The following is a 72,089-nucleotide window of genomic DNA, read 5'->3' on the forward strand; positions in this document are numbered from 1 at the left end:
AGGTATGCATGTGGTGTGCAGACATGTTTGTAGACAAAACGCCTACAAATAAATAAATAAATAAATAAATAAATAAATAAATAAATAAATAATAAAAAACGTTCAACCAGTGGGAAACATTTCAAATCAGCGGGGGACAGAGATATTTAGCATATGCTTTAAATTAATAATTTGATTTTATTCACCCCACCCACATCTGCTGTGCCTTTCAGTAGCAGTTGATTCCCTTCATTCTAACTTAGGCCTTTGTTTTTGTGATCATTAATCATAAGCATTCTAGTTTTTTTGAGTTTGTATAATTCCTTTTTTAAAAATACTTATTTATTTCATGTATAGGAGTACGCTGTCCCTGTCTTCAGACACACCAGAAGAGGGCATCGGATCCCATTACAGACGGTGGTGAGCCTCCATGTGGTTGCTGGGAATTGAACTCAGGACCTCTGGAAGAGCTCTCAGTGCTCTTAACCACTGAGCCATCTCTCCAGCCCTGTATAATTCCTTTTAAAGAAAGATGAGTAAAATGTTTTTACTTTGAATGATTTCTTTTCTCTTTTTCTACTAGAAAGCTTTATTTTAAAACAGAGTGTTTGCCAGGAGTACCACCACATGCCTTTAATTCCAGCACCTGGGAAGCAGAGGTAAGCAGATCTCTGTGACTTCGAGGGCAGCCTGGTCTACAGAATGAATTCTAGAACAGCCAGAGCTACAGAGTGAGACCCTGTCTAGGGAAACAAAACAAACACAACAACAAAATTAACCTTTAATGTTTGCCTCCTTAATAATACTATCTTATTTGGATAGCGACCATTTCATTCCAAAAATACAAGAAATTGTGTTTCAAATCTAATTATTCCTGTAGTGGATGATAGTGATTTATCTGAAACCATTTCCCCAGACAAGAGAAGCAAACACAATGGTGAACCCCACCTCCTATGCAGGTGTTAGAGCTGGTACTCTGAACAGGTTCTCAGCCACGTTTTCTATTTTACTTTGCTCTTACCACTGGACCGAGGTATACAGTTCCTCCTAAGCCTTCTGGTTGTCTGGATGCCGGTACAGAGCTGTTTTCCTGGCCATCTGGGAAAAGCTTACCTTGAGTCTGGGTCTAGTTTTCAGTATGGACTTACCTTGTGGTACTAGGACTGGTGGAGCGGGGATCCTCTCTCCGGGAGTTGGTGCCCTCCCACCTCAGCTGCTGGGAGCCGAACACTCTTTTCAGGACGCTTCCTTTGAGAAACTTGGAGATGATCTTCTCTCTCTGAACATTGCTGAACACTCTGCCTTCTGGGAGCCAGATGGCCTTGTCAAACGCACAGCTGTGGCTGGCGGGCAGCGGAAGGTGCTCTGGAGACACGGGAGCTCTCTTTGAAACGAGGACAAAAGAGGAGGAAAGATGGAAGTGGGGGGAGGGGGAGGAGGAAGAAAGAAAGGAGAGAGAGAGAGACAGAGACAGAGAGGCAGAGAGACAGAGAGACAGAGAGGCAGAGAGACAGAGACAGAGACAGAGAGAAGGAGGAGAATTACCTGTTACCTAAGAGCCGTAAGTGAGGATAAACAACCGAGGTGTTGCCCTGTGCTGCTGTGGGATCAATTTAGTTAATGAGGCTTCAGGCAAGGCCTAGGCAGCCATTGGCCCACATGGCAACTCACCCTATCCTGCAGGCTAACAGCAGTATGTGGCCAGTCTTCCTGCCTTACTGAGCTCTAGTGCCCAAGTGCTTTTCGCCACATGTGCTTAGGAAAAAAACAAAACAAAAAACAAAAAAACAAAACAGAAAGCAAAGGACACTGACTCCCGTAAGTCTTACATATAGAAACAGAACAGAACAAAACAAAACTAAACTATACCAAAAAGAAAAAATCCATCTGATGGTTTATTTCACGATAAAAGTAGGTGGAACAGTATTCTCACGTGTGTATAGTCAGTTCTTTTTCTTTTTGGCACAGGGTCTGTCTGTGTAGACCAGACTGGCCTTGAATTTACAGAGAGCTGCCTGACTCTGCCTCTGTTTCCTGAGTGCTGGGATTAAAGAGGTACACCACCAGCCTGTGGCATTTCTTTATCAATTTATCTGTTGTTGGACAGCTAGCTAGGTTTATTCCTCATGTGCTGGCTATTGGTAACAGGGCTTCAAATCTTATTATGTTTGGATTACCCAGGAGTGGAACGGTTGGCTCTATACTAGTTCTGTTGTTCAAGTTTTTAGATAAGCCTTTCCTCAATGACTATTGTGCTAATTTCCATTTTCACTATCGATAAAAGGGGGTCTTAACGTTGCCTTCTCTCTGCCCCCCCTTGTCAGCATTTTATATTGTCTTCTGTTTTAAGAGGTTTATTCTATTGTAAAAGTTTTGTTGTTTTATATGTATGAATGTTTTTCCTGAATGTTTGTACTCCGCTCAGCATATGTGTGCCTGGAGCCTATGGAAGCTAGGAGAAGTTGTTGGAGCTCCTGGAACCGGAATTACACATGGTTGTGAGCCGCCATGAGTTTGCTGAAAACTGAACCTGAGCCCTCTACAAGAGCAGCAAATAAGGAAATAAGGCGCTCTTAGCTATGGAGTCATCCTTTCAGCCCTTGTTTTCGCTTCTTGTTAAGAACCACTTTTTTTTTTTTTTTTTTTTTTTGTCAAGGAAAACTTTCAATAATCGTGATCTTCTTCTGATTTCAGTCAATGTCCACAGCTTCAGTTAACTATGAACGTTCCATCCAGTGATATTAGAGTAACAATTCCGAGCGTACTGTCGGACAGGCATAGTTGTGTACACCTTGAATCCTGGCGCTCACGAGGAAGGGGCAAGGAGATCTCTGCAGGTTTGAGGTCATCCTTCCTGGTTTACATATGGCTTTCCAGGCCAGTCGGAGTTACATAATAATCCCCACACCCACACCCCCACCACCACATGCACATACATGCACACATATTGTTAGAAGGTAAAGGCAGGCAACCTTTAGGATCAATTTCTATATGAATATAACATCGACATACTCATTACTTTCTGCCCAAGCTTTAGGAAACAAGGCGCAGCCCAGACACATGTCTGTTCACTGTCTTAACCTGGCAAGCATGCGCTCCCCCTACCTTGAACTGAGCAAATGGGCACGCCACCTTCTCCTCCTAGATTATAACCTTGAACAGAGCACGCTCAGGAACGTGCCCCTTCTTAAAGTGCTTCCCTATGTGGACATGCATCGGCTTTCCTAATGAAATTCCTGTGGGTTTTGTTGCCTCGGTTTTTTGTTTATTTGCTTGTCTGCTTTCTCTAGAGGGAGACTGTTTTGGAAACAGCCCTTGTCCTGTCCTTCCCTACTGTGTGTGAGTAGTAAGCCTTTCCTTACTCTGTTGTGTAAGTAGCCTTGCTCCTATGGGCCTGGTGCTTCCCAAGATACAGACCCATTGTATTTTGTTATTGTTAGGTCAATTGATGCAGCATAGAAAGACCATATTTAAAACATGGCTTCTTCCTTTTCTATTTATTAAAAAGGAAGGCTTAGAGTAATGCATTCAGCTTTGCTTAGAAGAAAGAAGCCAGAGTATGTGCGCTCCAGTTGCCAACATATTCTGTCCTTCCTCTAGCCAAAAATACTTATGTGATTTTGAGAAGCACATTGTACTTGAGTGGTTCTCATTAGCTCTATAAACTATTTTAAATGAGGGGTTTTTTTTGTTTGTTTGGTTGGTTTTTTTTTGGCGGTGCATGGTTTTTTAAAAGCCTTCAAGTTTTTGGTTTGCAAGTTGAGGATAAAAAAAGTGAGAGTTGCTCATTTCCTTCTCTGGACACAAAGATTCCCTAGGGTACAGCCATGTTATTTTAAAATGTTGGCAAGGGCTTTGCAGCATGGTTAAAATTCTGGCTAAGATAAGCAGAAAGTACCAAGAGAACATGCGTGTGATTCTCCTAATCTCTCACCATTTTGCAGTATGACTGGCAAGCCAGTCCAACAAAAATTCCATAATTGTAGGGAACCCTGGCGCCCTAGCTAGTTGGTGGGGCTAAAACCAACCTAACCACTCTGATAGAAGTCACCTATGGCAAGCAAGTTTCCTGGAGACGGCCCGTCTTTGCAAGGGGTGCAATGGGTACATGCTGAGAAGCACAGTCCCAGAGTCTTCGTCCCACAGTCGTTTTTTGCTGCTGATAGGCCTGCCACTATTACATAGTCTAATGATTTCTGGGCATCAGCCCACCCTACTGGGCAAATGTCCTACAGATCAACATAAGGATGTTCTTTCACGAATTCATGCTATCTAGATGAATTAATGACTTTATAGAATTCCTGGTCTGATTCAAACAATTTTAGGAGGAAAAATTTAACGAGATGGTTTTAGTTCTTTTGCCAGAAAGAGGTAATAAAGTTAGAATCAAGGATAGAATGTATCCCCCTCCTTACAGAGTAGTAGGTAAGGGCTGCATAATAAGAAAGACAATGAGCTTTCATAAATTGCAGTGAGAAGAAAAAATAGGCTTAGGACAGATTTGTGATCAAGGAAAAGCCTTCATTTAGGTCAAGGCCAAGGGTGAAGCCACAGGTGTGCACTATGGTAAAGCAAGGCCACGTGAGACTGTTGCTTTGAACTTATAATGAAACACTGTTTTGAACTTACTATCTACATCCCTCTGTAACTCCCCTTTTTTTGTAATGTTTTATCTATGCTGTACTTTTATAAAGAACATTTGTCTAAGAATGTATAAATTGCCAAAGAGAAATAAATAAAGTGTGGCCGTTGGAGCTCTGCTCCATCCACTAAATGTATCCATGTATGTGTATGTGTATATGTATATATATATTCATGTGCAAAATGTCTATATGTCGCCGTCTATACATATGTGTATACATACGTATGTAGGTATATGTATATATATGTATGCATGTGCATTTCATCATTGTGAAATTAATGAAATGGGTGGTGTGTATCTCTCTCTCTCTCTCTCTCTCTCTCTTTGTGTGTGTGTGCGCGCGCGCGCGCGCGCGCGCGCGGCTGACTTTCTTTCTCCTCTTCTTTTCTCTCTGGCTCATGAAGAGTTAAGGAACTCTAAACCTCTCACCTGGCATGCAAGGGGCCCTTGAGTCAGACTGAGAAAGAGTCCAAGTAACTAACCCTTAATTCTTAATCCCCTTCTTTTATCAGTTAAATTGCCAGAAGCCAGCTGCTTTTGGCCACAGCATAACGAAGAGTTAAAGAAAGAGTTAAATTGCTGAAAGTAAGCAGCTTTTGGTCACTCAATCGCTCACTCTATATCCCCTTTGAGCGCTGCCTTCTTGGGGAACTAGATGCCAGGATGCCAGGATGCCAGGATACCCCTGCCCTGCCGGCCTCCCGCCCGAAACACACTATTATTTGCATTTTCACCTCTAACTGGGGAGTGGTTCTCAGTCATTTCTCAATTGTTCCAGTTTCGCTATGAAGTCTGAGGCTGTTATTTAGGATTGGAGTTATCCTCTGCTCCTTGGTCTACACTGAAGAAAAACTAGCACTAGGGAGATTTTATTTGTTTGTTTGCTTTGCTTCTTTTGTAAATCTGGAAAAAAAAGAATACGTAGCAGATGGCCCTCTTACCTGTGTTACTCTGGACATTTCCTTAGTTTTGGACCATAAAGCTCTTCCTTGGATCTACAGGGGACAGCACTGATGTAACCACTCTCTTGGGGGGCCTCCTAGGTCTGTGAAGTCTTAATTATGTACACAGCGGATACGAGGAGACCTCTGGGAAGGGAACACAGCACGGGGCTATGTGCACACCACTCTCCCTCCTTTCAGGAAAACTCGCCCTTTCTCCTCAGAGCTCATCCACATCCAGACAAGAAACTGGAGTTTCTGTGGAAAATCTCTCAATTATTTGGCAGGATACCTTCCATGGGCAGCTTTTCTGTGCTTTGAAGGTGCAGAAGAAGTTCTTGGGGTTCCAGGCCAATACCTGGGCCATTGTGATGCTCAGAATGCCAAGGAGTCAGAGACCAGAAAGCAGGTTCCACCGTCTCCTCTTGGGGATGGCATCAAGCTGAGACGAAGAAGACTTGCTGTGCCAGTCACCATGTTTCACGTGATCGGCTGCCTTTCTCTGTAACTTAACAGGCTGTCATGAACGTAAACATAGACTCCGAGCAACTCTTTACTGAAGAAAAGCCAAAAGATTATGCCCAGCCTGACGTCTTGTGTCACACCTTTGAACTTCTCTCTAACCTTCACAAGTTGCTCCCAAATTGTACGGTGGAAGTACTTCATTCCTACAGAAGTGAAGAGGACAAGAGAAAATGTATGTGGGTAGAGAACAGATGGGGTTGCTTATAGTTGCACGCTGGTGTGAACCCTCTCCTAGTTGTGGGTACTAACTTCCTGACGTCACAGGTGCCTCAGTCCATGAGACCCTTGACACATCATGGCTCGATAAGCCTTTGTTCTCTAGGTGACCTGTGGACTTTGCCCATAGGGAGAGGTCATTTTCTCTTCTTCATATCATCTTTCACAAGCCAAGATAAGTTGCTATTCATCTCTCGGCAAAGCACACCTATGGAAAGATGAAAATCCGTACAGCCACGTACAGATGTACTCAAGTTACAAGTTAAGATGGGGGTTTGATTTTGAGATTGGCAAGAAGGGTTTCGAGGTGAGGATCAGATGATACAAGGACTTTAAACTGTTGGGGCAAAACTGGTCACTTGGATGCAAATGATTCTCTACTTTTTAATCCAGAGTGGCGTGAATGAATTCATATATCCAGTTTACATCACATATTGCATAAGGAACACACACACACACACACACACATTTGAAGTAGTTTAAATAAAATAGCTGTGTGGACAGGCAATTCGCAGGATGAGCTGCAGGTATCCAGAAAATGGATAAATAAATCAAGGAGTATTAGGCCACCACATAGGCTCCATGAAAAACTACCAGAAATTAAAGGAAGTGAGTGAACTCGTACCTGCTCTCTGTGAGGAGCATGCTGGGCTCAGGCCGTGAGAGGAGGACTTGAGGGCTTTATTACATTTTAAGTGTATGTTATTAGTAAACTGAACTTGGCAGAGGGAAGCAGAAAATAATTTTCTTCTCTCTAGAAGCTCTCCCTTTCTCCCCATTTTTATCAATTCATTGAGAATTCCACATAATATATTTTGATCATATTAACACCACCCCCAGCTCCTTCCAGACCCATTCTGCCCCTGCCTTTTGATCCATTCAATTTTTTGCCTACCTTAGGTGAAATTATAGGCAAATTGCTTAGCTTTGCCGGTGGGGAGGGTCAGTACCATTGAGAAGAGTATGGGAGTGAGAAAAGGAAGTGGGGGACTGAAAAGCCTCTTTCTTGTCCTAAAATACCAGGTACCAGGTCATGACCCAACACCCCTGTTCTCTGGCAGAGGAACTTAGCAAGCCTTTCTCTCCAGCACCACATGGGATCATTGCTGAAGGCCTCTCCTCTTCCCTTTCCCTACCCATCTAGGCCAGGTTGCGTACCAACATACCACTCTCTGGGGTAGTTCATAGACAACAGAAACTTGTTTCTTACGACCTGGAGTTCTGGGAGGTTTTAAGATCAAAGCGGATCCACTGTCTTTTGAGGGCTTTCTGATTCGTGAACAATCCCTTTCATTTCTTCCTTGCCCCATGAGGAGAGAGGCTGTTTATGAAGACACTGATCCTATGAGTATTCTTTCCTCATGACCACCTCACCTTCTAAACACTCCGCCTCCAACTCCCACCTCCTTGGGTTGAGGTAGTAAATATTTTAAAATGAGTTTACTATTTATTTTTAAAGATTTATTTATGTGTATGAGTGTTTGCCTTTGGGTATGTAAGTGCTCTGTGTGTGTGTGTGTGTGTGTGTGTGTGTGTGTGTGTGTGTGTGTGCGCGTGCTGCCTGCAGAGACTGGAAGAGGGCACTCGATCCCCAGGAACTGGAGTCAAACTGTCTTTGGGGGGTGAGAATTTAACCAGGAGCCTCTGCAAGAGCAGCAGGTTCTCTTAGCCACTGAGCCATTATTCTGGTAGCTAGGCAGGAATTTTGAAAAAAAATAAGGGAAATAGAAAAATAATAGTACCACCCTTCTCCAGTTTTTGTATAGTACTCTTCCATCTATTTCAAGTAAGATTTCCTTAACCTGTACCAAATACCTCTTGAGATTCTACTCAACATGACTCAAGCCCATTGCTTTCCAGAGGGGTAAATTAAGGTTGTGGAAACTCTTACTCCCTATTCCTCCACAGGTATGTGTGCATATATATGTTAATACATATATACAGTATATAAATCTATGTATTATATACAATATAAAAGTATGTATACATATATATGCATACTTAATACAACTGGCTTCGAACATTGCCCTGTTTGCTCTATGGCTAGAGGGCAACTGTGGTGCCAGCCAGTCACCATTTCATGCATCCCAGTGTTAAAAGTTGAATCGTGTCCCTCTCAAAAGAGATATTGCAGTCTTAACTCTAGCACCCCCTATGGTGGCCACATTTGGGAATATGATCTCCAAGGGGATGAATATAACTTAAGTCCAGGTGAGCATCTCGTGAGAAGACCCGTACAGGAGAAAGGTGACCATGGGACAAAAGAGGCAGGATGGAAAGTGATGTCAAGGAGTGCCAAGGGTTTCTGTGGCCATCTGGAAAATGTCAGGAGGTAGGAAAGGGCAGAGAAAGCTTCCCCCATAGGGACCTAGAGGGAGCATGGCCTACTGATCCCCTTCAGCCATGAGATAAATTTGTTATTTTAATCCATATATTTGCATCTACCTAAGGTACTATTACAACAGTGCTAGGAAATTAGTGAGGCGAGTGTTAAAAAGACATACAGCCCCACTCAGCTGGTTAGTGGTTTTGTTTTTAACTGTTTGTTTATTTTACAAGATCTCTTAAGGTCAGGTTTCTGGGAAGAAAAATGCCATAATGTGTGGAACCACAATGACTCTGTACCTAAGGAAACCCTCAGTACCTTAAAGAATGTTTAAATTAAACATACAAACTACATACACACTCAGGCATTTTATATACAGAAGGGATCCTGGTGTCTACTAGACATTCCTCAGATGTTCAGGCTATAGTCTAAAATTCACAAATCAGCCCTCTGTCACTGTGACAATATATCTGGCAGACACAACTAAAAGAAAGAGGTGCATGGTTTAGAGGGTCATGTGAGTATCATGACTGTGGGGACAAGCTTATATGAGAGTTGTCCCCATCATAACTCACCAGGAAGCAGAAAGCACAACAGAAAGTTGATAGCAATAATGTGTCCCCCCAAGGACCTGCCCACGATGACCTACTTTCTCCAGTCTGAGTCCACTCCCCAAGTCTCTGGAGTCACTCAAAATGGTACCACCATCTGAGGTCGAGCATTCAAACCAACCATTTATGGATCATTTTATATCTTCAGACTATAACACTGATGCCACAGACAATCCAGAACCTCTCACATATGCCTGTTCTTCATGCTAGCAACTCCTCTTCCACTATCTTCCTACACACACACACACACACACACACACACACACACACACACACACACACACACACACACACCTCTTGTACAGAGTGTGGCAAAGGATTGTTCATAGTGATGAGGAACTCAACAGCCCAATGTCATTCAGTCGCATAGAGAGTAAATGATTAGATCAATGTAGTGGACTCCTGTTATTAAGACGGTTGCCAGCTGGCTTTCCATCAAAGATACCTAACAAATACCTGAGATAAAGCTACTTCGACGTTCGTAGCTTCAAGAGATTTCAGTTCACGGTTAGCTCCATTGTGTTTGGACATGTAATGAGAAAGAACATCATGGAAAGAATCTTTTTTAAAAATGTAATTATTTATTTATTTTAACATATGCATGCCAGTCTGTATGTACACATGCATGCCAGAGGAAGGCATGAGATCCCTTTGTAGGTGGTCATGAGCCACCGTGTGGTTGCTGGGAATTGAACTCAGGACCTGCAGGTAGTGTTCTCAACTGCTTGAGCCATCTCACCGGCCCTGAGAATCTTAAATAGAGCAAACTGGGTGAGTGGGAAACAAAGGTAGAAATAAGAAGGGGCCAGAATCCTAATATCCACCTCAAGAGCACAACCTCAGTGATCTAACTCAATTCCCTGTGCCCATCCCATGAGTTTCACTTCCAAACAGTGCTGGGAAACCAAACCTTTAGTATATGGACTTTTGGAGAACATTTAAGATTTAACCTATAAAAAAGTTTTGACGTCCAAATACCAAAAAACACAATGTATCGATGGATGAGTTACAAAAGGAGACATACAGTATAATTCATATTATGTTGTTTATATCCAAAGACAACTGTGCATTTGAATATACAAATATGTGTGTGACTGCACACAAAATACAGAGGAAAGGCATCAGATAGAAGACAGGATGAGGGGGTGTAGGCTTTTCAGAATGGTTTAACTTTATTCCAATGGAAATCTTTTCATGTATTATTTTTGCTATGTAAACACAACATTAAAACTGAAGATGTGGTATGCGATTGAGGTCAGAGAAGCATGCTTTACTTTTGGAGAGATTCTGCTTACCTGGTGCCTTATCTTCTCACTGTAGATGTGTATTGACAGTGACACCAGTATTTCTTGCCCATAGCTATCATGGGTTTCAGAACTGTCGGCTGTAGTAACTCTCCTATGGTGGGAATTCCATTTAAAGAGACACAGGAAGGCCTGGGAGGTGGCACAGTCGGTCAAGGGCTTGCTGCCCAAGCAGGAGGCCCTGAGTTTGGATCCTCATCACTCAGATAAAAACCTGAGCTTGGTGGTGAGTGCTAGTAACCCAGAGGCAACTCATCCTAGCTGAATCAATGTAGTGACTCCTGCATTGGCTCGGGTGTGATAAGGGTGGTTTGGTGTACCACAGAAACTGTGTGCATAGGAACAAGTGAGTGAGTACCTCTCAAACCACAGCAGAGAATGAGAGGAAAAAACCAGGGTTCTACTGTCCCCTTCAAGGGCACACTTCAATAACTCACATATCTCCCTTAGAACTATTTGTTAAAGACACAGCACCAGCCAATATCATCCCCATAGGGACCAAGTCTTTATTTACTGACATTTAGGGGATACCATTGTAGTATATAAGAAAAGAATTTTTATAAACAATTCCCTTGAGGCAAAAGACCATCACCATCACTAACAGCAAAACAGGTGCAAGTCAGTTCCCGAGCTCAATGAATTCAACTGAGTATAAAGCTCAATTCTGGCAACTGAAGCAAAGGGCTAGAAATCAGGAGGCTCCTGGGTAGGAAAACGGAAAGGGAGAGGAAGACCAATGTTTTTTTTTTGTTTTTTTTTTCAGTTAACATCTAAGATATCTGACTTTCTGATTCTGCTCCCTGTTTTTCCTGAGAAGACAGGGAAGCCCTTCTATGTCAGGAACCAGTTAGAGCATGCGAGCCCAAATTCTGAGGGAGAAAGGAAAAATCACCCCACTTCTAAACAGATAAATTCTGCTCCTCTGAGCAAATTCTGGTATCCTTTCTTCACTAAGAAGAGTCTAACTCTTTGTCTCTCTCTCTCTCTCTCTCTCTCTCTCTCTCCCCCTCCCTCCCTCCCCTTTTCCCCTGTCTCTCTCTCTCTCTCTCTCCCTTTCTCTATCTCCACACCCTCCTCCCTTGTCAGGACAAGGGAGGGCTGCTCCTGGTCACTGAGATAAGTAAATGACCACCAAGGGCAATAGTTAGAGGCAGTCTCATCAGAGTTCCCAGTTCTGTTATTGAGCCAATTTTGAAATAGGTTTGAGACCCTTGGGATGGACCTATCCATTGTCATATGTCATTTAGTTAAATTACCAAACAATGGCCCTTTTGAGAAAATTCTTGTTTTTTTAGGGTCTCCCTTCATTTCCATGCTATAGGAAGAACCATCAGTTGTCCATTCTGAAATCATGGGCAGCTGAGATAATTTAGAACTATTGTGTCTACTCTGGACCTCCATGAGGCCATTCCAGCATTAAGTGGATGACTGATGTCCTGCCTTCTAATACACCCAAATGGGTTGTAGAGCTACGTGTGTTTTGTTCTTACATTGTTATCCATTAAAGAAGAGTTAGGAAAGCTGTATGATCATATAATACAAGTAATCTATGTCACAAATAAACACTGTGTAGTTCAACTAGGTGGCTTTTCCTTCCATTTGCTCCATTTTTCCCCTTCTTCCCTCCTTCTCTGCTTTGTTCGCCTTCTTGTCACTTCCTGCAGTGAGAGTGCCTCATTATAGGAAAGGTATTATTCTATTCTGGTACTAAATTCATGTCTTGTAGCAGGAAAGGAATTTTATTATGGGCCACTGTCTCAATGTGACTCAGTCAATGGATGTGGCATGAATGTAGGATCATGAATGTACGATCAAGTCTGGATTAAAAGTGATTAAAAGCAAGATTAAAGGTGGCTTGGTAAGGGTGAGTTTGGGAATGGAGAACCCTGCCTTTGCTGGGTGTCATCTACCAAAAGTCTTTTCTTGGGTCTGGATTTCAGCATGTCAATCCCACAGCCTGGAGAGTGGGCTACTAGTCTGTAGTGTGCACGAGTTCTACTTCTGACTCCTTGCCTGCCTCTCCGTGGTGTTTGGAGTATCTTCCCAAATCTTGAAGTGACTTTGTAGATCCCCCTTCCTTGCAGAGAGTAATATTCTAAAAGGCAGCTTCCCAGTGAGCCTGGGGCATAACTTTTTCCTGAATCCAGAATGACAGGCAACCTCTGCCCCGCATAAGCCATACAAAGCAGGTATTATTATTCACAGACAGGCAGAAAGAGACAGAAGCCATGATGCTTTGGGAACTGGTTCCTCAGGCCATAAGCTTCTCAGGATCACTGAGGTATTGACTGTGTGTATCCTTTTGGCTCCATGGCTGAGGGACTCTGGAAAGCAGCCCATCCTGGTTTTTACATCTTGGGGTCATTTGAGTCATGAAGTTAAGTCAGTGAACAACATCATGTTTCCAACTAACTAGAAGATTGGCAAAGAATGTGGGCTGTCTAGCTAGCTCTCCTTTATCTCAAGATACATTTTCAGCACTCCGTCATTTCCTTGAGAACAAGAGAGAAGAAGGGAGGATCTGTTCTGGTCTAAGATCATTTGGAGAAATAACCAGCAACATTTACCTTTTGTGGAGTTGCTTTCTGACTGGAAAGGGGCACCATTCCATTTCTGATGGCAGGGTATAAACCCCTGGAATCACCTCATCCCCTCAAGGTGGTTCCACCATTCTGGCATTTTAACTGCTACTCACCACCCAGAGAATTCCAGCAGTAGGAGACACAGGTCCAAATCCCAAGTCTCAATTAGTGGGTCTCCAAATGCAGAATAGTTCTTAGGCAAAATAGCAGGAACATGGTGTTCTAAATTAGGAGCAAGATGTTTAGTAGTAGTAGTAGTAGTAGTAGTAGTAGAAGAAGAAGAAGAAGAAGAAGAAGAAGAAGAAGAAGAAGAAGAAGAAGAAGAAGAAGAAGAAGAAATAACAACAACAGCAACAACAATAATAGTATTATAACTTACTATTTGTTTGCAAACTATACATAAGGAACCAACAACATTTACATGCTCGTGGTCCTAGCATATTTAATGCAGGCATTTATAGTCAACATATCTCTTAGACTAAGATATACGTAATTTTGCTGGAGTAAAGGGATGGCAGAGCTTAGAAAGAATTACTAAATTGCTAAGCTATAGCCGGAGGGTATACCTAACACACAGGAAGCCCGGAGTTCTATCCTCAGTACCACGTACACACAGACATTTCAGAATCGTGTTACGCAGGGTTGGACATCAACACTGAATTCTGTTAATACTTATTCTACCACCAGGTGAGAAGCCTGAATTCTCTGGCATAGAAAAGATCTTAGCAAGACATCAGTTGCCAAAAGAGATTAGTCTGTCCCCAAAGCCAAGCCATGTGCCCTCATGGAAAAGAAAAATAATCAACAATATCAGTGGCAACTGGAAGAAATGTCTCCTGTGGCAGAAAAGCATCTATGAGCCGCCCATGAGCACCATCATTGTCAGGTAGGGTTTTGAATTTTTGTCCTATGATCATGTTTACAGAACACAGAATGGTCACAGCCAGAAAATTCTCATCCCCCCCCCCCCAAAAAAAAGTTTTAGTATGGTCTATGTGAGACATGGAGGGCATGGACCAGTCTTTCCCTAACACAAGAGCACACTGCCTCTACTTTCACACATCCCGAGTTACTGAAGAAGCTCTCAGTGCAAGGAAACTACTGGAAATAGATAGAACAGTGTATTAACCTACCTACTGCCTTCTGCTCCAGGGAGCAGAGATCTGCAGGGCCAGAGTAGGTTTGTTGGAGAGGAAGCCATCCACTAAATGCTACCATTAGCACGACAGAGGACTAGACCCTTGACTTTATCCACAGTGTGCCAGAGTTTTACACTGGGAAAGGAAGAACCATTGCAAGGATGGAACAAGATAGATTTAAGTGCTCTCAGGCCTGTGTGGAAACAGGTGGAAGCCGGAGCCCTGCTGGGAGCTTTGGTAGTTAACACAAGTGAGGAAGAGTTGGCCTCAGGCTAGGTGAGAAAGGAGATGGCATGTGCTAAGCCTTAAGCATTGGTTACTCAGCAAACTACCTTATTTGGTACATTTCTCTGCTCATACCAGCCAGATGTGGAGTTTCTAGTTGCTGCCTTTCTATCACTGACCATACTATTCAAGATGATACCTGTGCTTTGCACATCATAAACATTAGCGGGTTGACAGATTAAAAAGCAGGCTACTCTCTGATCCTAAGAGGATATCATACAGGGAGAGGTCTAGCTCATGAATTTGCCTATTCTAGAAGCTTCCTTTGGGATCATCATCCTAGTTAACAAATGTCCTTGTCTACCTGTCCTCTCCTGTCTCCAGCTAGATTTAAAAATCTATAGCTAGTGAGATTGTGTCTCCTAGTAATATCAGAAGCTATATCCATAACGTCTCACCAATATGACTGCCTAAATGTGAGCTGAACAAGAATGACACCAAGGCTATGCCAAAGTGGACAGAGAAAAGCACACAAAGCTTCACCCCTATACAAAGAACTATAGGCAAGTGAAGAAAGCTGGGGGTGGAAGAAGTGGCTTTCCCCAGGGAAGACCATGCCAATTGGTTGTCCAAAGTCAAATTGCCAGTCCTGAAAGCAGACATACAAGTAACATTATACAGATGGACTAGGTTACATTTATACACACACACACACACACACACACACACACACACACACACACACACATATATATATATATGCAATATCAATTAGTGAAAACAGAGGCCATAAATTTAAAGGAGAGTGTAGAGGGGTATGTAGGAGGGTTTGGAGGGAGTAAAAACAAGAAAGAAATGATGTAATTAATTAAATTATCATATCAAAAATATCCATAGCAAAAGAAAGCAAAGTTATGTTGTAAGAAAAAAGTAGTCATTAGAACCATGGCATTTTTCAGGACAGTGACGTGACATTGAGATTTTCAAGGGTAAAAGTTATTTTAAGATATTCAAATTAAGATGATATAACCATGTTTAGAGGCCATCTTTTAAATCAAATGTCAGCATCATAAAAGGCTGCTTTAGGCTGTGATGCTTTCACATGGTGTGACATGTTTACTTAACAACGTACTGTGGCCTATGAAATATAGCTTGAAAATCAGCATCCAAGAGTGGACACCCAACTCCATATATTTCCTTCTACCGGCATGCATCTGCTCTCTGTAAAAGTGCAGACTGTTTGCACCATTTGTGGGTTTTGTTTGTTTGTTTAGGGCTGGGGTCTCTGAGAAACAAAAGCTCATACAGAAATAAGAACATAAAAGATCAGCTAGTGACAGAGGGTTCATCAAAGTGGCGATAAGCGGGAGCATTGGGTGGAAGGAAAAAAGACCAGTTCTGCTGCAAAATAACTCTCAAAGGATCTAAGAAAAGTCTAACAAGGGCATGGGCTACTTCACAGGATTCAATTGTGAATCCTTTTTTTGCCATGACTCTTGGATGCCAACGTGCTCAATTGCCCTATCTTCCAGTAACTGGACCATCTAAACACTCAACGAGTCTATCATTCTCTTGTGGCTTAACCTTGAGAACATCCATGCTTTAAGGAAGCAAAGGTGCCACGCCCTCTCCCCGAAGAATATTGTCAAGAAGAACAGCATTCTTGTGCAGGTGTTGATTGCAGTACTGTGAGCTCCTGGCCTTGTCCATCTGTAAAATAAGATCAGTACCATCGCATCTTGTGGGCTTATGCTGGTACGATTGGATTTTAACAGGTATAAAGTACAGTGAGAATGTGTACTTTAATATGTGTAAATATTAGACCAAGACAACCATAAAAATCTTGAACTTAACACTGGCAAATTTCCGTTTACTATTTGACATCTGTATCTTCACTTACCCAGAGAGGGCAAAGCCCTTAACAAGGACTTAATCCATTTTCTATGGCTTTTGCAGAGTACTAGAGATTGGGTAACTTAAGGAGAAAATAGCTCCATTTAGGCTCACAGTTCCAAACGATAGAAAGTCAAAGATGGCCAATGAAATGTAGGGTCTAGAAGATAGGAAATCCTTCCCTCTGATAAAGGCATAGCATTGCTTTAAAACATGACATTAGTTGGGAGGGCAAGTAAAGACATGTGGAAGAGAGGGAGAAAGAAAATGGAGTATGCTTTCTTTGTAATACTCTGTGTGTGTGTGTGTGTGTGTGTGTGTGTGTGTGTGTGTGTGAGTGTGTGAGTGTGTGTGAGTGTGTGTAGACCAGAGACCAATGGCAGATGTCTTCCTCAATTGCTCTCCAGCATATTTTTGAGATAGAATCTCTCACAAACCTGTATTCACTAAGTTAGCCAGACTGGCTGGCCAGTGAGCACAGGGACCAGCCTGTCCCCATCTCCCCAGCACTGTGATCATGGATGTTTGCCACCGCAGCTTTTATGTGGGTGCTGAGGATTGAATTTGGGGTCTCTCCACTCATGCACACCAAATACTTTATTGATGGAGACATCTTCCCAACCTGTAATAAACTAATTTTGACCTATTAGGATGAGAGTTGGCATATTCCTGTCAGATGGGCATTAATCCCTCTTATGAATAACCTTGTCCATGCAGCATGGAGAATCAATGTTCTAACTTATGATTTTTTTTATAGGGGGACATAGTCAAATCATAACACATAGTGATAGTAGTCATAGGAGAAGACCCTACATCACATTGGCTTCGAAAAAAAAATTCTTCCATTTTGCTATGTAAATAAAACAACGGTTCCCAAAGCCCTACCGTGCTGAAAAACAGATTTTCCAAGCATCTACCATCACAGATGGTGGTGTATTATCGCTGTTGGAGAACATGGCAGGATGCCAGATTCTACATTTTATAATATTGTAAATCCTTTCTGGAAACTGCCTGTAAATTATAATTACTCGTAAACGGCATTTATTGGCTCAATATGTCATACTCGTGGGCTCTGGGACCCATTTCCCTTTTTCTTTTTAAAGTGTAACAAAGAGGTCTTGAACAGACGATAGTTGAATGATCCACACTGGGACTTTAGAATTTTAGATTCTAAAATGTTTCTATTAAAACGACACAGTAGTAACCAGAGACAGGGGCCTGGTAGTAGTAAGTAGGGTTGATTTTGCTCCCCCTTCACTGTAGACAGTTGGAATTAAACTTTGCACGGCACCAGCTCCAGAGAAGCAATGGGCACTCCATCTATCTGAAGTAAAACCTTCTGGTTTCTTTGGAAAGTTAGTTATGTCAAATGATGTTTTGCTGGGGCCCACAAGTGAAAGGATGTTTTGCTAAAGCAGACATGGGAAAGTATTCATGATGTTTAGAAGGAGTATAAATATGACCCTGCAGACAGGAGCTCAAGCATTGGTTTGTTTTGCTCCACCTTGCTATTCTTCATTGACAGTGCACGCATGTATTGGTTCACCTTACATTACATTGCTGAGCTTTGCTTGTAGTGACATTATAGAGAGAAAATCACCAAAGAACTTCTCTGGAGGTTCCTGTGGTTTCTTGCCCCTTCCAAGGACTCAGGGCAGTTGGCGAGCCTCGAAGTTTCTTCTGGATTGAACTGTGCTTGTTTTGTGTGTGGTGTCTGCTGAGTGGACTGGTCCATAGCTGCTGATTCATGAATGGTGATTGCTGAATGGACTGGACTGCCATTGATGATTTGTGTTGGTGTTTTGCTAGAGGACTGGTGTGATGGTTTGTATACGCTCGGCCTAGGGAGTAGCACTATTAGAAGGTGTGGCTCTATTGGAGTAAGTGTGGCCTTGTTGGAGTAGGTATGTCACTGTGGGTGTGGGCTTAAGACCCTTATCCTTTCTGCCTGGAAGTCAGTACTCTGCTAGCAGCCTTCTGATAAAGATATAGAACTCCTAGCTCTGCCTGCACCAAGCCTGCCTGGATGCTGCCATGCTCCTCCCTTGATGACACTGAACTGAACCTCTGAACCTGTAAGCCAGCCCCAATTAAATGCTGTCCTTATAAGAGTTGCCTCGGTCATGGTGTCTGTTCACAGCAGTAAAGCCCTAACTAAAACAAATGGATGGTTGTTATCCTGACAACAAAGATTGGACTTGCCCCCAAAGAACTATTTCTAAACAGGTCTACTTTGGCCTTGTCCTAAAACTTTTCTTTTCCACCACCTCTGGTAGGTGGTGGGCTAGAGGAGAGGTTGAATGCTTATTAAATTAGGTTAAGAAAAATTTATGCCTACATCATCTCTACCATAGATATCCACAACATTTACCGTGCTGTACTGTAAGAACATGCTTGTTTGCTACCCCAACCCAAGCTCCCACTTGGTTCCTGAGTAGGCATTCAAGACAATGTTTATGTTGCTTACAACAGATGGATTCAAGACAAAAATATCTAAGTGACAAATTTCAGTCAGGTTATATGATCATTAAATATACAGATCAGCTTGGCACAGTATATGGTACCAATTGTTTGTTTCAACTTGTGTCCAAGTGTTGTTATGGAAGTATTACTCAGATGGGATTTACATTCAAATCAGTAGTCACTGAGTAGAGGTGATTGTTTTCCATAGTGTGGTAGACCTGTCATTCAGTCAGTTAAAAACATTAATAGAAAAGACTAAGATCCCATAAAGGGGTGGAATTCTAGCCTCAGGCTAACCCTTGATTTCCAGACTGTAAGGTGAACTCTCATTGGATTTACCAGCTTGCTTACTAATACCACAAATGTGCAATTTGTTAGCCCTCATAATCTCCCAACTATATATGCATTCTGTTCTCATTTATGGTCATTTTCTGCTAAACCCTAGAGATACGTTCTGAAAAATGCACTGGGTCACAAGCAATCAATCTCATTATTGTGCAAACACTGCTGTTACACAGCATAGAATGTATGTCAACCTCTGGATGTGGCCTCTTAATGCAATCAAAGAAGTAGTGATAAATGAATCCAAGTCAGCATTCAAGTGCCTCCTACATACTCATGTTTATCACAGAATGGTTCATAGTGGCCAGATGCCATCACTGGATGGAAGAGTGCATTGAATGTATAAAGTGGACTTCTACTCAATCACAAAGATTGAAATTATGTTGTTTGAGGGAAAGTGGCTAGAACTGGAGATCATCATGTTAAGCAAAACAAGCCAGGTGCAGAAACATGAATTCCATATTGTTCTATTGCTGTGATAAAATATTCCAGTCATAAACAACTTGGGGGAGGGAAGGGTTTATTTGGCGTCTACTTCCAGGATGTTATCAATCATTGAGGAAGGGCAGGGCAGGAATTCAAGGCAGGAAACTGGAGACAAAATTATAGAGAAATGCTTGCTGTCTTGCTCTCCTCTCAGGCTCATGTTTTGCTACCATTCCTATACAGAACAGGACTAGCTGCCTAAGGAGTGATGCCTCTCACAGTAGTCTGCACCTTCCTACATCCATGAATAAGACAACGGCCCATAGCCATGCCAATCTGATCAGGAGATTGAGGTTCTCTCTTTCCAGGTGACTCTAGCTTGGGTCAAATTGACAATCAAACTAGCCAGCATACATGTTTTCTTTTATATGGGAAATTGCCCAGGAGGAGACACACAAGTGAAAGGGGGACTGTAATGGATCTAAAAGAATCTTGGATGGGGGATAAAAATAGGAAATAAAAGAGGTGAATATTGCCAGGTGTGGTGCCACACGTCTTTAGTTGCACTATTTGGGAGACAGAAGCAGGTGAGTTTCTGTTAGTTTAAGGTCAGCTTGGCCTACATAGCGAGTTCCAGGGCAGTCAAGGTTACATAGTAAACGCCTGTCACAAAAAAAAGCAAAAAAAAAAAAAAAAAAAAAAAAAGGTGATCATACGCTCATATGAAAATACCACAAAGTAGTTTGTTGGTATGTAAGCACCTGTCCTAGTTAGGGTTTTTATTACTATGAAGAGACACCATGACCAAGGCAACTCATATATAGGCAAACATTTAATTGGGGCTGGCTTACAAATTCAGAGGTTTAGGCCATCATCATCATAGCAGGAATCATGGCAGCATCTGGGCAGACATGGTGCTGGAGGAGCCAAGAGTTCTACATCTTGATCCAAAGGCAGCTAGGAGCAGACTGGCTCTTCTACCTTGAGTGGAGCTTTAAGCATAGGACATCAAGGCCCACCCCCACAGTGACACTTTCCTTCAACAAGGCCACACCTATTCTAATGAGGATACACCTTCTAACAGAGTCAGTTCCTGTGCCCCAAGATTTAAACACATGAGTGCCTGAGGGCCAAACCTATTCAAACCACCACCGCACCCTACCCAGAAAGACACAGGAAACAAAGTATTATGAAGCTGCTACTGGTGTTACATAGCAGCAGATTTACAGTAATGCTTTTTAACAAGTAGAAGTACATTCTAGCATAACGATAAAAGCATAGTATTTTAAATACATCGGCTAAGAACATATCATTGTGCAGTATTATGTACTGCTCATAATTTTATGTGCTATGTATCATTGGCTGCATAGTAGAGTTGTTTTTTTTTTTTTGACACCTACTTCAAAACATACTCGTGGTTCATTGTGTTATAACTTTACAATGGCTACAGTCTCACTAGGAAACTTTCAGTTCCCTTGTGATCTTACCATCATTGTACCTGTGTTCATCATGGACTGTTATTAGGTGGTGACTATGTGTATCTATGTACAGGTACTATGTACAGACATAGATGGAAGTCGTGCTCTATTTCTATAAGAAATCCTATCATATTCCATGAACTCAGCATTTGTGTAATTACATCTGTGCTTAAGTGGAGTTGTTTTATAGTCTAAGAAGAATGGTCTCGACCATGGAAATTAACAGATTAAGCAGAATTACCTGAGGAGTGGGAACTGAGCATTGCTTAAAGGAGGAAATCAAGACTGTTACCATGTTGTCCCTCTCTTACTGAAAACTGTCGCTGGATAGGATGGTGGGAAGGGGAAAAAGCTCTCATAGAGTCTTACAGGTGCTTGAGGTCTGGGTCGGGTGTTTCTAGGTTCTTGGCCTCTTCTTCAAGAAATTGGAAAAAAAGAGGCTCACGTGAATTTTATTTTTAAAAGCTATTCAATGGGTCCAAATAACCTGCAAAAGAGCAACAGGTAGTCAAAGGCCTCAATTAATTTTGGGAACTCTCCTTTTCAGGGCTCAAGAGAAGGAGGAGTTCGGTTACTAAGGGCTGTACCAAAGATGCTCCTCTATTATGGTTGATATATTAGGTCATATAATCGTTTTCTACTGTGTATGTCTCATTCTATAGTGCATCTGACTTTAATTATATACATCCTGATTATGCATAGGCATTGGATAATAAATAGAGTCTCTCTATAAATTCACTTGAGGATATAGTTTTGCCTTGCTATATATGCAACTAAAACTAATTCAGAATAGACCAGCCTATCCATCCTATGTAACTAAATACATTGGGAATACATTTGAAAAGAAACTAGGTTAGATTGATGTTAAGGGAGGAGAAACCTATTCCATTGTTTAGAGAGAAGTGAATACATAGCGTAATGCAGGTAGGGGTCCCAGGTTGCTGGATGCATTGTTCAGTGTGTGTGTGTGTGTGTGTGTGTGTGTGTGTGTGTGTGTGTGTGTGTGTGTGTGAGACACATTTGTGGCAAAAAGCGGGTCTTCCAAGTGTATTATTAGAAGAACTGGGTTGAGCTGGAGAGATGGCCAAAAGGCTAAGAGCTAAAATGCTCTTGCTGAGGCTCTTCCTCAGTTCCCGGTACATACATGTTATAATCATATATAATTTCAGTTCCAGGGAATCCAATACCCTCTTCTGACATCCCAATCATGAATGGAAAAAAGCACTCATACATATAAAATAAAACAAGTATATCTTTGAAAAGAAGGGGGAGAAGGAGAAAAGGGAGGAGGAGAAAGAAGAGGAAGAGGAAGAGGAGGAGGAAGAGGAGGAGGAGGAGAAGGAAGAGTTGCCCATGACCCAGTTCAGGCAGAGTCCCAGATTATTAAACTATCCCTTTTGCTTGCCCGCACACAGTCACAACGTGCCTGCTGGAACCTCAAAAGACTACTTGAGTTGTCACCTCAGGAGTGGGGCCCAGATCCTGCCATTTTTAGAATGTTCTCTTGGTGAAGAGAATTTGTAGCCAGAAATGATAGCCGTTGAACCCCTTCTAAGTCAGGAGGCAAGACACCGAAGCCATCTTGTGCTGTGTAGGTTTGCCATTTTCAACATTCCAGGGACAATCGCACAGTATTAGGCAGATGCCAGCTGCCAGACTGCAGAGAAAGCAGGTCCTGAAAAAAATGCTTTTCTGCTCTCAAAGTCACTGATGAGAGTAAACGGATCCCGCAAGAGGGAGAAATAAACCAGGAAGGAAACTTAGACATGGAGCCCCAAACCTAAGAAAATAAACTTGGAGCCAGAACTGGGGAAAGAAAATCTATAAGCATCAAACCTCATAGAAATGCAACTGAAATCATGGAGTAAAAGCCACAGAACAATCTATGTCAGAAGACAGGAGAATGTCTTACGTTTTTGTGAACAGTGTCACAATACACACAGGATTAGACTATAGAATCTAGACATATAGTGATAGCTGATTTCCTTTCTTTTGGATAAATGCCCACAAGTCAGATTGCTGGATCATATAATTCCCTGCGAATTATCCAGGGGCATTTTTATGTTTTAATTTTCTATTTTTATTTCTTTTACCCCTTCCTTTATTAATAAAGTTAAGATCTCCAGTAAAACGTGGCAGAAGTATGCATCCTTGATATTTTTTCTAATTCTGAGGTAGAAAATCAATATAATATTCACTATAAGTCTCTGTAAATTCTCTTTAGTAGTTCCAGTAAATTCTCTACTGTTGCTGTCTGTGTAATTGTTATCATGACTCGGTGCTGAATTTTGTTCAATGCTTTCCCTCTATTGAATTAGTCATATCTCCCAATTCTCTTGTTACCGAGTTTGTAAAGATATTTTAATTACAGTAAAATCTATAAAGCTTTAAACTTGTTGTTGAAATAAGCCTTGTGTACAGATAAGTGGCCCTGAGTACATTCACACCAATATTCTGTCATCAACACTGACCATCCCTTGAGTAACTCCCAACAGAAGCTCTATATTCATAAAATAACAATACCCCACTTCTACATCCTTATGGCACTTGGCAACCATTATTTTTTCAATCTACAAATTTCCCCATTCAACATGCTTCAGGTAAGTAGAATTATACTTGTCCTTTTAGGTTTGGCTATTTCACTTGGCATGTGGATTTATCTTGTAATGTATGTCAGAATTTCCTCCCATTTTAATGTTAATAATATCCCATTCTATGAAAAGATAATACTTTAGCCACCATTCATCTTGTGGTCTATGCACATGGTACATCTCCAAGGCTGGGGGTTACAGGCACAGGTCCTACCCAGTTTATATGTGGGTGTTGAGCTCTTGCCCACTGAAAAATCTCTCCAACATGTTGTAGCCATTTTCTTTTTTCCCCATTTTTTTTTTTTGGATATTTTCTTTATCTACATTTCAAATGTTATTCCCCCTCATGGTTACACCTCCAAAAACCCCCTATACCATTCACCACCTCCAGCCTCCATGAGGGTGCTCACCCACCCACAATCTCCCACCTCCCCACCCTGGCATTCCCCTATACTGGGGCATCGAGCCATCACAGGACCAACCAAGGACTTCTCCTCTCATTGATGCCCAACAAGGCCATCCTCTACTACATATGCTGCTGGAGCCCTGGGTCGCTCCATGTGTACTCTTTGGTTGGTGGTTTAATCCCTGAGAGCTCTGGGGTGTCTGGTTGGTGGATGTTGTTGTTCTTCCTATGGGGTTACAGACCCCCTCCAGCTACCTTAGTCCTTTCTCTAATTCCTCCATTGGTGACCCCATTCTCAGTTTAGTGATTGGCTGTGAGCATCTGTCTCTTTATTTGTCAGGAGACAGCTATATCAGGCTCCTGTCAGCATGCACTTCTTGGCATCCCCAATAGCGACTGGGATTGGTGACAGCATGTGAGATGGATCTCCATGTGTGGCAGTCTCTGGATGGCCATTTCTTCAGTCTCTGCTCCACTCTTAGTCTCTGTATTTCCTCCTGTGATATTTTGTTCCCCCTTCTAAGAAATACTGAAGCATCCACACATTGGTCTTTCTTCTTCTTGAGCTTCATGTGGTCTGTAAATTGTATCTTGGGTATTCTAAACTTTTGAGTCCACTTATCAGTGAATGCATACCATGTGTGTTCTTTTGTGACTGGGTTACCTCGCTCAAGATATTTCCTAGTTCCATATATTTGCCTAGAAATTTCAATGAAGTCATTGTTTTTAATATCTGAGTAGTACTCCATTGTGTAAAGTACCACGTCTTCTGTATTCATTCCTCTGTTGAAGGACATTTGAGTTCTTTCCAGCTTTTGGCTATTATAAATAAGGCTGCTATGAACATAGTGGAACATGTGTCCTTGTTATATGTTGGAACATCTTTTGGGTATATGCCCAGGAGTGGTATAGCTGGGTCCTCAGGTAGTACTATGTCCAATTTTCTGGGGAACCTCCAGACTGATTTCCAGAGTGGTTGTATGAGCTTGCAAACCCACCAACAATGGAAGGGTGTATTTCTTTCTCCACATCCTCACCAGCATCTGCTGTCACCAGAGTTTTTGATCTTAGCCATTCTGACTGGTGTGAGGTGGAATCTCAGGGTTGTTTTGATTTGCATTTCCCTGACGACTAAGGATGTTAAATAATTCTTTAGGTTCTTTGTGGTCACTCGGTATTCCTCAGTCTCAGTCGAGAATTCTTTGTTAGCTCTGTACCCCATTTTTAATAGGGTTATGTGATTCGCTGGAGTCTATCTTCTTGAGTTCTTTGTATATTTTGGATATTATCCCTCTATTAGGTGTAGGATTGGTAAAGACCTTTTCCCAATCTGTTGGCTGCCATTTTGTCCTATTGACAGTGTCTTTTGCCTTAGAGAAGCTTTGCAATTTTATGAGGTCCCATTTGTTGATTCTCGATCATAGAGCATAAGCCATTTTTTTTTCTGTTCAAGAAATTGTACCCTGTTCCCACGTGTTCAAGGCTCTTCCCTACTTTCGCTTCTATTAATTTCAGTGTATCTGGTTTGATGTGGAGGTCCTTGATCCACCTGGACTTGAGCTTTGTACAAAGGAATAAGAATGGATTGATTTGCATTCTTCTACATGCTGGCCTCCAGTTGAACCTGCACCATTTGTTGAAAATGCTGTCTTTTTTCCATTGGATGGTTTTAGCTCCTTTGTAAAAGATCAAGTGACCATAGGTATGTGGGTTCATTTCTGGGTCTTCAATTCTATTCCATTTATCTATCTGCCTGTTTCTGTACCAATACCATACAGTTTTTATCACTATTGCTCTGTAATACTGCTTGAGGTTAGGGATGGTGATTCCCCCAGAAGTTCTTTTATTGTTGAGAATAGCTTTCACTATCCTCGGTTTCTTTTCTATTCCAAATGAAGTTGCAAATTACTCTATGAAGAATTGAGTTTGAATTTTAATGGGGATTGCATTGAATCTGTAGATTGCTTTCAGCAAGATAGCCATTTTTACTATATTAATCCTGCCAATCCATGAGCATGGGAGGTCTTCCAACTTCTGAGATCTTGGATTTCTTTCTTCAAAGACATGAAGTTCTTGTCATACAGATCTTCATGTGCTTGGTTAGAGTCACACCAAGTTATTTTATGTTATTTGTGACTATTGTGAATGGTGTCATTTCCCTAATTTCTTTCTCAGCCTGTTTATCCTTTGAGTAGAGGAAGGCTATTGATTTGATTGAGTTAATTTTATATCCAGCCACTTTGCTAAAGTTGTTTATCAGGTTTAGAATTTCTCTAGTGGAATTTTTGGGGTCACTTAATGATACTATCATATCATCTGCAAATAGTGATATTTTGACTTCTTCCTTTCCAATTTATATCCCTTTGACCTCCTTTTGTTGTCTGATTGCTCTGGCTAGAACTTCAAGTACTATATTGAATAGGTAGGGAGAGAGTGGGCAGCCTTGTCTAGTCCCTGATCTTAAAGGGATTGCTTTAAGTTTCTCTCCATTTAGCTTGATGTTGGCTACTAGTTTGCTGTATATTGCTTTTACTGTGTTTAGGTATGGGCCTTGAGTTCCTGATCTTTCCAAGACTTTTAACATGAAGGGGTGTTGAATTTTGTCAAATGCTTTCTCAGCATCCAAAGATGGTCCTGTAGGTTTTTTCTTTGAGTTTGTTTATATAGTGGGTTACATTGATGGATTTCTGTATATTGAACCATCCCTGCATCCCTGGGATGAAATCTATTTGATCATGATGGATGATCATTTTGATGTGTTCTTGGATTTTGATTTGCAAGAATTTTATTGAGAATCGTGGCATAGATATTCGTAAGGGAAATTGGACTGAAGTTCTCTCTCTCTCTCTTTGTTTTTTTTTTTTTTGGTCTTTGTGTGGTTTAGGTACAATTATAATTGTGGCTTCATAAAGGAATTGGGTAGTCTTCCTTCTGTTTCTATTTTTTGGAATAGTTTGGACAGTATTGGTATGAGGTCTTCTCTGAAGGTCTGATAGAATTCTGCACTAAACCCATTTGGTCCTGGGCTTTTTTGGTTGGGAGACTTGTTAACAACTGTTTCTATTTCTTTAGGAGTTATGGGACTGTTTAGATGGTTTACCTGATCCTGATTTAACTTTGATAGCTGGTATCTATCTAGAAAATTGTCCATTTTGTCCAGATTTTCCAGTTTAATTAAATATAGGCTTTTGTAGTAGGATCTGATGATTTTTTTAATTTCCCCAGTTTCTGTCGTTATGTCTCCCTTTTCATTTCTGATTTTGTTAATTTGAATACACTGTGACCTCTGGTTAGCCTGGGTAAGAGTTTATTTATCTTTTTGATTTTCTCAAAGAATCAGCTCCTGGTTTTGTTGATTCTTTGTATAGTTCTTTTTGTTTCTACTTTGTTGATTTCAGCCCTGTGTTTGATTATTTCCTGCAGTGTGCTCCTCTTCAGGGGGTATTTGTTTCTTTTTGTTCTAGTCCTTTTAGGTGTGCTGTCAAGTTGCTAGTGTATTCTCTCTCCAGTTTCCTTTTAGGGGCACTCAGAGCTATGAGTTTTCCTCTTACACTGCTTTCGTTGTGTCCCATAAGTTTTGGTATGTTATGCCTTCATTTTCATTAAATTCTAAAGAATCAGTAATTTCGGGGTTGGGGATTTAGCTCAGTAGTAGAGCGCTTGCCTAGGAAGCGCAAGGCCCTGGGTTCGGTCCCCAGCTCCGAAAAAAAAAAAGAACCAAAAAAAAAAAAAAAAAGAATCAGTAATTTCTTTCTTTATTTCTTTCTTGACTAAGTTATAATTGAGTAGAGCATTGTTCAGCTTTCACGTGTTTGTGGAATTTCTGTTGTTTATGTTGTTATTGAAGACCAGCTTTCGTCCATGGTGATATGATTGGATGCATGGGATTATTTCAGTCTTCTTGTATCACTTGAGGCCTGTTTTATGACCAATTATATGGTCAATTTTTGAGAAGATACCATGAGGTGCTGAGGAGAAGGTATATTCTTTTGTTTTAGAATGAAATGTTCTGTAGATATCTGTTAAATCCATTTGGCTCATAACTTCTTTTAGTTTCACTGTGTCTCTGTTTATTTTCTCTTTCCATGATCTGTTCATTGCTGACAGTGGGGTGTTGAAGTCTCCCACTATTATTGTGTGAGGTATAATGTGTGCTTTGTGCTTTAGTAAAGTTTCTTTTATGAATATGGGTGCTCTTGCGTTTGAAGCATAAATGTTCAGAATTGAGAATTCATCTTGGTAGATTTTTCCTTTGATGAGTATAAAGTGTCCTTCCTTATCTTTTTTGATAAATTTTGGTTGAAAGTTGATTTTATTTGACAATAGAATTGCTAGTACAACTTGTTTCTTGGGATCATTTGCTTGGAAAAATGTTTTCCAGCCTTTTAATCTAAGGTAGTGTCTGTTTTTGTCACTGAGATGTGTTTCCTGTATGCAGCAAAATGCTGGGTCTTGTTTACATATCCAGTCTGTTAGTCTATGTCTTTTCATTGGGGGATTGAGTCCATTGATATTAAGAGATATTAAGGAATAGTGATTGTTGCTTCATGTTCTTTTTGTTGTTAGAGGTGGAATTATCTTTGTGTGGCTATATTTTTTTGGGTTTATTGAAAGATTACTTTCTTGCTTTTTCTAGCGTGTAGTTTCCCTCCTTGTATTGACATTTTCCACCTATTATCCTTCATAGCTATTTTAAATATGTATGTATGTATATATATATATATGTATATATATATATATGTATGTATGTATGTATGTATATATATACATATATATGCACATATATATGCATATATATGCGTTCATATGTATATATATATATATGTATATATATATGGAGTAATATGAAGAGGAAGTTCCAGGCTCCTCTTGTACCATAAATATCCAATGTACAGTCAGCCATAGACTGAGCATAAGAGTCATGGAAACCAAGCATTTGTAACAAGTCAAATCAATCAAAAAGTCACATTAAAAATAGCTATGAAGGATAATAGTTGGAAATACAAGGAGGGAAACTACATGCTAGAAAAAGCAAGAAAGCAATTTTCTTTCAATAAACCCCCAAAAATATAGCCACACAAACATAATTCCACCTCTAACAACAAAAGAACGTGAAGCAACAATCACTATTCCTTATACACACACAAATATGGTTTTCCTAACATTTTCACACCTTTACATTGTTGTACTTTGCTCTTTATTATTAATTTCTATTCTTCTATTTTCTATATTCATTGACTCACAAGGCAGCCAGTGCTGGCCTACAAACTTGGGATCCTCCTGCTTATGCTTCCTGAGTTCTGGAATTACAGATTTATGCCACTGTGCCTGACTTCTTTGATTTCTTCCTCTGTCATCTACAGTTGGCCAGTGAGTCCTGCCAGCTAATTTGTTTTTTTTTTTTTTCAGATTTTTCCCATTTGAAATTTTCTACTTGGTTTTATTTTAATGAGCTGAAATTCCATATGTAGTCAAGCGTGGTTTTCCTGGCCTTCTGGAACAGATAGAAGATCAGTTTTGTCTGTATGACAATTCCAACTCTCCAGTAATCTCAGGACTGACGTACCTCATTCCTTTCATTCAGAATAATCAAACTTTCACATGCCAAATGATGTTGGACCAAATCGTGGATACTATGAGTATAATATTGCACAGTTTTGTTGGGTCTTGTTACATTTATTTAAAAGATTGCTTTAGCAAGTCTTGATTCAGACAACTAGCTCATTCTTGATTCCCTTGAGTGGTAGTGACAATCCCACAATGATTTTCCAAGCCTTTGCTACATTTGATTATATTTGTCCTGTTCACAAACTTGAGACTTGACAGTTCAAGCCCAGAATTAAAGAGAGTTCTTTCTTTAAAGAAAAAAAAGCAGATTTCTCTCTGGCAATGAGCAAAGATACACCTTATTGGTAGTGGTGTTCTTGTACCAGTCAGGACAGAGTACATGGAAGTCCTATGTACATCTTAGCTTGATGCCTGGCTTGGTGGCTGTTGTGGTTTGAATAGGTTTGACATTCATAGGTTCATGTGTTTGAATGCTTGGCCCAAGGGGGAGTGGCACTATTAGAAGGTATGACTTAATAGGTGTAGTTATGGCCTGTTTGGAAGAAGTGTGTCTCTATCGGGGCAGGCTGTGAGGTCTCATGTTCAAGCTCCACCCAGTGCGGAATCCAGTCTCCTCTTGACTGCCTGCAGATCAAGATGTAGAGCTCCTTCTCCAGCACCATGTCTGTCTGGATGCTGCCATGTTTCCTGCCATGATGATAATGGCAGAAGCCAGTACTGTAAACCAGTACCAATTAAGTGTTTTCTTTTATAAGAGTTGCCATGGTAATAGTGTCTCTTCATAGCAAGGAAACCCTAAGACAGTAGTCAAAGCCATTAAATCAAATTAAATCCAGACAGTGCAGCATGGGAGGAGGAAGACAGATACCTGTGATCTGTCATGACACAAAGGTGCATGGGGAAAGACACCCACAGACTTGCCCTCTGCTGCCATGTAGCCCAGGCAAGCCAGAGGCACAAAAAGCCCCACCTACAACCAAGCAGCACAACATAAGAGGAAGAAGACAGATAGAGACCTGCAAACTTCCACGCCACCCACAGACCTGCCCTCCATAACATGGCATAGGCAGGCCATAGATACCTACTTGTCATCATGCTTCCTGACATGATGGTAATAGACTAAAAGAAACCTGAAACTATAAGCTGCCCCAATTAAATGTTGTTTTATAAGAATTGTTTACTTATGATGGCTTTTCACAACAGTAAAACCCTAACTAAGATCGTTTGGTTGTTTATTTTTAATTTTGGGGGGAAAGTTGCAAGGGCAAAGGGAATATATGAGGGGACAGGAATGAGTGGGACTGGGGTGCATGATGGGAAACTCACGAAGATTAAATAAAACTTTTAAAAAGTAGATTCTTTTTTCCCTGTGTATGGATGTTTAGCCTACATGAATATCTGTGAATTACCTGTGTAACTGCTTGGATACCCTGGCCTTGACATTACAGATAGGTGTGAGTTACCACAAAGCTGTTGGGAATTAAACCTGGGTCCTTGGGAAGAACTGCCAGTGCTTTTCGTCACAGAACCATCTTGCCAACCCTTCCTGATCTACTCCCAACTTAAAGACTCTCACATAGTGTCTTTCCATATTTCTACAGAGATTTTGCCTGTAGTGAATAACTTCTGTCTTAGGGTTTTACTGCTGTGAACAGACACCATGACCAAGGCAATTCTTATAAGGACAACATTTAATTGGGGCTGGCTTACAGGTTCAGAGGTTCAGTTCAGTATCATCAAGGTGGGAGCATGGCAGCGTCCAGGTAGGCATAGTGCAGGCAGAGCTAGGAGTTCTATATCTTCATCTGAAGGCTGCTAGTGGAAGACTCACTTCCAGGCACCTAGGGTGAGGGTCTTAAGCCCACACCCACAGTGACACTCCTACTCCAACAAGGCCGCACCTCCTAATAGGGCCACTCCCTGGCCCAAGCATCTACATCACAAGGAGGTTTGGACAGTAGTTGGCTTCTGGGGTATGGCAGTTCTGGACTCTGCCTGGCCTTTAAAGTGAGTTTTTTGGTACTTCAGAGGCATTTCCCTCTAGAAAAGCTCCACTCTCTCAGTGTTACAATCTCAACCTGTGAAAACAGCAGTAGCCATCTTATCTTTAATCTCTGGCATCATTTTCAAGGAATAAAATATAATGGGCATCAGGCACTAATAATTTGTCAATAAACATTAATGGTTATTTCTGTTCACATCCATAAAACTGAACACTGCATACTAAAAATACTGGGATAAAAATTAAGGCAGAAAAACTTACAGATTTTAATATGTTAGCTACTGAGAAAATAACTAGGGAGTGAAAAAAATTAATGGTATTTAACTTTTTTCTACGTCTTTTTGAGGTAATGTAATTACATCATTTCCCCTTCCTTTTCTTCCTTTAAAACCTACCTTCTACCCCTCTACTGTTTTTCAAATTCATGGCATATAGATGCATATACAATATGTAATATGTATATATAATATAAACACATATAATATAATATAACATAACATAATACAATATAATATATGAATACACATATATAGAGAGAGACATTTTGGTTCAACATGACTGACTAGCTGATGTTGGTTCAAACTTTGGGACTGACCCCAGGAAGTTTATTTTAGGCATATTTAAGCATAGCACAATTGGGGAAAAGGTTTCCTAGTGGTAATTAGCATAATCCTGTGTACTCAGCAAAGCCTAAGATATGACCAAAACTCTTTATAAAGTGCAAGGGACATCTTCCATAAAGATTGGTTCTGTAGATTGGCTGAAACAATCAAGCTCAAGAAAAGAGTCTGAGGAAGATCAAGTGTGGCCTCGGCGACACATAAAGTTCAAGGGTCACCAGGCATTAAAAATGTCAACTCTCAGTCTTCTGGACAACTCTCTGTCTTCTTCGAAGAGACAACCCTGTGTGTTTAATGTTCCTGGCTCCCCTAGTCCTTAGCCACAAGCACAAGAACCTTCAGGCTTCTTACAGTGATATTTATGCATTCCTAAATACATGTTTTATGTATATTTTCAGGGCTGACCATTTGGTAAGAGATAACTAACCAGTGTGCTTTTCCTTGGGGAAGACTACTTCTCCCTTCCAGCTTTCCTTTATTGCCTGTAGTTCTTTTTCTAGGATTGAGACCTCCCTGTTCCACCCTAGCCTGTCTATGGTCATCCCTGTTCAGATGTTTAGGCAGCCAAATTGAGACAACTTCATGGGTATATGTAGCTTCTGACATTTCCGGGAGAGACGATCTCAGAAGATTCTCTGTTCCTCTGACTCTTGCAATCTTTCTACCCCCTCGACCTCAATGACCCTTGAACCTTAGCAGGAGATGGATTGTAAATGTGTCAGTTGGGACAGGTCTCCACAACACTGCATTTTTTTTTTTTATCAGTTGTGGCATTCTGTAATGGTCTTCACCTGAAACAGCATTTTAAATGCTCTCTGCAGATTTGGTAGGCTTCAAAAAGCTGGTCAAAGGCCTTGCCAAGTTAGAAGTTAGGCAGCTCACAGGTCCCTCCTAGAACACCACACTAAAGAATGAGGACTGAAAAGCCAACAAGGAACATTGTTCTCCTATGAGATGACCCACTGTCTCCTTCTTGCCTCTTGAGTAAATTGGGTAGGTGCATGTTGGGAGAGGGTGGCAATGAGTATTCTTATTTCTTTTCCTCCCCTTTTCTCTCTTGCCAGGTGGACCAAAAAGAACTTGCAACCCTCAGAGGACCTCAAGTCAGTGATCCAAAGACTGTCAGCATTTGGCCCAATTATCTCAGTCACTCCTTGTGGCCGAGAAAGTGCTGTCGTGGTGTTCAGAGATGTGGCCTCAGCTTGTAAGGCTGTGAGTGCTTTTCAGACCATGTCTGCAGACTCAATGTTCCACTGCTCATGGCAGCATCGATTCATGTCAAAAAATGTAAGACTTCCTATTGTCAAAAATCCTATATAATTTCCCCTCCCTTTCCTCTCCCTAATCCCTCCCTTGTATTGCTTCTCATTGCTCTCAAATTCATATATATAAAATTTCCACCCCCCTTCTACAATTATCCATGAACTTTCGATACGTGAATTGTATGTGTGTGTGTGTGTGTGTGTAAATGTTGTCTATATGATATTCATATGTGTATGATATCAGGATTGACCATTCCATATTGGATAACCAGCTGGGAAGGGGAGACCATTCATCCCACTCTCAACAATTCCCAGTTGTCTTTAATTCTGTCTAAGGTTGAGGCTTGTAAGCATTTCCCCTTCCATTTTAGCATGCCTATTGGTGTTCAGGACTTGTTTAGGAAGCCATGTTGGTGAAATGTCATAAATGTAGCCTCTTTGACACTTTTAGGAGATACTCTCACAGCTAACTTCTGTTTCCTCTGCCTTTTACAATCTTTCCGCCCCTCTCGTCTTCAATTGTCCATGAGTTTTAGATATAGGAATTGTTTTGTGGATGTATCACTTCAGCAATAGGGACTTATTGCTAAATAGGGCATTGGTACCACATGGCCTCTCGCTCTCTGCATTTTGAGCAATTGTGATTTTCTATGATGGTGTCTGTGTGTTGTAAAAAGAACTTTCTCTGATGATGTGTGAGAACTACAATTACCTGTGACTATAAGGGTAAATATTTAGGATGTACTTAGGAGTTACACTGCTTAGTAAGGTGACAATTGTTGGTTCACCTCAAAGATTCATGACTTTACTAGCCCTGGGTAGATACCAGTTTTTAGTACCAGTCATGTTTTTGCTCTTGTTGAATGAGTCCTCAGTCTAATTAGAGAGCTGTTGATTACTACCAAGGTATGTGTACAACTGTTGCACTCCTGGTATTATTGTTGCAAGGATAGTCATTGTTATGGTTCATAGGTACCACAATTAGGTAGAAATCATGTTTGCTCCGCTCCCTTGGAAGCTTCCATGGCACCTTCTAGTACCATAAAAGTTGGTCTTCAGAGAAGCAACTTTCAGGTCATATGCAGCTTGGGTGTTCTGGGCCCTGTATTTGAAGTACATGGTGTCTTTAGCAGTAGGGACTCACTCTTCCACTTCTGGGGATAATCAAGGGCAACCACCTATACAAAATGTTAGTGGTATATTATTATGAATCCTTATGACTTTTCAGACATCCTTTCTATTACTTTACCCTCCTCTCTTCTTTGTCACATGTCCTCCACCTTTCCCTAATTAAAGCCTTCCACTTTCCATTTCTCCATTCAAAACACATGTACCCTATATGCTCCTATTGTGCACCCAGTGTTCCCCCTTTTACTTTCCTGGTTTCTACGGTTATTCCAGACTATATACTCATATCTGAAAACTTGAGCTAGGAACCACAGATTAGAGAGAACATGTGATGTTTGTCTCTAGGTCTGGGTTTTGCCTGCAAAGTTCATGATTTCATTTTTCTCTGTGGCTGAATAGTATCCCATAGTATGCATGTGCCATATTTTAATTATCCACTGATAATTGAAGGACGTTTAGATTGTTTTGTAGTTTAAATGGGAATGCCCCCAAAGGGCTCATCTATTTGAATGTTTGGTCCATATTTGGTGGAACTATTTTGGAAGGATTAAGAGGTGAGGCCTTGTTGGAAGATTTGAAAAGCCCATGACAGGTTCAATACCACCCATCTCTCTCTAACATACAGACCAGGATATACACTCTTAGCTACTGCTACAGTGTAATGCCTGTCTATCTGCTGTCATGCTATCTGCTGCATGTCCCTATCATAGTGATCATGGATTTACAAACACTAAGCAAGCTCCCAATTAAATGCTTTCTTTTATATACTGCCTCAGTCATGGTGTCTCTTTGGACAGGTTGTTTCCATTTCCCAGTCATTGTGAATAGGGCAGCCAGGAACATGGCTGAGCATCTGTGGAATAGAATATGGAGACCATTGGGTATTTGCTGAGGACTGGTAAAGCTGAGTCATATGGTAGATTTATTCTTAGTCTTTTGAGGGTTCTCCACACTTTCCAGACTGTTTGAAATAGTTTTATGAGGTCCCATCTGCCAATTATTGGCCTCAAATCCTGGGTAAATGGGGTCTTATTCAGAAAGTCCTTCCCTACACCTATATCATCAATAGCACTGCCTGTGTTCTCTTCCAGCAGTCTCAGTGCTTGAGGACCCATACTTATGTCTTTGGTCCATTTGGTGTTAGTTTCCATGCAAGGCGATAGGTATAGGTCTAATTTCATTCTTCTCCAAGTGGTTATCTGGGTTTTCCAGTTCCATTTGTTGATGGCGCTGTCTTTTCTCCAGTATATATTTTGGCATGTTTGTTAAATACTAGCAGGTTATAGTTACATGTACTCTAGTTTGATTTTGTTCTATCAACATGTACTTTTTGTACTGGAGCCATATTGCTTTTACTACTTTGGCTCTGTGGTATATTTTGAGGTCTGAAATGGTCATTTCTATGGCTCTGCTCTTTTTCTACAGGCTCATTTTGGTTATACTGGGGTCTTTAATTCATAGGAATTTTAGAAAATAGATTTATACCTATTTCTATGACAAACTAAATGGGGATTTTTGACTGGGATGACATTGAATCTATAGATGGGTTTTGGTAGAATAATCATTTTTACAGTATTAATTCTATCAATGCATGACCATAGGTTGTCTTTCCATTTTTTTTTCTAGTATTTTTCTCTATCTCTTTGTTCAGAGATTTAAAGTTTTCATTGTAGAAGTCTATCACCCACCCACCCCCGGGTTAGGTCAACCCTGGCTATCCTACATGAATTCTTAAGGATGGTTTTATGGAAGTTTTTATTGTTTATAACTGAAGCACACTCATCGTAACTGGTAATCAAAAGGGGCACAGAGGAGTGTGTGTAGTTCAGGCACTTGAAACTGGAACTCACAGCGCATCCTTCCCCTGAGAAGTCTAGCTGCTCTCATGGTCTTCACAGCTTTGCCTTTCTGGACAAGAAGTTTCTGAGTGCATCCTTCCACTCCTCTGACATCAGCCTTTCCTGGCCCAAAGCACATTCTTCAGCATTAACAGTGTATAGCTTTTGTCTCTCGTGGTTTCTGATTAACTCTTTGAAAACTCTCATTCCCTGATGAAACAGAACCAACAACAATGTTAAAAATTATTCAAACAGGAATGATATTGCACTATTCCTTTTTGTTTTTGAGGCAGGGTCTCACTATGTGACCTTGGCCAGTCTGAAACACACTGTGTAGACTAGACTGGCCCCAAACTCATAGAGATACACCTTCCTCTCTTTGGTAAGTGTTGGGCTTAAAGGTGTACATGTCTATTCCTGGCAAATTGTGTTTTTAATTTTTATTTGTGTGTATGAGTGTTTTGTCTGCTCATGTGTCTGTGTGCTATGTGCATGCGGTGCCTACAGAGGCCAGAAGAGAAATGGATCTGGAGTTACAGATGGTGAACTACTATGTATATGCTAGAAATTAAGTATGGTTCTCTGGAACAGCAGCTGGTGCTCTCGGCTGCTGAGCCATCTGTCCAGCTCTCAAGATAGATTACTATTGACTTCCTCTGCTTTAACAAACTGATCCTATTAAATCCTTCTGAACCATGTGTAATGGGACACACTGCTTCCCAACCCCGAGTATGTAGAGATCACTAACAGTGAGTGTGAGGCAGGCCGGCTCACTGCACATCTCTAAACAGCCCTATGTGGAAAGCTTCTGGTTCCAGGATCACTCACTCAACAGCAGAAATGTAAGAACGATAGGCCACTAGCTGCTACTTACACAAACAGAACTGCTGTAGAGAGAGGATCTCTTAAATATACTCAACCTCTTCACCTCCCACCTGAATTCCAAAGTAAAAGAACTGGGTGTCTATTGGCACCCCCCTGGGATTATTCCCCTTTGCCTTTTAGCACAGAAATGAAATACCTATCTGGTGAGTTCTTTTAAAAAAAATCAAATTCCCAACATAATAGTAATTTTAGACCCCAAATCTAGACGCCTTTAAGCCAACTAGAGATATGTCTTATCTTTTTTATCTTTGTGTCCCCCTGAGGCACATTTTCCCCTTTGGAAATCGTTTTCCTGGTTCCCCAAAATAAAACCCCAATACTAACGTTTGGTGAAAGCTTCGCATATGTTTTCAGCCTGGTCCAGACTTCTGTCTCAAAAGTGCTTTCAGGGAAAACTTCAGTGACAAGGCCTTGAGCCCAAGCCTCTCTTGCTGTGAGTTTCTTCCCAAAGAGAAGCATCTCAGCTGCCTGCAAGGCAAAGCAAGATGGGACTCTAGCTTCATAAAGCAAGGCTTCGGTTGACTCCAAAACAGCCAGCTTTTGGGAGACACAGATGTCCTCATGGCTCCTGGGTTGCTTGTCTTTTCCAAGAATGGGGAAGTTGATGGCCTCATTGGACAAGGGTCTGCAAACAGCTGAGACCATAACTGTTTTTGCTTCTTGAGAGGCCAGAAGGGAAGTGGCAAGAAGGGAAGCCTATGGCAGACATGACATGTTGGGAGTGATGCCCTTGAAACCCTCCATTGTTGATGTTAGAATTAAGTATGACTAGGTTCATGGAAAATCCCCAGCCAGCTGCAGAAGACTAATACAAATCTAGTGGTCAAGAAAAAAATAATAATATGATAAAGACATCCTGCTGACTAATAGATATGACAAACCTGTAACTTTTCTGACAACCTGTCAACATCAGCCTACTCCCTGACCACACGAATATTGTGTCCTTGGTCTGCGTAAATGTTTCTCACTTCCCCCCTCCCTCTGTTACCCGTGTTATGGTATAAATTCAGCCTTGGGGAAAAATAAAGTTGTCGCCTTGATCAGACTCTTGTCTTGGCGTCCTTCTTTGTGTCCCTTGTCCCCCATTCTCTTCCAGACACCCCTGGACCCTTTGCTTACAAATGGCGCCCAACGTGGGGCTGTTTGGAGGTCTCCTGGAGGAGAACATCGTCCCCTGTGAATAGACAGGCCTGTCTTCCTTGTTTGTCGGAGCCTTTGCTCCCCCTCAGAGCCTTTGCTCCCCCGCTTCTGGCAACCATGGACCACCCGACCTTGGTTCAGAGGCTTGGTGTGTGTTTCTCCCCGAAGGACGCAGATCTCAGTGGTAAGTGATGGGACAAGCATTCTACAGTCACCTTTTGTGACAGGACTCAGGGAGTCACTCAGGATGTAAAGAATAGGGTTAAAACATTTTTTAAAAATTTAAAAAAATTCTTAGATTTTGTATGAAATATTTGTTCATAGTTCCCCCAGGAGGGGACAATTGACACAAAGGATAGTGCAGAGTTAGTGATTGTTTAATGGATTGACTAACCTTGTTGCTGAAATTTGCCCTTTGTAATGAATAAAAATTGTGTGCTTTTTGGGTTCAAGGTTGCCTTTCCCTGCATGGATGAGCAACCCCACATACGTGGATTAAAAACCTTATATCCTCATGCTATTGCAGCAGTCACTTTGTCAATCTGTGCTCTGTGGGTGGCACTCCTGAGGTAAGGCTACTATTGAGTCTTAAAACATTTTGGCGCACCTGCCAGGAATTGCGCTCCCCACAGACCACAATTGGTGAAGAGATTGGAGGTAAGCTCGAGCAAATCTGTGTTTTGTGTTCTGTGTTACTTTCTGTTTTGTCTCTGTGTCATGTCTTGTCTTTGTTTCATGTTGTCTTGTGTTGTCCGTGTCCGCTGTCTGGAGGATTTGAGTCACTTCAGAGAGGGTTTAGAGTCCCTTAGGTGGTCGATATGGGTCCTATGAGGGGCTTATGGCTGTGACAGGCAGACATGCTAGTTGTCACAGGCTACAGGACCTAATGGATGCTCTAGGAGGAGAAAGGAATCTAGAGGACATTCTGGAATTCCGTTGAGAGGTGGGATCAGACAGTCTGCCTCATCCCAGAAGCAGCTAAGGTTAAGCTGCAGTTTGGGTCAGGTACTGAAGGTATCAGGCATCTGTGGAAATCGCTTATAGGACACCTTGTCTTGGTCTTGTTTGTCTAGTTTGTTTTCTGTGGTATTGTTGAGTGTCTTTTGGGCTTTTGTTTTGTTTTTAGACTTGGACTGACGATTGTGTTTGAAATCATGGAACTGTTTGTTTTGTTTGTCAGAGAGTTTTACTTGGTCCTCTTGGTGCTTAACTTGGAAATAATTTGCTTGAGAGAAATCGTTTTCTGCTAGGGAGTTTGTCTTTCTCTCTTGAGCCTCCTCCCCAAGGAGAGATGCCCCTCCTTTTGAACTCCTTGCCCTGAGGAAAAAAAAATTCCAGTTGCTGCCTTCAGTGGCCAGACCTTCAACACTTGCTCACAAAAGAAGAGAGTTCATTAAGAGAAGTTCTTTAAGGGAGCCTGCCTTATCTGCTGGCCCTATTCCAGGAGAGGCGTCAGTCTCCAACATTAAGTAACCTTCCCCGTTAGTCATCATTGACATAGAGAGTGCCTCTGATCCTATCCCTGCAGCAGTCAGTTCCTGCCCCTGTGGTCAAAATGCCCAGGTTGGGGGGCAGGGGAGCCCCTAAAGTAGTTTCAGAAAGAGTCTGCAGGAGACTTCAAGGAACTTTGTTTTGCCAGACAGAACAGGCTTTACTCTAGGATGATAAGAGGAGAAAGTCTTGGCACCGGCTCTTCACTTACTCCAACTGGAGGCTGTGGCCAAGGTCAGGATAAATATTTTCTTTTCCATGGCCCTCTAACCCAATGAGACAGTTTGATAAAGGGCTGCTACTGAGGTCCTGAAAGTCCCACGTGAACCGGTTACAATTCTTATGTCAGCCACTTGGCATCTAGATGCTTGTTAGTAACTGTTACAGGTCTGCTTTACCACCAAGGAAAGACAGAATCCTACTAGAGGCCAGAAAGAATGTTCCAGACATGGATGGAAGACCCTCACTCCTGACTGTTGATTTCAATACCCCTGAAGGTAGGCAGTGCTCCAGGTCTACCGCCAGGTTCCAAGGGTGGGTCTCCGAGGGGCTAACAAATGCCCCACCAATCTGGCTAAGATAAAGAAAAGATATAAAGAGAAAGTTACAGAAACTTAAGATAAGTTGCTGAGAGAGTTAGTGTAAGTTGCAGAGAAAATAAAGTTGAAGTGTGGTTCAGGGTCTGTGCACATAAGTGGACAGCATCTAGTAGCTGTAGAGGAAGATGCAGAAGATAGCATAACAGAGAGACTGAGGAAGAGAAAGAGGAAAGAAGGCAAAAAGAGCAGGAAGCTAGGGAAGAAAAGAGACAAAAAGAAGAGGAAGCTACAGAGCTAAAGAGAGCTAAAAGACAGGACAGGTAGAGAGAATAAATAAAATCCTAAAAGAGACCCTGACCAAATTGACCATGGAGACTGGCACAGACTGGGTGGCACTCCTTCCTTCTTGCTCTCTTCAGAGCAAGAAATGCCCCTTCCAGATTCAGCCTTACCCACACCCCCGAAGAGACTACAGAGTTCAGGGCAGGTGAAAAAGATAAATAGAACTCTAAAAGAGACCTTGACAAAATTGGCCTTAGAGACCGGCGGGGGAGACTGGACTGTCGTCCTTCCTTCCTGACCTTTTTGGCCTCTCTTGAGAGGCAGAGCCACCGAGCTGACACTGAAGGGAGGTACTCCTTAAGAGAGAATCTAAGTCCAGAGAGACAGCCAGTAACAGACCGGCTGTCCCTCTGCTTGCCTTTCTGTTTCACAGGCACAAAGCTTGCATTTATTTTACAATGGCCTTTTCGTCCCAAGAAAGCTTCCTCATTTAGCTGTGTGACTGAATGCTATTTGTCACCTGATCTGGTTGTTCTACCAGTTCTCACCAGGCCACCCCCTAGCTTTCTTGCCTGGGCCCCTTTCCTCTGTTCTTAAGAATTTTATCACCTAATACGCTGTGTTGTTTTGACTTATATCTCCCATCCTACTAATATACATGTCCCAGATTCCTGTTGTGAAGGTTCTAATTCTAAAACAAGGGGATGGTGCATCCCCCTAAATATTAAATTTACCTCCGAGGTTTGAAACCTGGATTGGACACGTGGATATACTTGGGGTCTTAGAATGTTTCAATCAGGTGCTGATACAGGGATTATATTTACCATAAAATTGTTAAAAGAACCTGGACACTCCTACTCCCCCACTTCTGGGCACTGATCCAAAGAAGGAGCCCAGGGAGGCACTGAACACGGCACAGGGCACACACGCGACTTCATCTACAGCCTGCACTCCACCGAGAGGAGCTGCTTGCTCAAAGAACTGCACCGATTCGAGTCCACTGCCGTCGCACAAGAAGAACTGGAAGCTCTGCCACCCACTTCAGGACAGCTGAGATATGTATTTATTCTTCTACAATGTGATACCTTTTGTAGGGTTTGGCTTTTTGGATAAAACAATTATGATTGTTACATGAAACAAAATTGAATTGTCTATTGGAATTATTTTGGGAATTTCAACAATGTCAATCAACATGTTATTTTTCCTTCTATGTTTCAACATATTATTTAACTTTCAGTCATTGATACTGTACTGTACTGAGTTGGGGTTTGCTTATTTCTTACATAACATGCACGGGATACCTATGTATGTCTTTATTTTTTTCCTGATGGTTATAACTCAGTGCTGAGGTTTCTCCAAATTATTTAAGATGTTTAATATCAGTTAAAATTGTAATTCTCTGCCTGGTGGCATCCCTTCTGTGATATTTCATGGTAAATATTTATAATCATATAAATTCATTCAATTTTAAACTTCCATGTCTATCAAATATGAAGCAGTATTTTAAGTGTATCTATTTTAATTTTGACTCACACTGTCTTTAGGAGTCAGAGGTTAATCAAAAAGAACAATTGTCTGGCCCCCCTTTTATGTAAACTGTATATGCGAACAAGTGTACTTATTTCTGGTTGGCTTTTTACCTTTAATTTCTCAATTTTGAGTAATCACTGTGAATTCTGGTTTGTGAGAGAAAGGCAGTGCTTGGATATTTTCTGTGTCTTAGAATATGGTTAAAGAAAGCATGAAACAAGTCAGAGAAGGCTTAGAAAAGAGAAAATGAGAAAGAAAAAGCTGAGAACTGATATCAAAATTGGTCTCTGTTGGACCCCCTAGTAGGCCTTCTTTTGCTTATATCTTTTGGCCCTTGGACATTTAATCATTTAACCAGCTTTATTAAGCAACGGGTAGATAATATAGCAGCAAAACCTATTCAGGTATATTATCACAGGCTGGCTATGGAGGATGCTTTGATGATGGCCAAGCTCACCTACACATCTCCTCCCTGCTCAGGCAAGGACATTTTTGTTCTTAAGCCAAATGAGGGCAACATTCTTTTCTGCCTGCTGTCCTGATGCCTTTGCTGAAAAATCAACGAATTGTCACCCCTGCGTGCTGAGCCGGACAGTCAATTATGGGTAAGAGAGTGATATATTCACGAATAAAGGGCCTAAGACAGGAGGGCCACCATTAGCTGCTGTCTTATCCCATGACAGACCCTGGCCACAAGATTCTCTTGGCCATGTGACAAATATCACTCCAACCTAAGACAGACGCAGTTCCCGAGGGGCTCATTCCAGGACAGCACGGCCATTTGGCCACCTTTTCATTTGACTATAAGGAAGGGGGAGATGCTGGGAGCGATGCCCTTGAAGCCCTCCATTGTTGATGTTAGAATTAAGTATGACTAGGTTCATAGAAAATCCCCAGCCAGCTGCAGTAGACTAATACAAATCTGGTGGTCAAGAAAAATAATTATATGATAAAGACATCCTGCTGACTAATAGATATGACAAACCTGTGACTTTTCTGACAACCTGTCAACATCAGCCTACTCCCTGACCACACGAATATTGTGTCCTTGGCCTGCGTCAATGTTTCTCACTTCCCCCCTCCCTCTGTTACCCATGTTACGGTATAAATTCAGCCTTGGGGAAAAATAAAATTGTCGCCTTGATCAGACTCTTGTCTTGGCGTCCTTCTTGGACGTCCCTTGTCCCTTGTCCCCCATTCTCTTCCAGGCACCCCTGGACCCTTCGCTTACAATGATGGGAACCCCTAGTAGCTATGGTTTTCTGTTTGTACTGTAAATGATAACAAGGTGGGGTAGGATGGAGGTGTGAAGAAAAATTATGGCCACAGGGTTAATTTGGAAACATTCAAAAGTGTCTTGTCTGGTTGGCTGTTCTAGTGTTGAGCTCTAAGCATGTGAATGAAGAGATACAGGGGGTGGCTTATATCACAGTTTTTATAGAAATATAAACACTGAGGCCGATGGGCAAATGTCCTCTTTACAGTTGCAATTTCTCTTTTAGAAATGTAAACACATTCCAAGGTCTTATGTTGTTACCTGTGCTTCCAGCTATCAGTCACCAGCTGGCCAGACACTGCCCCTACATTAGGAATCGCAGAGAATGTCCTAACCCTTCCCTTATCTCAGATTGCCCCTTAGCCTGGTTCCTCCTTGTCACAGGACAAGTAGTCATCCTTAAAGCTTTGCCCTAGGGAAAGAAGACAGAATATAGGATTGCCTCAGCAACACCTACATTTTAAGTTTTTTTTTAAGTTACCTTTGCTGAGCCCATCATCTTCGGAAATGTGTAAGAGGAGCAGGCCTCCGGGTTCTGGCCGAGGTGAATGAATGGAGTATGAAATGTTGCCTAGTTGGGATGGGGGAAGAAAAGGAAATCACTTGAGTAATTATTTTATTTTAACTTTACAGTTTGTACACACACACACACACACACACACACACACACACACACGTAGCCTAGAATTTCACCATTCCTACCGTAGCCTCTCAAGTCCTAGAATTAGTAGGGATATATTACTATGCCCATCTCACTGTTCTTTTCTTTCTCCTTCCTTTCATTTTTATTTTATGTGCACGGCTATTTTGCCTGCATGCACTTCAGTGCACCGCATATATGCAGTACCATGGAGGCCCTAAGAAGGCATCAGATCCCCTGTGACTGGAGTCAGATAGATATGTGAACACTCAGAGCTGAACCCAGATCCTAGAGGAGCAGCCCGTGCTCTTATCTGTGGTAGTTCACTAGCGTGAATGGATGAAGATATTTAAACTAATAAGTGTTATTCTGCATACACACAACTCCTTTATCGTGCTTTATCAATGTATGTTTACAAAGAGAAAACTGTACCATCATCACCAGACCCATTATCTTCTAACTGGAAAGTTCCCTTATGGCTTCTGGGAACAATCCTTTCTATCTATTGGCCACACGCACCACTATCTTCTCTCTATTCCTGCTATTTCGCCCTGTTCTAGAACATTACATTCATGGAATTCCATATCCAACAGGCCTCTGTTCCTTGCTCCTGTCACTTAGCTTTGGGCCCCACCCATGCACTGCTGGGTACTGGTAGCCTCTTTGTTGTTTCTGATCCTGTTGCTGTGTGGTTCTATTGTCATTTCCTCCTCTACATGCACTGTTTCCACTTTTGGGGCTACTATTGGTCACGAGCCATAGAATTGCTTGATATAATACATACAATTAGCACTAGTTAATAATACCCCAGTGAGGAATTTTTAGGCAGTAAGCCACTGCAAAGTGTTTTCGATAAGACAATAAAGTTATAAATGATAGTTTAATGTTTTTACAAAAATCTTCTTTAGTATTTCTTTTCCACAGGAAAGCAGTAGTTGAGATACAAGCTATGTTGTTTAATAAGTTGTTTTTAGTTACGTAAATACTTGTGTACATTTAAATATAAAAAGTTATCTTGAAGGCGGTTTTAACTTTTTCGAAGATTGCAAACTTCTTGTAGGCCTACAGGAGTTCAGTTTGTACCACTAAACTATTTTTTGCAGACCATTTAAAACTAAAACTTTCGCTTTGTTTGACTTACAAAGACTGCAGGTTTCCCTTTTTCTTTTTAAGTTTAAATTTTCATATGCTGTCAAATGGAATAAAGTTTATATCTGGGGAAAAAATACCCCAGTGAAGCTGTAAAACAAATCTTTTTTCAATTGAGTCAAAAAAGTAGTTGTGAATACTTCTGTTCAGGTATCCTATGGAATGCACACTTTCAAGTCTCATGGGTCTACCTTGGAGTGGAACCACTGGCTGTGAGAAAAGTGTGTGCTTCTCTTAAAGAGGTTGCTGACCTCTTGCCCACCGTGACTGCCATGGACAACCCACACTGAGGTAGTAGAGCCCATGTCTTTGTCCAGCTTAGTAGCCTAATCACACCACTATGTACATGGTGGTGCCACATCTTTTCAGTTTACATAACCTTTATGATATTGATATGATATCATTATGACTGACGATGTTGAGAATATTTTTTGTACAGTGAACAACCATGGGAATAGCATCTTTAGTGAAACATGATAACTTGTTTGTCACTATTTTAAAGTTAAACTATTTGCTTTTTTTTTTGAATTGTAAGAATTCCTTATAGACACAGGTTACAAGTAAGCATCATGGAAAGAATTTCTACTCTCTGTGGCTTATATTTCCCTTTAAATAAAAAATAATGTTTGGATGAAGGGTCTTGCTGGGCAGCACAGGCTGGCCTAAGTGTTAGAGCAGTGCTCTTGCTTCAGTCTCCCACAAGAGTGCTAGGGTTACAGGCATGAGATGTCATACCCCGATGGCTTTTTTTCCTGTGTGGGGAGTGGTAGAGGTGAAGAAGGGTGAAGAGTGTCTCATGTAGGGTGGTCTTGAACTTGCTATAAGGCCAAAGATAACCAACTCCTTTTCTACTTCCTAAGTAGTAGGATTGCTCTCATATACCATTACAGCCAGCATCTACATCCAATTCAAACTTATTAAACTTTTCTGTCTGTCTGTTGGTCTGTCTATTCATCCATCTATTCATCCATCCATCCACCCACCACCCATCCATCTATCAATTTATCTATTTATTGTATGCTCTGTATATGTGTATGTGGTGTGTGTGTGTGTCTGTCTGTGTGTGTCTGTGTGTCTGTGTGTCTGTGTGTGAAGGTTAGAAGACAGAGTAGGTTCTCTCCTTCCACCATGTGGGTCCCAGGCTTTAAACCTGGGCCATGACACAAGGTAACACATTTCCCATGGCTTGATGAGCTGTCTTCCCTGCGCCTTAGAGAAGCAGGCTATTTTTAATGTTCTCTCTCAGGGTTTAAAGAGCCAGCATGTTTCACTCCTTGTGTGCCTTCTCTCCTCACTGCCCATTTTTACACTGGATTCTTAACTGATTGCTTTATGGATATACTTTAATATTTTGGAATGATGAGCTTTCTGTTGGTGAATTGAAAAATTGTTTTCTTAACCTTCCATTTGTCTCCATTTTGCCCTAGTGGTCTCCTGCCTTCTTCAGACCCACAGTCAGTTTCAGTATTGGGATTGAGATGATAAGCACATTCATTTTTTTATACTTAAGAAAACATTTTTTTTTCAGTGAGACAGGGTCTTACTCTATAGCCCAGACCAGCTGGCCTCAAATGCATAACAACCTTCCTGCCTCAACTTTCGAAGTGTTGGGATTACAGGTATAAGCCAACACATGCTTCTTTTTTATGAATAAGAAATATTTTAAAAGACAATTACTGATATAAGTAGACAAATGCTTTCATTTCTGACAGTAAGACACAGTATTTAATGCATATTTGTGAGAATATATAAATAGCATGCAAATAAAAACGTAAAATACTCTCATTAATGTCACTTTTCTTTTCACACCAGAAAACTTGGCCAACAAGATATCCTTCAAAAATACACGCAGAAAAAAAAAGAAAAGCATCCATAGCTAAGGAGCCATAAACAGGTACATAGAAACCTATGTAATGTTTATTTGCAGAGATAGAATGGTGGCTGCAGTTAAGGGCGGAGGCTCTAACAACAGACTGGTTAAAGGCTGTGGGGTAGTTCCTTACCCTTCCTGTGACAGGTTCTTCTATCTGTAAACCTAGAATGACCTCATAGGGCTGCTGTGCATTGTATAAAATGTGCATATGTGTAATGTGTATTATTAACAGAGTATCCACACACGGTGAGCATGCAAACACCTATTGAGCACATTTAAAACTCACACAGAAGCGGTTCATTTGCTGGCAGAGAAGCTACTAGCATGTTTAGCCCTAGCTGTATTTAAGACCAGTATCCATCACAGACAGACAGCATGGTGACGGGTACCTTAATAGGGTTGGATGTGAGCCCCTTGTTCACTACAGTGTTTGTTTATGAGGTCAGTAAAAACCTAGGGAATCTCTTCAGTGGTTGACCAGGAACCTTTACCACCTTCTAAGGAGAAGGCTCCAGAAAAACCTGGGGCTACTGGCCTATAAGTCTGGGATCAGTGATCTAGACTAAAGTGCTAAAGCAATTATCATCACATCTATGTTTACAATAACACAAATCAGAAAGAGCCTCAGTTTCAGGAGTCAGGGACCAGTGAGATTTAAGTGATGGGGAGCAAATGCTAGCTAGCACTGGTTTATATCTGAGTGGTTCCCCCCCCAATAATAAATTTCACAGTGTGTATTTAAGGTTAAACCACATGCTACTATGAGATACATATAAGCAAACAGCCACTTTAATGGAACCAGATACCTCACATTGTCACAACCCAGACATGGACAGCCATAATCTATTAATTTGGCAAACTTACTAGACATAGTCCACTAATATTGAATATAATCCTCAGGCTGAATATTAGATTCTCTGGCCTTATGTATCTACTATCTCGCCCCTCAGTCACATCGCTATCAACTAACAATGTTTCCTTTCTTCTGTCCTCGCTCCCTGCCTCCCTCTCCTTCTGTCCTTCCTTCCCTTCCTTTCTCTCTCTGATGTTGCTGAGGACACAATTCAGAGCCTTATATTAGTTAAACTCTCCACTATTGATCAAAACCCTACTCTCAAGTTTTTAAACTTAAATCTTTTTCTTTGTATTTTGCCTATGTTCAAAAACATTTTACTTTTGGCCATCACAGAGAAAGACTATAGCAAGACCAAAAATTAAAATATTAAATACAATGGTGAACATGGTTCTGAGCTGGGTTGTGGACTCAAGACTGCTCCAGGCTTTCATTTTCTAATCTGCAATGGAGGGGTAGAAGTAAATGGACACAGTCTCTTTTCATTTTAGAAGCCTAAATACTAGGCTCTGTGAACCAGGAAATGAGGATCAGGCAACCTGTACAGAGGTTAGTTCTTCTCACACACGCTTTCAGTCACGTGGAGGTAGTATGAAAAATAAAGATTGAATAAATACTAAACTCTGATCAAAAGACAGAGCTACCAGAATTGAGGCAATATTTAAAAAACTACAAGTGTAATAATACAAGAAAATCAATGAAAAAGGACCAACATCTGTCAAGTCAGACTAATTCTTTAAGAACTATCTAAACTACTGCACCCACCACTGTCTAAACCACGGCACCCACCACTGTCTAAACCACGGCACCCACCACTGTCTAAACTACTGCACCCACCACTGTCTCGCTCTGCTTTCTGTTGCTGTGACGAAACACTGACCAAAAGCAACAGGAGAGAGAGGGGTTTATTTGGGTTACAGCTTACAGTCCATCACTGAGGGAAGCCACAGCAGGAACACAAGCAGAAGCAGAGGCGGGAAGCAGGGAGGAACAGTGCTTACTGGTCTGCTCAGCCTGCTTTCTTATACAACCCAGGACCACTTGGCCAGTGATGGCTTGGCCCATAGTGGGCTGGGCCCTCCCACATCAATCATTTACCAAGGAAATGCCCCCACAAACATGCCCATGGACCAATCTGAAGAAGGAAAAACTTCCTCAATTGAGGTTCCCTCTTAACAAGTAACTGTAGTTTGTGTCAAGTTGACAAAAACCAACTAACCAGCACACAACCGTTAGTCCCCTGTAATATACTTAGTGAGAGCCACAGTCAGGACACTGATTGACCTATGTCTGTGGAAGGAGACTTACCCTGTCCGATGCATAGACGGCATCAAATAGTCCCAGAAGGGTGACAGAGATTCCCACAGCTGGGCCATTTACTACTGCAACCAGAGGCTTGGGAAAGTCTATAAAAGTGTTTACAAATTCCCTAAAGAAATGGAAATAGAAAATCATTAAACATACCAAAGTGGTACCACTAACTATAGAAATGTATAGATGTGATATCACTTTATAGAGTCGCCTCTCCAGATTGGTTGAGGATCCCTATAAACTGCACCTAAGGGAATATCAGGCCATGACTCCACGCTCTGGGCTGTGAGTTCAAGACTGTCGTCCAGCTGTGACCAAGGGGGTCAGGTAGGATGACTGAGTGCATGACCCCACCTTCCAGCACAGGGAGACCGAGAGACTCAGAGGACAGGGAAGCTGAAGCCTCAGGCCTCCTTCGACAACTTCCAAGACTACTCCCAGTATGCTGCCAGCGTTCACTGGCACTGTCTGCACTGCTGTTCACACCACGCATGCGTGAGAACTCACACTCCCGCTGCTCTTTCTCACTTTCCAGTCAATCCCATGGAGAGGGCAGGATGAAGAGAGGAAGCTGATGGGGAATCACAATGCAGTGTGTCAGCAGATGAGTGGGCATTGTACTGATGTGTCAAGAGTGAGCTCTCTTAAGGAGGCTGAGGAGATGACTCATCATTTACAACACCTGTCAATCAAGTAGGAGGACTGGAGTGAAGTTTGGAGCCCAAGAACCCAAATAAATTCTGGGTGGGTGTGGAGGCCTGCTTGTCCTTCTGGCCTCAGAAGGTGAAGATAGGAACCTAGAGCAAACCAGCTACAAGACCAGTCATACAAGTGATGTTGGCATTTGAATGAGACAGGTCTCAATAAATAAAGTGCAAAAGCAATAAGAGATTATTGTCTACCCAAGACCTGACACACACACATTCACCTACACACACACACACACATACACACACACATACACACACACATACACACACACACACACACACCTAGGTTTACACACATGCAAAACAACACATAGGAAAATGGAGAAAAAAAAAAAAGAATGAACACCTTGGGATCTGACTTTGTCACTCTTACCTCAATAGTGCAGTACACATTATGACCTTGTCCTGTATTTCACCGGCAAGATTAATGAAATTTCTTAGATCATTCCCACTGCTGTAGTAGTCACCAACTCCTGCAAACAATACAGTCAACACTTTAATAATCACACACCTTCAGTGGAAGGCTCGATTCCCTCATATAGCAACTCATTCTACAGCCGTTGTGTATCTGCTATGTGCAGGGCTCTGGGCCACCCACTTGAAGAACACTGGCGAGTCTCATTAACACACCTGGGACTATCGAGATGTGGATGTTAAAGAACGTAAGTAACTGGACACGGTGTGACTACATACAGAGATGGGATGGGGCTGGTCTATCAGGGTTTTAGGACTGAGCTTGCTCAGGAAGGGATGGCAGGTACAGTGGCACTGAGAGCTGAAGAATAGGCAAGGCTGGTAGAAAGGAACCAGTGCTAAGAAGGTTCTGTGACTGAGGTCTCTAGGGAGTACACAGCAGACTGAAAGAAGAGCTCCCAGGGCTGAAGCAGAGAAAGAAGTGAGTACAGGGGGAGCTGCTATAGTTATGACGAGTAGATAGACTGTGAGGGACTGTCTACAGTAAGAACCATTGTCTCTGTGTTAAGAGCCACTTGAAGGTTGTGTTTATTAAAGCCAAGTTTGCCCACCATGAAATGGCTACTTTTTATTGGATATTTTATGTATTTATATTTCAAATATTATCTCCTTTCCCAGTTTTCCCCCCCCCTGGAACCCTCCTATTCCATCCCTCCTCCTCCTGCTTCTATGAGGGTGCTCCTCTACCTACCTACTCACTCCCACCCCACTACCCTGGCATTCCCCTACACTGGAGAATGGAGCTTATACAGGACCAAGGGCCTCTCCTTTCATTGATCCCAGACAATGGAAATGGCTACTACTTATTGAGTTTTATTTTAAGAAGTCGTCTCAAGTAGCCCAGGTTGGTCTCAAATTCCTAATGTCATTGAGGATGACCCTTAGCTCCTTTCCCCAGTTACTGACCACCATATTATCGTCCTGTGTCACCATGCCCATGCTGGGGATCAAATCTGGGGCGTCTTGCACGATAGGCAAGCACTCTAACTCCGGCTACTTCCCTAGCACCATTAAATACTTTTGATAATAGTAGAAACTGGAGTGATAATGCAGCAAAACAAGACACAGTGGTTCCCCCTTATCCTCTGGGGAAACATCCCAAGATGGTTCACAAATCCCTGAGGCACGGGGATTGTACCAGGCTTTAAAGTATGTATTGGGTTTTTTCCTTTCTAATTGATCCTCTCTGTTTTCAGGTTTTACATTTATGGATTCAACCAAGAGAAATCATTTGAGGGCAAACAAACACACCTATACTGAATATTCACAGACATTTTTTCTTGTGACTGTTCACTTCTAAACAATGTAATGAATTCTGACATAGCATCACTCGGTGTTAAGCACTATTAGACTCCCAGAGTGAACTTAAAGTAGATGGAGTGTGTGGGCCTTCTATGCAAATACTACATGAACATACACAGGTAACGTGTGTGTATGTGTGTGTGTGTGTGTGTGTGTGTGTGTGTGTGTGTGTGTGTGTGAAGTCCTCTGTTGATGAGAGTCATGGAACTAATTCTCAGGAGACACTGAGAAAGACTGTACATATATACCTGTGACAAAGTTAAGAAGGTAGGTTGAGTAAGATATTTACAACAACAAACTTTAAAAATAACAATACTATATAAGGTTTATTGAAGACATACTGCTAATTTTCTAGAAACTTCTAGTTATTTCTAGACTGAGGGTGATGGCACATAACTGAAATTCTGGGAGACAAAACCACAGAAAGAAACACTGAGTTAAGAGGGGCTACTGTACTGACACCTCAGAATGTTCCAGACATTTTTTTTTCCCAAGCCCTTCCATCCCAGATGCCCCAGTGAAGTTACTTTTAGACTCTGTCAAGAGAGTAGAACTTGGGTTTACTACCATAAAACTCACATGAGTTGAACCAAACATTTACTCTTATTTTGACGATTTTGTTAAACCTTCTTTTAAAACTCCTCTACATGTTTGTTTCTATCAGGCTGTGATTTCTTTTCATTGTTTAGGAGAATCTATGGATAGACAAAAGCTGCCTTATTCATCCATCTTTGGACAACTGAGTTGTTTTCTGTCCTGACTCTTGTGACAGATACAATAAGCTTGACTATGTCAGTCAAGTCGGGGCATACGATTTATCACAATAAGTATCAAAGAGTACTTGTCTTACATCCATGATATTATGGGACATTTATAAATTAGACCACTGCATACTAGAAAAAACCTTCAAGCGATATTGGTCAGTTCCTTGCATACTAAGAGACTCCCTCAAGCAGAAATTGAGTAAAAAGTTTGAGTATCTTACCTGTGAAAACAGTTATGACAGAGTTATCCGTGCTGGCATTTTTAAGTGCGAGCATAATATCCTTATACATCTACATGAATGAAAAGGCAGATAGAAGAACAATAAAAATGAGATCGACCATCCAGTGGGTGGAGTCACTGTATCAGTCTGAAAGCCTTCTCTCAACACAGCGCTAAACGGTCTTAGAGATTGTGTTTAGATACCAAAACAGAGGCTGCCTGAGAAGATGTTCATTCCCCTGACAATTCCTGGGCGCACATGATGCACAGGTGCTGTGGCAGAAGTACCAAATAACCACTTTGTCCAAAACTGAACAGAAGAGACCCAGTCCTTTCGCTCTGTGGCTGAACAGTTAATGTGTTCCAACAGGGATGGGTAAGGCAAGGGCATGGCCAGCACACGGCTTGCTAGAACTCTTGAGGTTCCCTCCAGCAAGTAAGAGGGAAGGTGGCTGGGAAAACTGTCCCTGGAACAGCATCTCAGCTGTGGCTTCAAGAAAGGGTAAGTGCCCTGTGCAGTCTGGGAAGTGACAACTAATGCCAGAGGCAGGACTCCTGAGACACTGCGAGGGCACAAGGGCACTGTCCACTGAATGTTCTGAAAATCCTGCCATAGTTTTAGTATGTTTTCAAAATTGGTATAGGTTTTACTTTAATAAAATCCAAAGTGGGAACAAGTGAGGAGGAGGGTGGGTGTTTATAAAGATACTGGAAAAGTAAAAGTATGTAAAATGGTGTGACTGTTTCCCTCAAGGCGGGGGATGGAAAATACTTTCTGAGAATCACAGTAAAGGAGACACTGCCACAGTGACTGGTTAGAACCAGGGCCAGGAAAGAGATGGATCAATTTAGATTCTCCTGCTTACCAGATGTAAGAACTTACCAAGTTACTTCTTAACCTGCTGAACTATTTTGCTAAGTAACAGAGACAGGGTCCTCTCTGCCGGAAGGGCTGAAATTCTACAGGTACACAGAAATGATTTGGGGCAAACACAAAGTTCTCAGAATTAAACGCTGTATCAGTTGGAAGGTGTTCAAGCAACTTTACAAGAATCTTAACATTTCAAATTAGCACAGGGTCCCACAATGAGGATGGCAGCTTTTATTCTCCAGTTCAGCTCCAAGCATCTGATAAGTGACCATTATTAAGGAGGAGGGCTCAAGTGATTAACTTAGTATCGGTGCAGTTCAAGGGGAAATTTTAAATTGCCCAATGAAACAGCTCATTCAGACAGGGCTATTATTGCTTTGCTGAAAATGAACTTCCTTCCTCTCCTCCCTTCTCCTCTCCTCCCTCCCTTCCCTCTCCTCCTCCCCTCCCCCTCCTCCCCCTCCCCTGTCCCCCCCCTCCCCTGTCCTCCTCTCCTCTCCTCTCCTCTCCTCCTCCTCTCTTCCCCTTTCCTCTCCTCTCCTCTCCTCTTTTCCCTTCTCCTCGCCTCTCCTCTCCTCCCCCCTCTTCTTTCCTCCCCTCCCCTTCCTTACTTTCCTCTCTTCCCGTCTTCTTCTTTTATAAATTTTTCTCTCCTCCCCCAGCTTCTTGTACAAAATTAGGGTCCACAAGCAAAGGAAAGTGATGTGAAAACACTCTGGGATGGTTTATGCTCCCCTTCGGGGTCCTCAGTGTATCCGCTAGTAATGCCTTTTCCCTGAGACTGATTTAACCGACTCTGCTTCCATTTACAGCAAAGCTTCATTGACTTCTGGATATGTAAAGCCTCCCAGAAATATACACATCCTAAACAGGGCCAAGTTCTGCTGAGTGAAGCCAAATGCTCTAATTATCTTCCACAAAAACAGAAATAATGCTGACATTCTACAGTTCCATGAGTAAAAGAAATAGAAGTAAAGAAAAAGGTGTCCAGTGCCTGGGCAGGAGCATCACCTGGAAGCTTATGGCGTTCTTTTTGGAGGGCCGATTGAACGTGATCGTTGTGATGCCATCTTCAGACGTTACCAGGATGTCCTTAGACTCTTGGGCTTTCCCATCAGCTCCACCCTTTCCCTGGCTCGAGGTTTCAGATGAGGAACTCAAACTGGATTTGAGGTCCACATAGTTCTGCCTGGCAGTTTCCTGAGGAGTAGGTGACAAAGACCTTCAGTTTTCAAAACAAGTAATTTGAGAAGCGTACTATGCTAATAAAAACAGCTATGCAGCCAAAAGCAGTGGCTTTGATTCGATAGAGGAACATCACGACTTCAGTAGCAGTGGGAGAGGTGACCCATATGTGTAATTCCAGTCACTGGGAGGCTGAGGCAAGGTTGTGAGCATAAGCCCAGTCTTGGTGAGAGTAACGAGAAAAAGAACTTCAGAAAACTGTAAAGGCTCCACTGATAGCCATTACTGAGAAACCAAGTCGATTGTGCTCGAGTCAATAACATTAAGTTTACCTTCTGTGCATCCCGCTTGGCTTTATTGTCAAAGTCAAACACACCTGGTTTAGGCATAGTGCAGGGTCCTTCTGTGGCCTGTGGAAAGCACATCAGGGATTAATATGCAATATACAAGAGAAAGCCTTTGAGTGAGTGACTCTGAAAACCCTGAGGTTCAATAATATCGAATTTGTGATCACAGCTTTCATAGGAAGTAAAAAATACTGAGTTAGTTTTCAAAAGTCAAGGGACATTTGGGGAATCCACACTGTGTCTTAAACTCCATGAAGACAAATCAGAAATACACTGGTAAGCTCCTGCTCACTGCTCAATAGGGCTGTAGCTACTGCAGGTAGGGATGGGGTCTTCAGGAATTTCAGGAAATAAAAAGAAAACTAATTTTATTAGAGGGTGGGTGGGGTGAGTATCTTGAGATGAACAAAATGTTCCACTCAGCTACTTTTTATAAATTTTAAACCATTTAAATTTTAAATTGTTTTTTGGAGACAGGGTTTCTCTGTGTAGCCCTGGCTGTCCAACTTGCTGTAGACCTGACAGGCCTGGAACTCAGAGATCCACCTGCCTCTGCCTCTGCCTCTGCTGGGATTAAAAGTGTGGGCCACCAAGGCCTGGCTTGGATGTTGTAATAGAGTTAGTTAACAGAAGACAGAGGAAGCTTTGGAAATCCCAGGTGCTGGAGACACTGACTTCACACAGACAAAGTTGCCCTAAAGGGGGTGACCTGGGATGTCTCAGTGAACCAAGTTCACCATCTTCCCTTTCCCTTCTAACTGCCTCCACTTCTGACATGAATTGCAAGGCTGGAGGGTGCTGGGGAGGGTGTTCTCACCATCGCCTCAGTTCAATAATCCACCAGAAAGATTCATGATAACCCTGCAAGCTGGGGTATTCACAGTTCCAGTTCCTCCCAGGGAAAAGATACAAACTAAGTAAGGCCAGGTCAGAAGCTCACAGGATAGAGCTCAGAGGAAAAGAACTGTGTCTTCTAACATCCTCTTCCCAAGAGTTAGGGACTTACGGAGTTCCTAGATTGATAGGTACATGAATAGTATGTACAGAGACTGGGCCAACAAAGAAGCTCTTTATAGGTTCAATGTCCACTTTTTGCCAGAATTCTCACAGGCAAACTTGCCTAACCTAATACCACCCTGGTCTGGAATCCACTAGACTCTCCATGTATACAAAGGTACACGGCAAGCAGGAGGGCAGTATTTTGGGACAAGTATAGTATACACTGTACACACTCATGACAGGTACCCATGCTAGTCATCTAGTAAGTAATTAAAGATGATACAGGAGTTCAGGGTAGCAGATACACCAAGGACATCTTAAACATCACAACTTTCTCAATATTATAACAGACCTCAAACATTCACAAAAAAAAAGAGATGAGTTACAACAGGCAATTAATTCAATTGAAAACTTATTAAAATTGATAATATGCACTTTGCTTACTTTTTCTTTTGTGCTTATTGCAAGAAATCTAAAACATCCCACACACCACTCAAGCTTTGAATACTTACCATGCATTTCTTAAAGCACACTTTATGATGCAGTCAATGGCACTATTAACAATAACCTCTACACCACTCTTATTTAGCAACTAAATAATAGTGGCTAATACTCAGTCCATATTCAACTTCTCCAGTTGTCCCAAAATACCTTTTCTGTGGATTTATTCTAATCAGAGGGGAATAAAACAAGGAACCAAACATCTGACTGTTAAATCTTTTCCATTTTCTTATTTAGGAGAGATTTTAATATAAAGAGCAAAATAAACGAAAGCCTACATACATGAGTCCCAAAATGGGTCAGTCATGCAAATCAAACATTCAAGCTGCATGTTACGAGCTCAAACATGTATGATATTTCTATGTAAATGAATGCTTTGCCTGTATGTATGTATGTATGTATGTATGTATGTATATCAGGAACACGCCTTGTGACCACAGAGGTCTGTAACTAGGGTTATAGGCAGCTGTGAGTAGGAGTGTGGGTGCTGAAAACCAAACCTGGATCCTCTCAGAGGAGCAGTAAGTCTCTCCAGCCCCCTCCCACCCCTGGACCCCATACACATAAACAATGCCAGATCTCAGGCTTACATAGCTTATACAGTGTGTAGAGTTTTAGCTTCACTTTGCTGCCTGGGTCCTCCATCATTGCATTTTCAAAGTCCTGCTGACTGGCTCTCAGCATTGATCTGCCCAGGTTCCCTGAGCCACTGGGAAACTAACGACTTGCAGAGATTACAAACAGTGTTTGTAGTCTCTATTTGTTCTTAGCCCTTCGTTTCTTCAGCATGATTGCTGATTTGTCCCAAACCCTACAGAGCAAAATGCCATATTATTTATATTTTCTCCTTGCTGTCCCAACAATCTAGCTTCAAATTGATTCCTGAATAAAATCTGTCTACAGATTTTTTCCTCCAAAAGAAGAAGAAGGAGGAGGGGGGGGGGACTATATTTTATTTGAATCTGACAAGGGGCATTCCAAGGAGAAAAGAACGATGTTTTAAAATGTCCTGGGTCTGGCAGTGGTGGATCACACCTTTAATCCTAGCACTTGGGACAGAGAGGCAGGTGGATCTCTGAGTTTGAGGCCAGCCTGGTCTACAGAGCAAACTCTAGGACTCCAGGACCTCAACAAGAGACCTGTCTAGAAAAGCCAAAAACCCAAACCAAAACAAACAAACCCCCAACCAAACAAACAAAAGCTCTCCTGGGACCAAAGGGTATGGTGCTTAAAAACAAACAAACAAACAAAATGTCCTACAAAGGCTCATTTAAAGCAACTTCCCACCGACTGGTACAGATTTATTCAGGAGTGTAGGTTTTGACTTTTGGACCACCTCTCTCAATTTAGCGAACCGGTTGCTTGAAACTCATGCTGGTGATAAAAACGATTGCACATCTGTGGCGCTCTGCTAACTAGCAATTGGTGCTTGGACAAAGTGTCATCTTGGCCTAAGCACTACATCCCCTAGGAAGTTCCAGGTTGCGCCTACAAGCCTGAGTGCTTCAGGCACCCGCGCTCCCTGCTGGTCCAGTCTCGACCAGAGGCCTGAGCACGTCCATTCTTACTCTTCCGGACTTGGTGTAGGACGGACATGCGAGGTCACTCTATAGAGCTCTCTCGCTGGGAACCCCCCCCCCAAAGGAATTTCCTTCTGTTCTGCTAGCCCGGTCAAATGACAGAGCGAGCGGCTCTGTCGACAAACCCCGCTGGCGACTTCAGCCAGGACAGTCGAGGCTGCAAGCTTACCTCGGACACCAGCACCGCACCACTCTTCCAGTCACGGAAGCGAAAGCTAACCCCGAGGACAGTATGAGCCTAGATGCTTAAGAATGGCTGGAATCAGCGGGAGGAACTGGGCAGGGGCAGATCCAGAAGTGAATCCTGGGTGGAACCAAGGACTCCAGGAAGAACTTACTAAGACCAGCCAATGAGGAATGGGTGGGGCTGGGGGCGTGGCCTGAGTTGGGCGTGAGAGGGTTTCTGGAATCCGTACTTGCATAAAGTTGCAGGGGTAGAGAAGGCAAGAGGTAGGACATGTGACTCTGGCCTAAGAAAACAGTGAGCTTTGGGCAGAGAAGGGCGTGTGGGTGCAGAGTGCAGCACCCACTGGTTTCTGGGAACTGAAGTCAAAGAACAAGGTACAGGGGTTTGTTTGCCAAGGTGTTGGGTTTTTGAGGGGCAGGAGGCAGAGGACTCGGTGCTAGGCATAGAGGGGAGGGTACTGAACTTAGACAAGGTTGGAATTTTCAGCAGCGTGCTGGGTGCAGGGGTGTACCGAGGCGTTCGGCTCTTTTTTATTTTAAAACATTAGTTTTGAGGCAAAAACCTCACGATAAATGCCTGACTTAAACTTGTGTTGATCTTCCTGTCTCAGCCTGTTAAGTGCTTGGATTACAGTGGACATTCCAGTCTATACTTTCCGTTCAGAAATGGGGTGCCCAGACTCTCTGGCTTTCTTTCCCCCACCCCCATCTTTATTAACTTGGGTATTTCTTATTTACATTTCAATTGTTATTCCCTTTCCTGGTTTCCCGGCCAACTTACCCCTAACCCTTCTCCTCCCCTTCTAGATGGATGTTCCCCTCCCCATCCTCCCCACATTACAGCCCTCCCCCCAACAATCACGTTCACTGGGGGTTCAGTCTTGGCGGGACCAAGGGCTTCCCCTTCCACTGATGCTCTTACTAGGCTATTCATTGCTACCTATGAGGTTAGAGCCTAGGGTCAGTCCATGTATAGTCTTTGGGTAGTGGCTTAGTCCCTGGAAGCTCTGGTTGGTTGACATTGTTGTTCATATGGGGTCTCGAGCCCCTTCAAGCTCTTCCAGTCCTTTCTCTGATTCCTTCAACGGGGTCCTATTCTCAGCTCAGTGGTTTGCTGCTGGCATTCGCCTATGTATTTGCTGTATTCTGGCTATGTCTCTCAGGAGAGATCTACATCCGGTTCCTGTCGGCCTGCACTTCTTTGCTTCCATCTTGTCTAATTGGGTGGCTGTATATGTATGGGCCACATGTGGGGCAGGCTCTGAATGGGTGTTCCTTCAGCCTCTGTTCTAAACTTTGCCTCCCTCTCCCCTCCCAAGGGTATTCTTGTTCCCCTTTTAAAGAAGGAGTGAAACATTCGCATTTTGGTCATCTTTCTTGAGTTTCATGCATTCTGTCCATCTAGGGTAATTTGAGCATTTGGCCTAATATCCACTTATCAATGAGTGCATACCATGTGTGTTTTTCTGTGATTAGGTTACCTCACTCAGGATGATATTTTCCAGTTCCACCCATTTGCCTATGAATTTCATAAAGTCATTGTTTTTGATAGCAGAGTACAGATACCATTGTGCAGATGTACCACATTTTCTGTATCCATTCCTCTGTTGAAGGGCATCTGAGTTCTTTCCAGCTTCTGGCTATTATAAATAAGGCTACTATGAACATAGTGGAGCATGTGTCTTTGTTATATGTTGGGGAATCTTTTGGGTATATGCCCAAGAGAGGTATAGCTGGGTCCTCAGGTAGTTCAATGTCCAATAATCTGAGGAACCTCCAGACTGATGTCCAGAATGGTTGTAGCAGTCTGCAATCCCACCAATAATGGAGGAGTGTTCCTCTTTCTCCACATCCTCGCCAGTATTTGCTGTCACCTGAGTTTTTGATCTTAGCCATTCTCACTGGTGTGAGGTGGAATCTCAGGGTTGTTTTGATTGGCATTTCCCTTATGACTAAAGATGTTGAACATTTCTTTAGGTGTTTCTCAGCCATTCGGCATTCCTCAGCTGTGAATTCTTTGTTTAGCTCTGAACCCCATTTTTTAATAGGGTTATTTGTCTCCCTGCGGTCTAACTTCTTGAGTTCTTTGTATATTTTAGATATAAGCCCTCTATCAGTTGTAGGATTGGTAAAGATCTTTTCCCAATCTGTTGGTTGCCCTTTTGTCCTAACAACAGTGTCCTTTGCCTTACAGAGCTTTGAAGTTTTATGAGATCCCATTTGTCAATTCTTGATCTTAGAGCATAAGCCATTGGTGTTTTGTTCAGGAAATTTTCTCCAGTGCCCATGTGTTTGAGAATCTTACCCACTTTTTCTTCTATTAGTTTGAGTGTCCTTGATCCACTTGGACTTAAGCTTTGTACAGGGTGATAAGCATGGATCGATCTGCATTCTTCTACATGTTGACCTCCAGTTGAGCCAGTACCATTTGCTGAAAATGCTATCTTTTTTCCATTGGATGGTTTTGGCTCCTTTGTCAAAAATCAAGTGACCATAGGTGTGTGGGTTCATTTCTGGGTCTTTAATTCTATTCCACTGGTCTATCTGTCTGTCTCTGTACCAATACCATGCAGTTTTTATCACTATTGTTCTGTAATACTGCTTAAGTTCAGGGATAGTGACTCCCCTGGGAGTCCTTTTTTTGTTGAGGATAGTTTTAGTTATCCTGGGTTTTTGTTATTCCAGATGAATTTGCAAATTGTTCTGTCTAACTCTCTGATGAATTGGATTGGTATTTTGATGGGGATTGCATTGAATCTGTAGATCGTTTTTTGATAAAATGGCCATTTTTACTATGTTAACCCTGCCAATCCATGAGCATGGGAGGTATTTCCATCTTCTGAGATCCTCTTCAATTTCTTTCTTCAGAGGCTTGAAGTTCTTATCATACAGATTTTTCACTTACTTGGTTAAAGTCACACCGAGGTACTTTATATTATTTGGGACTATTATGAAGGGTGTTGTTTCTCTAATTTCTTTCTTGTCTTGTTTCTCTTTTGTGTAGAGGAAGGCTACTGATTTATTTGAGTTAATTTTATACCCAGCCACTTTGCTGAAGGTGTTTATCAGGTTTAGTAGTTCTCTGGTGGAACTTTTGGGATCACTTAGAAATACTGTCATACCATCTGCAAATAGTGATATTTTGACTTTTTCCTTTCCAATCTGTATCCCTATGATTTCCTTTTGTTGTCTGATTGCTCTGGCTAGAACTTCGAGAACTATATTATATAAGTAGGGAGAGAGTGGGCAGCCTTGTCTAGTCCCTGATTTTAGTGGGATTGCTTCAAGTTTCTCTCCATTTAGTTTAATAATAGCTACTGGTTTGCTGTATATGGCTTTTACTATGTTTAGGTATGGGCCTTGAAATTCTATTCTTTCCATGACTCTTATCATGAAGGGATGTTGAATTTTGTCAAATGCTTTCTCAGCATCTAATGAAATGATCATGTGGATTTTATCTTTCAGTTTGTTTATACAGTGGATTAGGTTGATGGTTTTCTGAATATTAAACCATCCCTGCATGTCTGGGATGAAGCCTACTTGATCATGATGGATGATTGTTTTGATGTGCTCTTGAATTCAGTTTGCAAGAATTTTATTGAGTATTTTTGCGTTGATATTCATAACGGAAATTGGTCTGAAGTTCTCTTTCTTTGTTGGGTCTTTGTCTGGTTTAGGTATAAGAGTAATTGTGGCTTCATAGAAGGAATTTGGTAGTGCTCCATCTGTTACAATTTTGTAGAATAGTTTGGATAGTATTGGTATGAGGTCTTCCATGAAGGTCTGATAGAATTCTGCTCTGAACCCATCTGGACCTGGGCTCTTTTTGGTTGGGAGACCTTTAATGACTGCTTCTATTTCTTTAGGAATTATGGGGTTGTTTAAATGGTTTATCTGTTCCTGATTAACTTCAGTACCTGGTATCCGTCTAGGAAATTGTCCATTTCCTGCAGATTTTCAAGTTTTGTTGAATATAGGCTTTTATAGTAGGATCTAATGATTTTTTGAATTTCCTCTGATTCTGAAGTTATCTCTCCCTTTTCATTTCTGATTTTGTTAATTTGGACACACTCTCTGTGTCCTCTCGTTAGTCTGGCTAAGGAGTTATCTATCTTGTTGATTTTCTCAAAGAACCAGCTTTTGGTTCTGTTGATTCTTTGTATAGTCCTTTTTGTTTCTACTTGGTTGATTTCAGCTCTGAGTTTAATTATTTCCTGCCTTCTACTCCTCCTGGGTGTATTTGCTTCTTTTTGTTCTAGAGCTCTTAGGTGTGCTGTCAAGCTGCTGATATATGCTCTCTCCTGTTTCTTTCTGCTGGCACTCAGAGCTATGGGTTTTCCTCTTAGCACAGCTTTCATTGTGTCCCATAAGTTTGGGTATGTTGTACCTTCATTTTCATTAAATTCTAAGAAGTCTTTAATTTCTTTCTTTATTTCTTCCTTGACCAGGTTATTGTTGAGTAGAGCATTGTTCAACTTCCATTTTATTGATATTGAAGACGAGCTTTAGCCTGTGGTGGTCTGATAGGACACATGGGATTATTTCTATCTTTCTGTATCTATTGAGGCCTGTTTTATGACCAATTGTATGGTCAATCTTGGAGAAAGTACCTTGAGGTGGTGAGAAGAATGTATATCCTTTTTGTTTTAGGATAGAATGTTTTTTTTTTTTTTTTTTTTATTAACTTGAGTATTTCTTATATACATTTCGAAAGTGTTATTCCTTTCCGGTTTCGGGCAAACATCCCCTCCCCTCCCCTTCCTTATGGGTGTTCCTTCCCCACCCTCCCCCCATTGCCGCCCTTCCCCAACAGTCTAGTTCACTGGGGTTCAGTCTTAGCAGGACCCAGGGCTTCCCCTTCCACTGGTGCTCTTACTAGGATATTCATTGCTACCTATGAGGTCAGAGTCCAGGGTCAGTCCATGTATAGTCTTTAGGTAGTGGCTTAGTCCTTGAAGCTCTGGTTGCTTGGCATTGTTGTACATATGGGGTCTCGAGCCCTTCAAGCTCTTCCAGTTCTTTCTCTGATTCCTTCAACGGGGTCCTATTCTCAGTTCAGTGGTTTGCTGCTGGCATTCGCCGGATAGAATGTTCTATGAATATCTATTAAGTCCATTTGGTTCATGACTTCTCTTAGTCTGTCTATGTCTCTGTTTAATTTCTGTTTCCATGATCTGTCCATTGATGAGAATGGGGTGTTGAAATCCCCTACTATTATTGTGTGAGGTGCGATGTGTGCGCTGAGCTTTAATAAGGTTTCTTTTATGTATGTAGGTGCCGTTGTATTTGGAGCATAGGTATTTAGGGTTGAGAGTTCATCTTGGTGGATTTTTCCTTTGATGAACGTGAAGTGTCCTTCCTTATCTTTTTTAATGACTCTTGGATGGCAACTTCAGCTTGTTTCTTCAGACCATTTGCTTGCAAAATTGTTTTCCAGCCATTTACTCTGAGGTAGTGTCTGTCTGTCTTTGTCTCTGAGGAGTGTTTCCTGCTTGCAGCAAAATACTGGGTCCTCTTTACGTATCCAGTCTGTTAGTCTATGTCTTTTTATTGGGGAATTGAGTCCATTGATGTTGGGAGATATTAAGCAATAGTGATTGTTGTTTCCTGTTATTTTCATATTTGGATGTGAGATTATGTTTCTGTGCTTTTCTTCTCTTTGTTTTGTTGTAAGACGATTAGTTTCTTGCTTTTTCTAGGGTGTAGCTTGCCTCCTTGTGTTGGGCTTTACCATTTATTATCCTTTGTAGCACTGGATTTGTAGAAAGATATTTTGTAAATTTGGTTTTGTCATGGAATATCTTGGTTTCTCCATCTATGGTAATTGAGAGTTTTGCTGGATACAGTAACCTGGTCTGGTATTTGTGTTCTCTTAGGGTCTGTAGGACATCTGTCCAGGATCCTCTGGCTTTCATAGTCTCTGGTGAGAAGTCTGGTGTAATTCTGATAGGTCTGCCTTTAATGTTACTTGACCTTTTTCCCTTACTGCTTTTAATATTCTTTCTTTGTTTGTGCATTTGGTGTTTTGACTATTATGTGACGGGAGGAGTTTCTTTTTTGGTCCAATCTATTTGGAGTTCTGTAGGCTTCTTGTATGTTTATGGGCATCTCTTTCTTTAGGTTAGGGAAATTTTCTTCTATGATTTTGTTGAAGATAGTTATTGGTCCTTTGAACTGGGAATCTTCACTCTCTTCTATACCTATCATCCTTAGGTTTGATCTTCTTATTGTGTCCTGGATTTCCTGTATGTTTTGGAACAGTAGCTTTTTCCTTTTTACAGTATCTTTAACAGTTGTTTTGATAATTTCTATGGAATCTTCTGCTCCAGATATTCTCTCTTCTATCTCTTGTATTCTGTTGGTGATGCTTGTATCTATGGCTCCTTGTCTCTTCCTTTGGTTTTCTATATCAAGGATTGTCTCCCTTTATGCTTTCTTTATTGCTTCTATTTCCATTTTTAATTCCTTCACCTGTTTCATTGTGTTTTCCTATAATTCTTTAGGGATTTTTGTGATTCCACTCTATAGGCTTTTACTTGTTTCTTTATGTTTTCCTGCGTTTCTCTAAGGGAATTCTTTATGTCTTTCTTGAAGTCCTTCGTCATCATGATTAAATATGATTTTAAATCTAGATCTTGCTTTTCTGGTGTGTTTGAATATTCAGTGTTTGCTTTGGTGGGAGAATTGGGCTCTGATGATGCCATGTAGTCTTGGTTTCTGTTGCTTGGGTTCCTGCGCTTTCCTCTTGCCATCAGGTTGTCCCTGGTGTTACCTTGTTCTGCTATTTCTGACAGTGGCTGGACCATCCTATAGGCCTGTGTGTCAGGAGTGCTGTAGACCTGTTTTCCTGTTTTCTTTCAGCCAGTTATGGGAACGTAGTATTCTACTTTCAGGCGTGCGGTCTTTCCTGTCTACTGGTCTTCAGCTGTTCCTGTGGGCGTGTGTCCTGAGTCCACCAGGCAGGTCACTTGGAGCAGAAAAGTTGGTCTTACCTCTGGTCTCAGGCCTGAAGCCGCTCCTCGGGGGCTGTGTTTCAGCTCTCCGTGAGGGCAGCTACCAGAAGGGCCTGCCCCACCTTTTCTCAGGTCCCTGTGCACAGGGGTCCCAGATGGCACTAGACGTTTTCCTCTAGAGTCAGAAATGTGGGCAGAGTATAGTCTCTTCTGGCTTCCCAGGCATGTCTGCCCTTCTGAAGGCTTAGCTCTCCCTTCCACGGGATTTGGGTGCAGGGAGCTGTGTGCCCGGGTCAGCGAGATTCCTCTCTGGATTTCTAAAGACCATGATTTCTCAGTCTAGACACCGTTTTATGTAGGAAATCTCTGACCCTCTCATTGGGTCCATTCACCCGCTGTGATCCTGCTCTCCAGAGCAGGTTCATATCTTGGGACTATTGGTGACTAGCAATTTGTTCAACTCTTGCCTGCCGTGTATTAAACACCATTTCCCATCTCTGGACACCCTGAGTGACAGGAAACAGTATAGATGTTTGTTGTGTGTAAGTGAACTGTTAAAAGTTTCTGTCTAGCCCGCGTGTTTCCACTTGTGATGATGACTTTGGGGTCAGTTACCGCCTTTTCTGTAAGCTGTCAGGTGTTAACTCTGGTTCTCTGCTTTGAGGTTTTTCTTTTACAGTGAGCCACAGCTCAAGCAAAGGAATTGGACTCTTGCCAGGTTCCTAGAATGAAAGCACCAGGGAAAGTGCTACCAAGGAAACTGTGATATTCACCTGTACAATTACAGGGGAAGGACCTATTATGACTCCATTAGTCACAAAGGATTCTTTGCACTCTTCCTTCTCCCTCATGTTTCCTGCTTCAGCTTCACGGTGCTGCTTGAGATGAATTAAATCTGTGTAACTGTGCAGCTGGAGTTATGCCTCCTTTTCTTCCCTCCGCTCCCCATCCTCTTTCTTCCTTTTTGTTGTTTTGAGAGAAGGCTTGCTGTTTCTCAGGCTTATTTCAAACTCTCTTTTCAGCTGAAGATGACTGAACTTTTTTTAAATTTACTTATTTATTTTTATTGGATTTTTTTATTTACATTTCAAATGTTAACCCCTTTCTTCCACCCAACCACCCACCCTTTCCTGCCTCCCTGCCCTAACATTCCCCAACACTGAGGAGTCCAGCCTTGGCAAGACCAAGGGCTTCTCCTCCCTCTGGTGCCCAACAAGGCCATTCTCTGATACATATGCAGCTGGAGCCATAGGTCTGTCCATGTGTATTCTTTGGGTAATGGTTTAGTCCCTGGGAATTCTGGTTGGTTGGTATTGTTGTTCTTATGGGGTTGAAAACCCCTTCGGCTCCTTCAATCCTTTCTCTAACTCCTCCAATGGGGACCCCATTCTCAGTTCAATGGTTGTCTGCTAGCATTTGCCTCCGTATTTGCCATGCTCTGGCAGAGCCTCTCAGGAGACAGCTGTATCAGGCTCCTGTCGACATGCACTTCTTGGCATCAGCAATATTATCTGGGTTTGGTGGCTGTATGTATATGGGCTGGATCCACAGGTGGGGTAGGCTCTGAATGGCCATTCCTTCAGTCTCTGCTCCAAACTTTGTCTCCATATCTCCTCCTGTGAATATTTTTGTTCTCCCTTCTAAGAAGGCCTGAAGTGTCTGTACTTTAGTCGTCCTTCTTGTTGAACTTCATGTGGTCTGTGGATTGTATCTGGGTAATCCAAGCATTTGGGCAAATGTCCACTTATCAATGAGTGCATACCATGTGTGTTCATTTGTGATTGGGTTACCTCACTCAGGATGATGTTTCTAGTTCCATTCATTTGCCTATGAATTTCATGAGGTCATTGTTTTTAATAGCTGAGTAGTACTCCATTGTGTAGATGTACCACATTTTCTGTATCCATTCCTCTGTTGAAGGACATCTGGGTTCTTTCCAGCTTCTGGCTATTATAAATAAGGCTGCTATGAACATAGTGGAGCATGTGTCTTTGTTATATGTTGGAGCATTTTTGGATATTTGCCCAGGAGTGCTATAGCTGGGTCTTCAGTTAGTACTATGTCCAATTTTCTGAGGAACCTCCAGACTGATTTCCAGAGAGGTTGTAACAACTTGCAATCCCACCAACAATGGAATGTTCCTCTTTCTCCACATCCTTGCCAGCATCTGGTGTTGCCTGAGTTTTTGAACTGAGCCATTCTGACTGGTGTGAGGTGGAATCTCAGGGTTGTTTTGATTTGCATTTCCCTGATGACTAGGGATTTTGAACATATCTTTAGGTACTTCTCAGCCATTCAATATTCCTTATCTGAGAATTCTTTGTTTAGTTCTAGTACCCCATTTTTAAAATTGGGTTATTCGATTTTCTGGAGCCTAATTTTTTGGGTTCATTGTATATATTGCATATTAGTCCTGTATCAGATGTAGGATTGATAAAGATCTTTTCCCAATCTGTTGACTGCCCTTTTGTCCTAATGACTGTGTCCTTTGCCTTGCAGAACCTTTGTAAATTTATGAGGTCCCATTTGTTGATTCTTGAATCTTAGAGCATAAGCTATGGTTGTTTGCTTAGGAAATTTTCCCCTGTGCTCATGTGTTCAAGGCTTTTCCCCACTTTTTCTTCTATTAGTTTGAGTGTATCTGATTTTATGTGGAGGTCCTTGATCCACTTGGACTTGAGCTTTGTACAGGGTAATAAGAATGGATCGATCTGCATTCTTCTACATGCTGACCTCCAGTTGAACCAGCACCATTTGCTGAAAATGCTTTTTTCCCACTGGATGGTTTTAGCTCCTTTGTCAAAGACCAAGTGGCCATAGGTGTGTGGGTTCATTTCTGGGTCCTCAGTTCTATTCTACTGATTTACCTGCTTGTCTCTGTATCAAGGCCATACAGTTTTTATCACTATTGCTCTCTAATACACCTTGAGGTCAGGGACAGTGATTTCCCCCAGAAGTTCTTTTATTGTTGAGAATAGTTTTCACTATCCTGGGTGTTTCATTATTCCAGTTGAATTTGCAAATTGCTCTTTCTAACTCTGTGGGGAATTGAGTGGGAATTTTGATGGGGATTGCATTGAATCTGTAGATTGCTTTTGGCAAGATGGCCATTTTTACAATATTAATCCTGCCAATCCATGAGCATGGGAGATCTTTCCATTTTCTGAGATCTTCTTCAATTTTTTTCTTCAGAGACTTGAAGTTCTTTTCATACAGACCTTTTACTTACTTGGTTAGAGTCATACTGAGGTATTTTATGTTATTTGTGACTATTGTGAAGGGGGTCATTTCCCTAACTTCTTTCTCAGCCTGTTTACCCTTTGAGTAGAAGAAGGCTACTTTTTTGAGTTAATTTTATACCCAGCCACTTTGCTGAAGTTGTTTATCAGGCTCAGTTGTTCTCCAGTGGGACTTTTGGGGTCACTTAAGTATACTATCATATCATTTCCAAATAGTGATATTTTGACTTCTTCCTTTCCAATTTGTATCCCTTTGACCTCCTTTTGTTATCTGATTGCTCTGGCTAGGACTTGGAGTACTATATTGAATAAGTAGGGAGAGAGTGGGTAGCCTTGTCTAGTCCCTGATCTTAGTGGGATTGCTTCAAGTTCCTCTTCATTTAGTTTGATGTTGGCTACTGGTTTTACTGTATTTAGGTATGGGCCTTGAATTACCGATCTTTCCAAGACTTTTCACATGAAAGGGTGTTGAATTTTCTCAAATGATTTCTCAGCACTTAATGAGATAATCGTTTACTTTTTTTCTTTGAGTTTGTTTACATAGTGGATTATGTTGATGGATTTCTGTATATTGAACCATCCTTGCATTCCTGAGATGAAGCTCACTTGATCATGATGGATGATTGTTTTGATGTGTTCTTGGATTTTGTTTGCAAGAATTTTATTGAGTATTTTGGCATCAATATTCATAAGGAATATTGGTGTGAAGTTCTCTTTCTTTGCTGGGTCTTCATGTGGTTTAGATATAAGTGCAATTATGACTTCATAGAAGGAATTGGGTAGTGTTCCTTCTGTTTCTATTTTGTGGAATAGTTTGAAGGGTATTGGTATTAGGTTTTTGAAGGTTTAACAGAATTATGCACTAAATCCATCTGATCTTGGGGTTCTTTTGGTTGGAATATTTTAATAACTGCTTCTATTTCTTTAGTAGTTATAGGACTGTTTAAATGGTTTATCTGCTCCTGATTTAACTTTAGTACCTGGTATCTGTCTAGAAAATTGTCCATTTTATGAATATTTTCCAGTTTTGTTGAATATAGGCTTTTGTAGTAGCATCTGATGATTTTTTTTTAATTTTCTCAGATTCTGTTGTTATGCCTCCCTTTTCATTTCTGATTTTGTTAATTTGGATACACTGTCTGTGCCCTCTTGTTAGTCTGACTAAGGGTTTATCTATCTTGTTGATTTTCTCAAAGAACCAGCCCCTGGTTTTGTTGATTCTTTGTATAGTTCTTATTGTTTCTACTTGGTTGATTTCAGCCCTGACTTTGATTATTTCCTGTCATCTACTCCTCCTGCTTCTTTCTGTTCTAGAGCTTTTAGGTGTGCTCTCAAGCTGTTAGAGTATGCTCTCTCCAGTTTCTTTTTGGGGGCACTCAGAGCTATGAGTTTTCCTCTTAGCACTGCTTTCATTGTGTCCCACAAGTTTTCATATGTTGATCCTTCATTTTCATTAAATTCTTAAAAAGTCTTTAATTTCTTTCTTTATTTCTTCCTTACCAAGTTATCATTGAGTAGAGCTTTGTTCAACGTCCATGTATATATGGGCTTTCTGTCATTTTTGTTGTTATTGAAGACCAGTCTTAGTCTCTGGTGACTGATAGGATGCATGGGATTATTTCAATATTCTTGTGTCTGTTGATACCTGTTTTGTGAATGATTATATGGTTAGTGTTGGAGAAGGGACCATGAAGTGCAGAGAAGAAGGTATATTGTTTTGTTTTAAGATGAAATGTTCTATAGATATCTGTTAATTCCATTTGGTTCATAACTTCTGTTACTTTCTCCGTGTCTCTGTTTAGTTTCTGTTTCCATGACCTGTCCATTGCTGACAGTGGGGTGTTGAAATCTCCAACTATTATTGTATGAGGTGCAATGCATGATCTGAGCTTTAGTAAGGTTTCTTTATGAATGTAAGTGCTGTTACATTTGGAGAATAGATATTCGGGATTGAGAGTTCATCTTGGAGGATTTTTCCTTTTGTGAATATGAAGTGTCCTTCCTTATCTTTTCTGATAACTTTTGGTTGAAAGTCAATTTTAATCGATATTAGAATAGCTACTGCAGCTTGTTTCTGGGGATCATTTGCTTGGAAAAAATTTTTCCAGCCTTTTATTCTGAGGTAGTATCTATCTTTGTCACTGAAGTGTGTTTCCTGTATGCAGCAAATTATTGGGTCCTCTTTTTATATCCAGTCTGTTAGTCTATGTCTTTTTATTAGGGAATTGAGTCTATTGATCTTAAGAGATATTAAGGAATTGGCATTGTTGTTTCCTGTTACTTTTGTTATTAGAAGTGGAATTAAGTTTGTGTGGCTATGTTCTTTTGGGTTTGTTGCAAAAAGATTACTTTCTTGCTTTTTCTAGGGTGTAGTTTCCCATCCATGTTGGAGTTTTCCATCTACTATGCTTTGTAGGGCTGTATTTATGGAAAGATATTATGTAAGTTTGGTTTTGTCATGGAATATCTTGTTTTCTCCAGCTATGTTAGTCGAGAGTCTTGCTGGATATAGTATCCTGGGCTGGCATTTGTGTTCCCTTAGGGTCTGAATGACATCTGTCCAGGATCTTCTGGTTTTTATAGTCTCTGGTGGGAAGTCTGGTGTAATTCTGATAGGTCTACCTTTACATGTTCCTTGACCTTTTTCCATTAGTTCTTTTAATATTCTTTCTGTGTTTTGTGCATTTGTTGTTTTGACTATTATGTGACAGGAGGAATTTCTTTTCTGGTCCAATCTATATGAAGTTCTGTAGGCTTCTTATATATTTATGGGCATCTCTTTCTTTTGGTTAGGGAAGTTTTCTTCTATAATTTTGTTGAAGATATTTACTGGCCCTTTAAGTTAGGAATCTTTGCTGTCTTCTATACCTATTATCCTTAGGATTAATCTTATTGGGTCCTAGATATCCTGGATGTTTTGGTTGGGGAGCTTTTTTCCACTTTACATTATGTTTGACAGTTGTGTCAATGTTTTCTATGGTATTTTCTGCTCCTGAGATTCCTTCTTTTATCTCTGGTATTCTGTGGTGATGCTTGCATCTATGACTCCTGATCTCTTTCCTAGGTTTTCTATCTCCAGGATTGTCTCCCTTTGTGATTTCTTTATTATTTCTATTTCCATTTAGATCTTAGATGGTTTTGTTCAATTCCTTTACCTGTTTGGTTGTGTTTTTCCTGTAATTTTTAAAGAGTTTTTTTGTGTTTCTTCTTTAAGGGCTTCTACTTCTTTACCTGTGTTGTCCTGTATTTCTTTAAGGAGTTATTTATGTCCTTCTTAAAGTC

General features: G+C 41.5%; 2 protein-coding genes across 2 annotated transcripts; one reads left to right on the plus strand and one right to left on the minus strand.

The window, feature by feature from the left end:
- Positions 1 to 5,987: 5,987 nt before the first annotated feature.
- C14H6orf201 (chromosome 14 C6orf201 homolog) lies at positions 5,988 to 50,775 on the plus strand. The gene is made up of 5 exons (XM_032884572.1): positions 5,988 to 6,259; positions 13,814 to 14,012; positions 33,344 to 33,566; positions 47,252 to 47,333; positions 50,744 to 50,775. Exons 1-4 carry the CDS (start codon positions 6,085 to 6,087, stop codon positions 47,327 to 47,329), a joined length of 675 nt encoding a protein of 224 aa, XP_032740463.1. The 5' UTR covers positions 5,988 to 6,084; the 3' UTR covers positions 47,330 to 47,333; positions 50,744 to 50,775.
- Positions 36,407 to 58,760, minus strand: LOC116883435 (enoyl-CoA delta isomerase 3, peroxisomal-like). The gene is made up of 9 exons (XM_032884574.1): positions 58,599 to 58,760; positions 55,335 to 55,412; positions 54,829 to 55,017; positions 52,948 to 53,017; positions 50,560 to 50,659; positions 49,474 to 49,594; positions 44,132 to 44,221; positions 37,717 to 37,860; positions 36,407 to 36,717 (listed from the first exon to the last, which is right to left on the minus strand). Exons 2-9 carry the CDS (start codon positions 55,389 to 55,391, stop codon positions 36,562 to 36,564), a joined length of 927 nt encoding a protein of 308 aa, XP_032740465.1. The 5' UTR covers positions 55,392 to 55,412; positions 58,599 to 58,760; the 3' UTR covers positions 36,407 to 36,561.
- Positions 58,761 to 72,089: the final 13,329 nt, after the last annotated feature.

Source organism: Rattus rattus, chromosome 14, assembly GCF_011064425.1.
Source record: "Rattus rattus isolate New Zealand chromosome 14, Rrattus_CSIRO_v1, whole genome shotgun sequence".
NCBI lineage: Eukaryota > Metazoa > Chordata > Mammalia > Rodentia > Muridae > Rattus > Rattus rattus.

Bases quoted from the DNA above. Each gene is read 5' to 3' on its own strand.
- C14H6orf201 (XM_032884572.1), top strand. From the start codon at position 6,085: ATGAACGTAAACATAGACTCCGAGCAACTCTTTACTGAAGAAAAGCCA. The intron at 14,013-33,343 runs GTAGGGTTTTGA...CTCTCTTGCCAG, and splicing joins ATGAGCACCATCATTGTCAG to GTGGACCAAAAAGAACTTGC. The intron at 33,567-47,251 runs GTAAGACTTCCT...TTTTCACACCAG, and splicing joins ATCGATTCATGTCAAAAAAT to AAAACTTGGCCAACAAGATA.
- LOC116883435 (XM_032884574.1), bottom strand. From the start codon at position 55,391: ATGCCTAAACCAGGTGTGTTTGACTTTGACAATAAAGCCAAGCGGGAT. The intron at 55,018-55,334 runs GTAAACTTAATG...CCTACTCCTCAG, and splicing joins CCAAGCGGGATGCACAGAAG to GAAACTGCCAGGCAGAACTA. The intron at 36,718-37,716 runs GTTAGTATTGGG...CTGTTTCATCAG, and splicing joins ATGCGAAGCTTTCACCAAAC to GGAATGAGAGTTTTCAAAGA.